Here is a 72,089-nt window from a genome sequence, read left to right as displayed (position 1 = left end):
GAGTATAGGAAATAAAAATGCCCAACTTCTTTTCTACTCATAACATTCTATCTCTCATTCTATAATTGATGTCCAGAGAGTCTCTCCCCTTTATGCTGAAAGGTAGTAGTGAGAAATTTATCACACACTGGTTACCACACCATCTTACTATTGCCAAATGCCTCTAATTTCACAAGCATTCCTGCTTCATGACTTCAGGGTACATGGCCTTTGGTGCATAAGTCCAAAAGATGTTTCTTTAAAAGTTTCCACTGCTAGGCCTATACCAAAAAGAAATCAAAGAAAGAACAAAATGTCATTTATATATAAAAAAATTATAGCAGCTCTTTTTTGTGATGACAATTCCAAATGAAGAGGTTTTTCAACAATTGAAAAATGGCTGAACAAGTTAGGGTTCATGGGTACGATGGAGTCCTACTGTGTTGTAAGAAATGAGGAAGGAGATCATTTCAAAAACACAGAAAACTGTAAATAAACTGATAAAGAGTGAAATGAACAAAACCAGAAGGACAATAATTTATGCTGTAAGTTTTATAAAAATGAATAATTATAAGGACTTTTATAAACTGATGAAGAATGAAATGAGGAGAAATGGTAGAACAATTAATGCAAAAACAACACTATACAAACAAATGACTTTGAAAGCTGTAAGAACTATGATCAGTGCATTGACCATCCATGAATCCAGGAGACCAATTTATAAAACATGCCTTTCATTATAGAGAAGTGATAGACATAGGGTCAGAATCACGCGCACACACACACACACACACACACACACACACACACACACTCACTCGCTGTATATATGCATATATATAAAACAAATATATAACATATATACATAATAAATATATAACAAATTTCCCCAATGACTGTTTAAAAACACATACGTATATACATATACATGTACATGCACATGTACATACATATACATATACATACTCATATATACATACACACATTCTCTCTCCATTTATATGTATTTATGCCTCCTTATACCATATATATACATACACACTCTCTCTATATACATATGTGTATGTATTTATGTGTGTAGATACGTAGAGTGTGTATGTATATATACATTATATATAGAGTGTGTATATGTATGTATGTATATATGTATTTTTTATACAGTCATTGAGGAAATTTGTTTTCCATGACTATACATATTTGTCATAAGAAATTTGATTGTTTTTTCTTCCCTCCCTTCAGGGGGGGGGTGGAAGGGAGAGAAAATGAATTTCTATTAATTGTTTTTAAAAAGAAGTATGTTGCATATGTATAGGGTGATGGGGTGGTACTATAGATCCAAACTATAGCCTGCACTTTCAGATGAGGTCACTGACTGATTATGAGCACAATTTAACAGTTTTACTTTCTTACAAGTAACTTCTCATGAGATGGAAATAATTGGTAAATATAAATAAAACACATCAATAAAGCTAACAAAAAATAAAAACAAATAAAGAAAAAGAAAGTTTTCTAGTAGTATACCTACTTTCTCCAGGGTATTAATACTTCAGTTGACTGGCCCAGATAAAACTCAGCTGATTCTTCCCTAGGAGCATATGGATCCATCCCAATGGAGGTTCTGAGCTTAGGTGGGTAGAGAAAATCTATAACCATTGCCACCCATGGATACCATAGCTTATCTAAGCAAACATTTTCCTTTAATCAATTATTTTGGTCTATGCACTGATGCCTTTTATGCTCAGTAAGACTTCAAATCATCTAAGCAAATCTCTGGGTTGAAAGGGAGAGTTAGTATTAAGCCCCTAAACACACTCTTTTTAACCTCATCATAGATTTTTAGAATAATCTACTTGTTCTGGGGTAGGCCTGATTCAGGCTAATTTGGATAGGCTCAGGATTAGAATTAAAAAGATATATTTACAGGCCATATAATATCTAGCAAAAGAAGTATAACAGTAGCATGGGCATATTAATAGTAAGTTGCATTTACATATACTTATAAGTTGGCAAAGCACTTTATAAATATTCTTTTATTTTATCCTCACAATAAACCTGGAAGACAAGTGCTATTGATATCACCATTTTTCAGATGAGGAAACTGAGGAAGACTGAGGTTAAGTGATTGTCCCAGAGCCACACAGCTAGTAAATGTCTAAGGCCAGATTTAAATACCTGAGTCTTCCTGATTTCAGGTCCAGAGCTCTATCTGCTGCATAATCTGAAATGATATACAACAAGGAGACAGAATTTATTAATTGCTACAATTCCCATTGCCTTCCCATTTGTAATGGGGATGTGTCAGATCAGTAGGACTCATCAAGCCTATGAAATATCCTTGTGTGTTTGCCTTGTACTCAATTAAGTGACTACAAAATAGTTTGAACCACATTCACCCTGAACAAATTAAGTTTTGAGGATGTTTTGTATTTTAGGGAAAATCTAGCTTAGTTAAAATTTCTTACCTCCAGGCACCAAATTTCAGGGATGTTTTTCTCACATGAAAAAGAAGAAACATGTACATCTGGAGGAGTGTAGAAGTCTTCTGGACTTGTAGAGAGGTAAGAAAACTGGGGAACAGGCTAAGGGAGGGACTGTTAGAAAGGTGTGTAGATTCAGATTTTGGAGGTTGAGGGGAGAGGATAATGGAGGGACTCTTGGGGAGTTGCATAGAATAAGGAATAGGAAGGCAAGGGAAGAAAATAAGGTAACAGGGAAAGGGTAAAAAGAAAGGCTGAAAAGGACAATAGTGAGTAAAAATAAGATGGAGGAAAATTCACAAATAAACATCATAACTTTGTGAATGGGATGAACTCACCCATAAAAGGGAAGTGAATTGCTGAATGGATTAAAAATAAGAATCTAACAATATAGTATTAACAAGAAACATTTAAGAATGAGAGATACGCATAGAGCTAAAATAGAGGGTTGGAGTAGTATTTACTATGCTTCATCTGGTTCAAGAAAGGCAGTGGTAGCAATTATGATCTCAGACAAAGTTAAATCTAAAATAGATTTGATGAAAAGAGATAAACAAGGTAACTATGGTTTGATAAAAGTTACCATTGACAATGAAGCAATATTGATACTAAACCTGTATGCACCAAATACTATAGTATTTAAATCTTAAAAAGAAAACTGAAATGAATTGTAAGTGGAGATAGAGAGAAGTATTATAATAGTGGGGGCTTTAATCTTCCTCACTCAGAACTAGATAAATCTAACCAAAAAATAAATAAGAAAGAAGTTAAGAAAGTTAATGGAATTTTAGATAAGCTAGATATGATAGATATCTGGAGAAACTGAATGGAAATAGAAAGGAATACACATTTTTCTCAGCAGTTTATGGCACCTTTAGAAAGATTGATTATATATTAGGACACAAAAATTTTAGAGTTAAGAGCAGAAAAACAGAAATATTAAAAATATCCTTTTCACATCACCATGCAATAAAATTACATTTAATAAGGAACCACAGAAAAATATATGAAAAACTAAATGGAGGTTAAACAACCTAATCTTAAAGAAGGGGTGGATTGATGAACAAATCATAGAAATAATCAATAATTTCATTAAAGAGAATCACAACAGTAAGACAATATATCAAAACCTATGGATACAGCAAAGGCAGTGATCAGAAAAGAATTTATATCTGTAAATGCATACATCAAGAGAGAAAGAAGAGATCAATGAATTGGGTATACAATTTTTAAAAATTAGAAAAAGAACAAAATAAAAATCCCCAATTAAACACTTAATTGGAAATCCTGAAAAAGCTAAAGATGAGCTTAATAAAATTGGGTGTAAAAAATTGACTAATTTTGTTTAAAAAAGATAGAGAAGAAAACGAAGTCACCAGTATTAAAAATGAAAAGGGTGAAAATACCGCTAATGAAGATGAAATTAAAGGAATTACAAGGAGTAATTTTGCCCAGTTATATGCCAATATATTTAAAAATTGAAGTAAAATTGAAGAATATTTACAAAAATATAAATTGCCTAGATTATCAGATGAAGAAATAGAATATCTAAATAGACTTATTTTAGAAAAAAGAAATCAAACAGGCCATAAATGAATTTCCTAAGAAAAAAGGACCAGAATTTGATGGATTCACAAGTAAATTTTATCAAACATTTAAAGATTCCAATATTCAATAAATTATTTAGAATAATAGGTAAAGAAGGGCTCCTACAAAACTCCTTATATGAAACAAATATGATACTGATACCCAAACCAGGGAGAGTAAAAATGGAGAAAGAAAATTATAAACCAGTTTCATTAATAAATATGAATATAAAAATCCTAAATAAAATAATAGCTAAAAGATTATGCCAATATATTACAAAAAATGAGACATTATGACCAAGTGGGATTTATACTAGGATTGTATAGATGATTTAACATAAATAAAAGTATTAACATAATTTATTATATCAATATTAAAAGGTTTAAAATCATGATTATATCAATAGAAGGAGAAAAAACTTTTGATAAAGTACAACACTCATTTCTATTAAAAATATTTGAAATATTGGCATAAATGGATTTTTCCTTATATTGATAAAAAATTTTATCTAAAACCATTAGCAAGCATTATTTGTAATGGGGATAAGCTAGAAGCCTCGCTATTAAGATTAGGTATAAAACAAGGATGCCCACTGTCACCAATATCATTTAATATAATATTGGAAATCCTAGCAATAAAAATAAGAGAAGAACAAAAATAGAAGAAATCAGAATAGGGAATGAGGTGATAAAAGTATTTCATTTTGCAGATGACTTGATGATATACTTGGAAAATCTTGAAGACTCAACTAAAAGTTGAGACAATTAAAAATTTTATCAAAGTAGCAGGATACAAAGTAAAGCCACATGAATCATCAGTATTCTATGTATCACAAACAAACCCTTCAAGAAGAAATAGTAAGTGATACCCCATTTAAAATAACTCTAGACAATATAAAATACCTAGGAGTACACCTGCAAAAACAAACCCAGAAGCTAGGTAAGCAAAATTCTAAAAAAAACAACTTTTTGTTTTGTTTTGTTTTGGCAGGGCAATTGGGGTTAAGTGACTTGCCCAAGGTCACACAGCTAGTAAGTATGTCAAGTGTCTGAGGCAGATTTGAACTCAGGTCCTCCTGACTCCAGGACCAGTGCTCTACTCACTGTGCCACCTAGCTGCCCCAAAATAATTTTTATACAAATAAGATTTAAATAATTGGAGAAATATGAATTGTTCATGGGCAGGCAGGGCCAGCATAATGAAAATGACAATTTTACCTAAACTAAGCTATTTATTTAATGCCGTCCCAATTGAATTACCACTTTTTTTTTTTTGCTGCATTAGAAAAAATAATCACATAATACATTTGGAAGAACAAAAAGTCAAAAATATCAGAGGAACTAATGAAAAAAATGTAAAGGAAGCAGATTTAGCAGAACTAGATTTTAAAGTATATTATAAGGCAGTAATTATCAAAACTTTCTGGTACTGGCTAAGAAATAGAAAAATAGATCAATGGAACACAATAGACATACAATTTACAGCAACACAAAATATAGTAACCTTGTATTTGACAAGTGTAAAGACTTGAAATTTTGGGATAAGAAATCATTATTGGTAAAAATTGTTTGGAAAACTGAAAAGCAATATGGCAGAAATTATGTATAGACAAATATGTTACACTAGGGGTAGGGAACCTGTGACTTCAAGGATACATGTGGCCCTCTAGATCCTCAAATGTGACCTCTTGACCGAATCAAAACTTCACAGAACAAGTCTTCTTAATAAAAGGATTTGTTCTGTAAAATTTGGACTCAATCAAAAGGCCACACCCAAGGACCTAGAAGGCCACAGGTTCCCCACCCCTGTGTCATATCATTTACCAAGATAAGGTCAAAATGGTATATGATCCAGATATAAAGAGAAATATTACAAGATAATTTGAAGAACATGGAACATATTACTTATCAGACTTATGTATAGGTGAATAATTTATGAATAAACAAGAAATAAAGCAAAAATTTAAGTGTAAAGTTGATGATCTTGATTACATTAAAATAAAAAAGTTTTGTACAAACAAAAGTAGTCAAAACCAGAAGAAAAATAGAAAATAGAGAAACATTTTATAGACAGTTTTTCAGATAAAGGTCTCATATGTGAAATATATAAAGAACTTTGTCAAATCTATAACAATATGACCCATTCCCCAATTGATAAATGGTCCATAGATATGGGCAGGTAGTTTTTCAATGAAGAAATCAAAACAATTTATAGTCATGAAAAATGTTCTAAATCATCACTGATTAGAGAAATGCAAATTAAAATAATTTTGAGATAAAATTTTACACCTATCAGATTGCCTAAAATGATTGAAGAGGAAAGTGACAAATGTTGGAAAGGATGTGGAAAAATTGGGACCCTAATTCACAGTTGTTGGAACAGTATACTGATTGGACCATTTTGGAGAACAATCCGGAATTATGCCCAAAGAGTTATTAAACTGCTTGTATCCTTTGATCCAACAATACCACTACTAAGTCTATCCCCAAATATAATTAGGGAAAAAAGGAAAAAAGATCTATATGTTTTAAAATGTTTATATAAATTCACTTTGTGGTGGCGAAGAATGGGAAACTGTGGGGATACCCATCAATTGTGGAATGGTTAAACAAGTTGTGGTATATGATTGTGATGGAATAGTAATGTGCTCTAAGAAATAATGAGCCCAAACATCTTAGAAAAACATGGAAAGATTTCCGTAAAATAATGAAAAGACTCATGATCTTATGACCCCACTGGAAGGGGAGTCATCCCAAGGGTGGGTGGCAATCAACTCTGGTTAATCATTAATGACAGAATGAATATTACCATGAGATGCTGATCCTATTCAAGTGAACTTTGATTATTTCATTTACTTACCCCAGCCCTGGGCAATCTATTCAAAGAATTTTTCCCCACCCAAACCTGAGTAGAGCCCAATGGCTTCCCAGCTTGGGTGGGGTCTGAACAGTACTGTTAAGAAACTTAGTTCAATCTCTTTATCAATAATGTCCTTCAAGAGACTGAACTTTTTAAATAGGACTTTAGAAAAAGGGAGGACCTCTGCATCTCCCCAAATCATTGGTTATTAATAAGCATTTCTCTCAATTCCAACATCAAATATAAAACCCTTTGTATGGCATTCAAAGTCTCCCACAACCTAGTGCTCTCCTGCTTTCAGGTCTTCTTACACCTTAGAGTATCTCCTCCACACACTTCACAAACTAGTGACAGTGTCCTCCTTCCTGTTTTATGAACACGTTTTATATTACACTCGTTTGATTTGTCATAAAAATTAGCCACGTAGGCAAGATGGTAAGGATGCTTCTCTACTCCCCAAATTATCCTAGATGCCTATGACATTACAAAAGGACATAAAAATTGTCCCCTTTTTGTGACTGCCTTCTTCAGTTTGTCGCTTGCTCTTACTGATACTATCTAATTGCCATGGTAGGCTTGAAGTTGTTTTCTAGTGTCCACTGATGGAAGCAACTCTTACTCTTCTGCACTGGGTGAGAAGGGAAAGAAACAGGAAGCAATTTCAACACTCCATCACAGCTTTGTTTATTTTTCATTTTCCTCTCTCACTTTTTCCACCCCTCCAAGATATGAGAGACATACCTCTAGCCATCCTCTAACCCAGGTGAGAGTTTTTCAAATTGGGTATACATTAGCTTGGTGATAACATAGTTAAATAGAATGGGAGTCACTAAAATAAGTATAAGGATCTCTGTGGAAGGGAGCATACTGACTTAGAAAAAACACATTAACATTATGTATATTTTATCATATTTTTATTTATTTTAAAAATATTTCCAATTACATTTTAATCTGGTTCAGGCCATACTTGGAGTGTGGCTGCATATGCTGCTTCCAGGCCACATGTTTGACACCTATGCACTAAATGATACAAAAAAACCAAAGAGAAAACAAAAGAATAGTTATACTTGATGGAGGTTTTAAGTTTGCGCTAAGACCATGGCATTTTGTGAACAAATAATTAAAAATAACTTTCTAGCATCAGAGAGTGGTTAGATTGCTTAATGTATGTAAAAGATATAAGGAATAATCAAACTATCATTTTAATTTTATTTTTTTTAATATTTGACAAGATGTTTAACTCTTCTACCCTGCAAGGACTTATCTTCTAAGGCATTCAATGTTCAAATATCGCATAAATTATTTTGTTTGATTTTCAAATGCAATCTCTTTACCATTTCAGGGAATGTCCCCTTACATTGCATCTGGAACTCTCTCTATTGGTTGGCTGCCTTGCTTCCATCAGGAAAGCTTTTTCACTCTGAATTTGTCCAATATATATCCTCCTATGTATATCTTCTCTGGTTGCTATTTGGCTATGATTTGCACAAATGGGTCTCATTGCTTAAAAGATTAATAATGTAGCAACTCTCTTATTGATTTATTGTCTCACCATAGGGATTCTACTCCATCAGTCAAATGTTAGGCATTTTCATCAGCTGATACCATAGCTTTTATTGATACTTCTAATTGGCATGCTTGGGCACAGTGGTGTTATCCAGTTTCCACTGGAAGACCCAATTCTCCTTTTTCATGGACTGAGAAGAGAGGAAAGAAACAGAAAGCAATTTCAGTACTCCATCAAAGCTCTGGCCTTTTACATTTTCTTCTTACCTTTTTTTTTCTTGTCCTTATAAAATAGAAAAGACACACCTCTGACTGAAGGACTAGGGGTAGGTGAGTGGGTCTGTCTACTTTTTACATGTTCTCTGACAGGATAAAAGAACTAAGAAGCAGTTTGTTTATAAAGCAAAATCAACCAACCAGTACATTTGTTGCGTAACAATTACAGATGCAGAGTGAAATAAGACAGGAAAACAGTTTACACAATCATCACAATAATGTAAAGGAAACTATATTAAAAGATTTCAGAATTCTGATCAATGCAATTGCCAATCAGGAATTCAAAAGACTGAAGATGAAATGTGTTTCCCACCTCTTTGTAGAGAAGATTTAGACCAGAAGTACAGAATGAGAGACATAATTTCAGACATAGCCAATTTATTGATTTCTTGGCTTGACTATACCTACTTGAAAGTAGAGTTTCTTTTTGGGAGCAGGTGGAGATGGTGGGAAGTGATAGAGATTTAAAAAAAAACAAAAGAAAGAAAAATATGCATCAATGGATCATTTACAAATATACCAAAGAGAGCAAAAGGAATTTCAGAGGGATTCAGACATGGATGTAAGTGTGGCAGTTTTGTTACTAGAGTATGAGACTGATAAGTTTTGAAGATGTGTACACGATGTAAGTTTGTAGTTCCATATGCATTTTTCTTTTTTGTATTTATATGTTGAAATGTTAGTGCTTGCTGATGTTTATTAAGTTTATAATAAAAAGAAAATTCTCATTATTAAAAATATGTAATTATGTGGACAATTTCATTATAAAACATGGGGAAATGCATGCACACATAAACATATTTGGTAAGAATCAGCTAGCTCAAAAGATAAAATAATTTACATTGGTTTGTACTTTCTTAAAAAAGTTTAAAAGATGTTCTTAAGAATTAGGATCACAAAGGAGGAATCAAGCTTTGGCCATCAATACTCAGAGGCTTATTCATGCTCAATAATGAGCCCCTTTTTATATAACACTTTGTTGAGGGCAAATTTCACATCCTTATTCCTTAAACTATAGATCAAGGGGTTCAACATGGGGGTCACAAGATTATTTAATATCTGAACCGCTGAACCAAGCAAGGGACTGGGAGTAGGTTGTAGATAGATGATGATGATGGGCCCATAGGCACAAAGGATTGCTGTGAGGTGTGCACTGCAGGTGGAAAAGGCTCTCCGTCTACCTTCAGTGGAGCGTATTCTGGATATGGAGATGCCAATGCGAGTATAGGAAATGAGGATGAGGAAGAAACATATGAGAGACAAAAGACCAACATTAGTGAAACTAACCCTCTGGGCTAAAGATGTGTCTGCACAGGCCAGAGGTAAAACAGCAGGAATGTCACAGAAATAGTAGCCTACTTGGTTGGGTTCACAATAAGGTAACTGGAAAGTAAGGGAGGTCAGGATAGTGGCATGAACACAACCACCCATCCAGGTGCTTGTTGCTAGGATAGAGCATGCCCTATGATTCATGATAACTGTGTAACGTAGAGGGTGACAGATTGCAACAAAACGATCATATGCCATTACGGTGTATAGGAAACACTCAGTGGAGCCCAGGAAATGATAGAAGAACAATTGGGCTGCACATCCCTGGAAAGAGATGGCGGATGTCTGTCCAGAGAGATAGAACAACATTTTTGGCGAGGTAACTGAGGAGTAACAAATGTCAAATACAGATAGGTTTCCCAGGAAGAAATACATAGGGGTATGAAGACGAGAGGAAGAGACAATGGCCATGAGGATGAGCACATTCCCTGACAGTGTGCATAGGTACAAAGACAAGAAAAGAACAAAGAGCACTGTCTCCAGCCCCACTGTCTCAGGGATTCCCAGCAGGATGAACTCAGTCACAACTGTGTAGTTCTTCATTTCCATGGAAAAGTCAGCTTTTAGCTATCTGTGAAAGGAAATGTATAATTTAATTTAATATTTTCTTTTAAAAATACACTGTTTTTGAAGCCAAGAGAAAGAAATCCTTCAAATTGCCCCAGAAGTTACAAATAGCTGCTGTTAGGGTCCCACAATTTCTGAGTGTTAAGTGCAAAGGATCCAAGATTTCTCTGCCATAAATATACATAGTGAATGAGACAGAATGAAGGTAGGTGAGAGGAGGTGTGAAAGAGAAGAGGTATTAGATTGACTACCAAACTGAAGGTCTACAGAGCCTTTGTGCTGACCTCATTGTTGTACACCTGTGAAGCCTAGACAGTATATCAGCACCAGTATTCCAGGAAACTGAATCGCTTACATTTCAATTGTCTTAGGAAGATTCTGAAGATTACCTGGTAGAATAAGGCACCAGACACAGAGGTCCTTTCTTGAACTAAGCTGCCAACTATTAAAAATCTATGCAGAGAGCACAACTCCAATGAGCTGGCCATGTTGTTCAATGTTCAATGTTCAAGGCCAAATGTATGTTTACCTAAAAGAATATTTTATAGAGACCTCACACAAGGCAAGTACTCACATGGTAGTCAGAAGAAGTGACTCGAAGGCCTTCTAAAGGTCTCTCTAAAAATTTTGGAATGATTGCATGATATGAGAGACACTGGCATGGGACTACCCACCACAGTGTGCCTACATCAAATACAATGCTGTGTTCTATGAGCAAAGCCAAATTGAAGTAGCTCAAAAGAAATGAGATGCACAAATTTAAAGAATCCACCCCAAATGTACAAGTACACTATTTGTGCCTGACATGAGGTAGAGCATTCCAGGCTCATATTGGTCTGATCAACCACAGTCAGACACACAGTAACTTGATGTTAACATAGTGATGTCATTTTGGTCCTCTTTGAAAACAAAGGACAATAACCACCACCACCACTAGGTTGGAACCAGACAGTGGGAGACTTCAGATACCAGGGCAAGGCAGCTTCATTTTACCCTAGAGTCCATTAAGAGCCACTGGAATTACTTTTATCTCAAAAGAAACATGGTAGCCTTCAAAGGACTTTTTTGGCATCTGTGTGGTGGATGGGTTAGAGAATATAAAGACAGGCAGCAGGGAAACCAACCTAGAAGCTATTGACAATCCAAGTTAGAGGGAATGTGGCTCAAAACTACAGTAGCACTAGTGTGGGTGGAAAGAAGGAAGTATATGTGAGAGATATTGTGGAAGTGGAAGTGTCAAGATTTGACAGCTTCCATATAACCAAACCAACAGCGTTATTCCAAAATCTTCCTCACTAAAACAAAGTGGGAAAACAATGATTCAGTGACCAACAAACTAAGAAAGGATCTAGCCTTGGTTTTAGTTCTTGCTCATTCAAGTTGGTTACCCAGGGGTTCTAGCCTCTTCTAAGAACCAGAGGGTTCATGGAAACATTTGAATTCAATGGGTTCACTTTTCAATTATTCCCACCTTACTATCATCACTTAACTCCAATCTAAGCTTTTGAAGTTCTGCAATTTTCCTGACACCTGAATCTATTTATTACTTTTATTGAGAGGTCTGTTATAATCAATCCCTAATTACTTTCCCCTCCTTCTCCTTCTTTGACCATAACTTTTCACTCAAAGTTGATATCTTCTCCCTCTTTCCATTTTACTCCTTGTCTATGTACATAAAAACCCACAACAATGAATTTCTACCATTTATTTACAAGAGATATATAAATTCAGAGTAAGGTAATTGAAAGTGATAATAAAAGAAAACTATCCAGTCCTAAGTACTTGACACTTAATTCACATGCTATTCTATCTAGCTACAATTTCCTGGGCCTAGCTTGGTCCATCACAATTTCATTTTGCCTTAGTACTTCAAATTCCTTAAAGGCACCAGAAAACAATATCTCTCGAACACCCTTCACAGAACTAACATCTTAGCTGATCTGTCCATTCTAAAATGCCAAAGTCTCTCTTAACTCATAAAGTCTCCTGAATGAGTGCTGGATTGTGAGTTCTCTATTTACCTTCCTAGGTAATCATTGAGATGACTAATTTTCTTTTGCTCTCCTTTGTTTTTCTCTTGTTCTTTTCCCTCTTTTCCCATACCTTCCTCTCCTCTCATCTTCCCCAACCAAGAAGAAATACAAACAAGGAATGCTGAAATTTGAAATATTAGAATAATTCAATTTAAGTCAGATAAACCAAGGTCCAGAAAGAGTACCCCCATTCCTTGTATTGTACTAGTTAGGGTCTCATGCCAGCATCATTATTAGATCTCATATTTTTTTTAATTGTCATACTCCTCATCTAATGTGAAAAGTACCATTCTTATAAAGAAGAGACACAGATTCCTCTCTACTTCATGCTCTCTCCTCTTACAAGAAAAAATCAAATATAGGAACCTGAAAAATAGCAAATGCGTACTTGCTACACAACCAAAGTTTTGTCAGATTGCCATAGAGAAAAGTAAATTAAACATATTTTGGCAAAAAATTACACACCCACCCTTTAAAATGAGTCTCTTTGTCTTTGTAAACTGGTTCAAGCTGTTCAATGCCCAACTTTTGGGGACAATTATTGTCTTTCCTACGGTAGTTTTTGGCAGTCAGCTAATCTTGTTATCTATCTTTTGCAGTTTAAGATTTTGCAACAATGAAAATGAGGCCTCTGAACACTAGCAGTCTCACTTCCCAAGGTCCAAACTTCTTCAAGTGAATGTGAAAAATCTGGAAAAGGAGAGAAAAGAAGAATGGAGTGTTGAAGGAGGAGAGGGGCAGGGAGGAGGATAAAAAGAGGGAAAATTTTTTTGCACTCACATTACTAGTAGCCTTAGGCATGACTGACTGAGGCTGAGAGGTAATAGTTTTGTTTTTCCAAGATTTCCCCTTCCAGGCATCAAAGAAGGGAAAACTTTAGATTTTTTTTTAAAACTCAACCCTCCAGTCAGAGACAAAAATATTCTCTTTTTCAGCCAATCACTCAGGAAGAGGATAGTGCAGATCTGACAGTATCCTTGCTTCTTTCACATTGAGCACCTCTCAGATTCCAGGAATTGAAACATTTCCCACATACATTTGAACTTAAATTTACTTGTCATCCCTTTGAGGCCCTAATGTTGACACTCAGCAAGCCTAGAGCAGAGGGATCAATTAATACCTGGGTATTCTGGGACCTTAGAAGACAGAGAACACTGGCATAGGCAGCATCTGGTGGCATCTACCTGCAAGGCAGGATTTGGTAGGACAATATAACCCTTTTGTTTGGATCACCTACCGACAAATGTTCTGACATATTTTTAGCTATCTTTTTGCATTTATATGTACTTTTTATTTCTCCAAATAGCACATAATTATAGGAACTATGACTTTTACTTCATATTATTTCTGTAGTACCTAGCACAGTACTTTATAAATAGTTGGTTATTTGTCAATTAAAGGGTAGACATATATTGATCAAATTGGTATAGTCATCTTTTTTCTCCTTAGCCATGATACATGTAACATAAATAGATGCTGATGATTGACATTGTTATCTCAAATGACTGTTCAGTTTGTTTACATAATATACAGTTTGTATCTAAATATATAAAATATGTAGCTGCTTTTGTAAAACAGTTAATTCAGAGAATAGAGTAGTATACATGAGCTACTGTCTGTATCAGTGTGACCTTGGACAAGCTAGGATATTGGTAGCACTTCCTTTCCAAGATTGTTAGAAGAATAAAATAAGATAATCCTTGCAAAGCCTTTTGAAAACCTCAAAGGGCTATACAACTACTACTGATGATGGGGGGTGTTGTAGTGGTCCATATAAATAAGAGAAACATTCTCAAGAGAAGTGTAAGAGGGGGCAGAGCCAAGATGGTGGCTGGAAAGCAGGGACTAGCATGAGCTTCCCCCTGAGTCCCTCCAAAAACCTATAAAAATGGCTCTGAACCAATTCTAGAACTGCAGAACCCACAAAATAGCAGAGGGAAGCAGGGATCTAGTCCAGGACAGCCTGGATGGTCTCTGGTTGGGGTCTATCCCACACAGAGCTGGGAACAGAGCAGAAAAGAGCAGAGCCCAGCATGGGAGGTGTGGACCAACCAGACCAGGAGCCAGGCAGAACGTGCCCTAGCTCCCTGAATCAGTGAGCTGCAGCAGATACCAGACTTCTCAACCCACAAACACCAAAGACAACAGAAAAGGCTAGTGGGAAAAGCTGCTGGGGACAGAGTGAAAAAAGGAGTTCGTGGTTTGGCTACTGCCCCCAGGGCAGCGGAGGTGGGGCACCTACTGAACTACAGCTGCAGTTGCTTCCAGCCCCAGGCCCACCTGGTGGGAAGAATTAAGTGGCAGATCAGAGCAGGAGTGCACAGCCTGCTGAAGATCTAAGTCCAGTCTGGGTTGGGGGTTCTTGGGGAAGGAGGAGTGCTGGTGTGGTAGAGCTGGCGCATCCCCCCAAGCTTAGAACATAGAACTCTTTACTCTACAAGCAGTCATACTCCACTGAAAAACACAAGGGTCAAGTTAGTTGGTTGGGAATATGGCCAGGCAGCGAAAACACACCCAGATTCAGTCTCAGACTTTGGATTCTTTCTTTGGAGACAAAGAAGACCAAAACATACAGACAGAAGAAGTTAACAAAGTCAACGAGCCTACAAAAGAAGCCTCAAAGAAAAACATGAACTGGTCCCAGGCCATGGAAGAACTCAAAAAGGATTTGGAAAAGCAAGTTAGAGAAGTAGAGGAAAAATTGGGAAGAGAAATGAGAAGGATGTGAGAAAACCATGAAAAACAAGTCAATGACTTGCTAAAGGAGACCCAAGAAAACACTGAAAAATACACTGAAGAAAACAACACCTTAAAAAATAGACTAACTCAAATGGCAAAAGAGCTCCAAAAAGCCAATGAGGAGAAGAATGCCTTGAAAGGCAGAATTAGCCAAATGGAAAAGGAGGTCCAAAAGACCACTGAAGAAAATACTACCTTAAAAATTAGATTGGAGCAAGTGGAAGCTAGTGACTTTATGAGAAATCAAGATATTATAAAACAGAACCAAAGGAATGAAAAAATGGAAGACAAACTGACCTGGAAAATAGCTCCAGGAGAGATAATTTAAAAATTATTGGACTAATTGAAAGCCATGATCAAAAAAAGAGCCTAGATATCATCTTTCAAGAAATTATCAAGGAGAACTGCCCTGATATTCTAGAGCCACAGGGCAAAATAGAAATCGAAAGAATCCACAGATCACCTCCTCAAATAGATCCCAAAAAGAAATGTCCTAGGAATATTGTTGCCAAATTCCAGAGTTCCCAGATCGAGGAGAAAATACTGCAAGCAGCCAGAAAGAAACAATTTGAGTATTGTGGAAACGCAATCAGAATAATCCAAGATCTAGCAGCTTCTACATTAAGAAATCAAAGTGCTTGGAATATAATATTCTGGAGGTCAATGGAACTAGGATTAAAACCAAGAATTACCCACCCCGCAAAACTGAGTATTATGTTCCAAGGCAAAATAGGGATTTTCAATAAAATAGAGGACTTTCAAGCTTTCTCAGTGAAAATACCAGAGCTGAATAGCAAATTTGACTTTCCAACACAAGAATCAAGAGAAGCATGAAAAGGTAATCAAGAAAAAGAACAAGAAAAAGAAATTGCAAGGGACTTACTAAAGTTGAACTGTTTTGTTTACATTCCTACATGGAAAGATGATGTGTATGATTCATGAGACTGCGGTATTAGGGTAGCTGAAGGGAATATGCATATATATATATATGTGTGTGTGTGTGTGTATATGTTTATGTATATGTATGTATATGTGAGTGTGTGTATGTATATGTGAGTGTGTGTATGTATGTATTTGTGTATATATATATATATATATATATATATATATATATATATATATGGGGAGAGAGAGAGAGAGAGAGAGAGAGAGAGAGAGAACAGGCACAGGGTGAGTTGAAGTGGAAGGGAAGATATCTAAAAGAAATAAAATCAAATTAAGGGATGAGAGAGGAATATATTGAGAGAGGGAGATAGGGAGAGATAGAATGGGATAAATAATCTCGAATAAAAGTGGCAAGAAAAAGCAGTTCTGTAGGAAGAGAAGAGAAGGCAGAGGAGGGGGAATGAGTGAATCTTGCTCTCATCAGATTTGACCTGAGGAGGAAATACCATACATACTCAATTGCGTATCTTACCCCACAGGAAAAAAGGACGAAGAAGATAAAAAAAGGGGGGATGATAGAAGGGAGGGCAGATGGGGGTGGAGGTAATCAAAAACAAACACTTTGGAAAGGGGACAGGGTCAAGGGAGAAAATTCAATAAAAGGGGATGGGTTGGGAAGGAGCAAAATATAGTTAGTCTTTCACAACATGAGTATTGTGGAAGGGTTATACATAATGATACGCATGTGGCCTATGTTGAATTGCTTGACTTCTTAGGGAGGGTGGGTGGGAAGGGAAGAGGGGAGAGAATTTGGAACTCAAAGATTTAAAAATAGATGTTCTAAAACAACAAAAAAAAGTTTTTGCATGCAACTAGGAAATAAAATACACAGGCAATGGGGCATAGAAATTTATCTTGCCTTACAAGAAAGGAAGGGAAAAGGGGATGGGAGGGGAGTGGGGTGACAGAAGGGAGGGCTGACTGGGGAACAAGGCAACCAGAATATATGCTGTCTTGGAGTGGGGGGAGAGGGTAGAAATGGGGAGAAAATTTGTAATTCAAACTCTTGCGAAAATCAATGCTTAAAACTAAATATATTAAATAAAAAAAGAGAAAAAACAAGAGAAGTGTAAGAAGTGCTCATGAAGCTTACACACCTGGGACTTTCCAGTTACAATAGTAGAACACTAATTTTGAAGAGAATCAGGCTCATTTCATATCTCTCAAAAAGCAACAAAAGGAACATGAAGGAGAAAGGAAAATGGTTAAAAGCCACATAGAAAGATATAAATCAAGCAAAATCAAATGTAAAGAATATGTTCCAACACAAAAAAAACATGCCAGGGTGTAGCCAAAAAAGGGTAAAATGCAAGAAGCAAATGTTAGATGGAAAAACAAAATACAGCAACATAAGATGTATTAAGAAACAGCTTCACATGGATTAATGATGTACATAATATCATTAGGCAAGAAAAAATCATTCGTATGAATATCTCAAAAGCAAAGGAGTTTATAGAATTTTATTCAACCAGAAGAACCAAAGTCAGCATGAAGGTTACTAATATCTGTCAAAGGAAATAATGAGGGAAAAGTAACATTAAAATGATAATAGAAAGCCTAAATAGTAATCTACAGAAGCAAGTGAGCTATGACAATGGAAAATATAACTGTCTATAGTAATACCCAAATGGCAGAACATGCTGAGAAAATGAGTCAATCCTTGAGAAACACTGAAAAATCTACAATGCCAAGTGACAGGCTCACAGGATAGGTGATAATGGAGCAGACTTGAGATTAGAGTCAACCAAGAAAATATAGGAAGACAAAAAAAAAATCTGAACACTGTCACCCAGAAGATCATTCAAGAATATTTTTAAGAAGAATTTTCAGAGAGACATGTGTCCTTCAGGAAGTCTTTGAAGTACAACCATGCCTCCACTCCAAAAGGGAGTTATTTGAGATGATGCACCTTTCTCAATTCAAAACAAATTAGTTTACAGCTAGCTGACATCCTATAGCCTGAATAGCTAAACGTTTCTGATAGATCAATAAAAAGAAAACTAAAAATGAATAAGAGACACGGGTAAGATAATGTTAATATGCTTTTATTTGCTAAGAGCTCAGAGTTATTTTTGGTGTTTTTAAATCTACAGTTAGTCATGTAATGAAGAAGACTTTTGAGAGTTTTGTTAAGCTCATGTTAATCATAGTAAATGATGAGATTTTAATTTTTCATAAACAAAAATTGCAAAGAATCACATAAGAACAGCAATACAAAGGATGTCATCAGAGAAATGTATGGCTATGAACAAACAAACACATGAAAAGTTCAACTAATGTGAATTGTTTTAAGCATGCTGAGAAATAATTTGGAACCATGTGAGAATAATAATTAAACTGTTCACACCTTTTAAGCGAGAGACCCCACTACTGGTCGTCTACACTTAGGTTGTTAAAGACAAGCCTCATATGTACAAGAAAAAATTCATAGTGACATTTTACTTTGTGGGAATCAAGAATTCAAAACAAAGTTTGGGAATGGCTGGACAAACTGTGGTAAATGAATTGATATAATGTTATTGAATAGAAAATGATGAATATGAGAAAGTGAAAGAAAGATGGGAAAGAAACATGGGAAGACTTGTATGAAGTGATAGAGTGAAGTAAGTGGAACCAAAAGATGAAAGTAAAAAGATACACATGATTAAGATTATTATTAAGATTATACACATGATTAAGATAGTATACATGAAAATAACACTAAAAGGAACCAAAACACTAAACAATCAGAGTAACCAGTCATAGTCCCAAACAATAGGTAATAAAACTCTATTTGCCTCCTCTTAGCATAGAGGGCAGAATGTTTCATCCTTGGCAATACACTGCCACTGTATTGGTTTTGCTTGTTACAAGAGAGGGTTCAAATCTGAAGTGTTCAAAGGGGCTATAACCAGAAAGGACTACGTAACTGATGGCCGGACTGTACAACTCATTGGTATCCCATCAATGTCAAGAGATTTCAAAACACGTTCCTACCCTGGCAGCTGGGAACCCTTTAAAAGACTGACAAGAAGGACATGGCCAAGAGACATGCAGAATAGGCAGTCATGGATGACTGGCCTACATTATCAGAAGGAGTATCCACACTGATGACTTCACAGGTCCAAGAAAAGATCTATGAAAATTTTTATTCCCTTATGATAAATTAAATAAGAATTTAAAGAAGAACAAATGTGACAAAACATCTGATATTAGTAAAGCTAAGTTGACTAGACTTTTCAATAGGAAGAAAATAAGTTAATGAATAAATTAAAGTCAAGAATCCAGCTGTTTTCAGGAAACACATTGTCAGGATCCCCATACCAAGACCACTCCTCTCTTTTCATTATTAGAAGACACCCTGTTTTCTAGAGAGCTAAGTCCCAGAAAACAAGCTGTGCCCCGAGCTTGGCATAATAACAATCCTTTGCACTCTGGATGAACTGACTTGCTGCAAAATCTCAGAATATTTTTTTTTCACACCAGCCCTAGATGGTCTTTGAGCTTGGTCAAGAACCTACAGGACCCATGTTCCAGGCATGAAACCCTGTCATGAATCAAACTTATTTCATTGTTGCTGTTACCCCTCATTGTCAAGGCTACACCTCACTGTGTATCCCATTGCTATGTGTATTAAGATTTACCCATACTAAAGTGGATCTCCTACTAAAGTAGGCCCTAGAACATATGTCTAGTTTCCCTCCTCCAACAGGATAAAGAAAGATTTTTGCTTATAACTGCTGTTGGCCCCAAGAGTTTATTTTTATTTTTATTTTATTTTGTTTCTTAGAGTTAACTGTGTTTTTGTGATGACCTGTGTGAGCTCTTTGGTATTTTTAGAATTATAATTTTTGTGACTTTTTGGTCATTTGTTTTCAGACTTGACAACATTCCATCTATAAATATTCAATAGATTTGTCTGAAAGGGTGATATAAAATTAACCATATTATCATACTAAATCATGAAAAGTAAGAGTGACATAGATAAAAATCAAGCAAAGTGGAATTCAAACCATGAAACAGAAGAGGTAAACAAGGACATTTTATCATGCTAAAAGATTCTATTCAGAATGAGAGCACACAAATTTTAAATATGTGTGTACCTAATAACCATAAAGTAAAATTTATAAAAAAGAAGTTCATAGTCTTACCAAAGAAGAAATAACTTTAAAAGAGCAATAATAGTAGGTTTTGACACCTTGTTTCAGAATATGAGGAACTGAATAAAAAAGATAAAAAGGAAACATTATGAAACTGTCAAATATTGGTCAAACTAGTCAAAATAGCTGTGATTTGAACACAAAGGTTGGACTAGGTGACATTGACAAAAAAAAATGTTGGAAAATAAGACCCAGGAGTAAGGCATCAGAAGGGTAAAGATATGTAGATTGTACAGAAAGTTCTTACCTAGACAACCTAGCCCAGCACGGGAGAATGAATAGGTGATTGTGGAAAAGGTACACTGTGATACTTTCTGTTCTTTTGCACAATTTACCTTGTATGACATTGTATCCTCTACCTCTTCTCATTTCTGTTACTTTATTTGGTGCTCTTCAGAGATTTTTCTGCCAATTTCCCAGAAGACTCCATATCATTCTTGTTTAAACAACTCTACTTTCCCCACTCCTTGAAATTATTTTTTCATTGGATTTACAGAATTCCATTAATGAGAACTACCATCTCTTTTTGATTGAGTTCCCTTGTAGATTTTTAGGCCCTGTAAGTTTCTTATGTTAGTTCGTTCACTATTTTTTTCTTTTAAATTAATTTGTTTATTTTTAGTTTACAACATTCAGTTCCACAAGCTTTTGAGTTCCAAATTTTCTCCCCCTCACTCTCCTCCCCATTTCCCCCACCCAAGATGGCATGCAATCTGATATAGGCTCTACATACACATTCACATTAAACATATTTTCATATTAGACATATGACAAAGAAGAATTATAACCAATGGAATGAACCACAGGAAAGAAGAGACAAAAAAAAAAGCAAATAGTTTGCTTCAATCTGCATTCAGACTCCATAATTGTTTCTTTTGAAGTGGTCTTAAAATCTTCCATTGTGAAGAAAAGCCAAGTCTATCAAAGTTAGTCCTTACAGATATCATGTGTCTGTAATCGTGTGTAATGTTCTCCTGGTTCTGCTCCCCTCACTCAGCATCAGTTCATATAAGTGTTTCCAGGTTTTTCTGAAGTCCGTCTGCTTATCATTTCTTATTGTGCAATAGTATTCCATTACATTCATACATCACAACTTGTTCAGCCATTCCCCAAGGTTCATCCACCTTTTGACGGATGAAATCATCATTAAGCAAGTCACGAAATTATCAGAGGCACTCTTTGGAGGGAGAGAGAAGGAAGAAGGGAGAGAGAGAGAGAGAAGGTGTTAGTAAAAAAAAAATAAAGACCTTGTTTTCAGTTAGATTGGATTTCCTCCCATGAGTGCATATTTTTAGAATATAGTTCAATTCCACTGTCCTTTTACCCAAGCTGTTTCTTTTTCACCCTGCCAGAATCACTTTTCAATCAGTAGTCTGATTCCTTCGAATTTCAGGGATACTATGGGTCACGTTTGCCTTCCTATATTAAGATTATGAATTCACCTTGCCTGTTATCCATGGTTTACAATATATGTAGAGAAAACTGTAGCCATGCATTTTTGCTGCATAGTAGGTGCTATGTAAATTGTAGCTACTGTTATCATCATTATTAATATGTATATATGTGTACCTAGTGTATATATGTATAATGTATATGCATTTTTCCTTATTTCCTTTGCTTAGATTTTTAAGACTCAAGGAAAATACATTATTCAAAAAACTGACAAGGTTTTACTGATGTTTTGTTTTTATGCTACAATTTTTATCCAAGCATGCCTGCATCATGGGAAGTCTCTTGTAAAAAGGTGAAACAGTTATATAAATTAATAATATAGTGACCTTATCTGAAAGTGCGTAAATTTCAAATCTGTGGCTATCAAATTACAGAAGCTATTTTATCCAAATCCTTCATCTTATTGGGAAAAAGAAAGAAAAATAAATTTATTACATGAAATATGCATGGCAAAAAATTCCTTCAATGGCTATATATACACACAAATGTGTACACATGTATGTGTTTCGTTGAGCACCCTACATGCATCACCCCTCTGTAATGGATAGTATATTTCATCATTGGTCTCCTGGAATCATGAATGATCATTGTATTGATCATAATAGTTCTTAAAGTTTTCAGGGCTTTTTTTTTTGTTTTGGTTTGTTTTGACAATGGTGTTTGTTAATGTATAAATTGTTCTCTTATTCTCATTTCATTCTTCATCAGTCTATATAAAAGTCTTTCACAATTCTTCATTTTTACAATATTGATATTAAATGTAAATTCTTCTTCTGTTCCTGCTCTCTTCACTCTGCACCAATTCATATAAGTATTTTAATTTCTTTTTGAAATAATTTTTTTCTTTTCTTTCTTATAGCACACTAGTCTTCCATCACATTATATACCATGACCTATTCAGCCATTCCTCAACTGATGGGCATCGCCTTCATTTATAATTTTTTGCTCCCACAAAAAGAGAGTTATATGTGTATGTGTGTGTGTGTGTGTGTTTTTCAGCCTGGTCATAGTATCATTCAGTCAAAAGGCATTAACTACTTAGTAATTTTTTGCGCATAATTTCAAATTACTTTCCAGAATGATTACAGAATAGAATTGAATGAAAAAAACATTTATTAAGTATGTGCCAGATTCTGTTAAATGCTTTTACAAATATCTCATTTTCTTCTCAAAGTAATTATGTGAGATACATGCTATTATTATTCCCATTGTACAATTGAGGAAATTGAGGCAGATAAACCTCTTTGTTTTTCCCTTTGAAATATTTCTTCTACTTTCTGTAGTAATATTTCATTTATAATGACATAATAAAGAGAAAATTTGTACTTTTTCAGCTTTTTCATTTTTTCCCTTAATAGGGAGATGAAACTACATTTTGTGTATAGGTAGTTGTTAATTGACTGGAAAAGATATAAACACAGAAGGCTCTTCAAGTTACTATAAGAATCCCAAGTCCTCCATACTAACTGATAAAAAAGGTCCTTACTTTTTTTTTACTAACACCTTCTAACTCACATGAATACCACAGACCCAGTCGGTATTCTGGGCATTTTTATTATCTGAATTTTCTCAATTATCTGGTACAGTTTGCCTAGGTAATTGTATATGCAAATAAGGGATTGCTGTCTATATCCTAATTAAAAAAAAAAATACCATACGGAGCTATCTATTATCTGCAGAAAGGCCTTCTGAAGAAATTCATTTTCTAGCCATTTTTTTTTGTATTTTGTTTCTTCTTTTTTTTTCTTTGGATGGGGGAAGGCAGAGCATTTGGGGTTAAGTGACTTGCGCAAAGTCACACAGCTAATACATTTCTGAGTCTGAATTTAAACTCAGTTCATCCTGATTCTAGGCCCAGGGCATCTATTCACTATGTCACTTAGTTACTTCAAGATTCTTTGAATCTTCACTCAAGGTCCCACTTTTCTGATTCATAACTCCTCCAATACAACTAGTATTTCAGAGCCCACCCACACTTTATCTTACTTTCCCAGATCCTCTTCTTCATTAACCATAGCATTTCATCCACGCACTTTTCTGGGCTCCCTTTGTGTATTTTATTTACTCATTATGAAAGATCTTTGAGGGTAGGGACCATCTTATTTTATTATATTTGTATTACTAGCATTTAACATAGTGCCTGGCATATAGTAAGGATTTAATAAATGCTCTCTCTCTCTCTCTCTCCCTTTCTCTCTCTCTCTCTCTCTCTCTTTCTTTTTTCTTCCTATCTATCTAGTAAAAAGGTAGCATAGGGTTATAAAATTTTTAACACATTAAAACCTCATCATCTGCCCACTACTTTTTTGGTTTAATTATTTCTTATTCAATTATCAAGCATTTATTTTTTCCCTCCTTCACATCCTCCTCACTGGAAAAATATACAACCTTTGTAACAAATATAGAGTCAAGGAAAAGAAATTCCCATGCTGCTCATGCCAAAAAATGTTATGTTTTGCATATTAGTCCTTTCCATTACATTTTTTTGTGATTACACATATTTCCATTTATTTTAACACCTCATTATCTGTCATTATTTTCTTTGATTTTATCCTAGATTTTGGGAGATCTTTGTTTAGGGACCAGCTAACTTGAAACTTTGTTTCTGAAAAGTCACATACAGAGGTAACCCCATTTTGTTTAGTTCATGGCTCCGAATAGAGCCACTGGGACCGATGCAGATAGAAGACACTTCAAAAAGGGCAAAGTTTGAAACAGATGTGAATAGTAAGCCCATCCTGCCTGAGGTTTTCTCTCCTAAAGCAGGAGACTCTGAATCATGGGGAGAGATTCTGTGTCTAGGGATGATTGTTTAGTTATTGAGAGATTGGCCCTCCATGTCCTGGCTTATTATAGATATTTGCCTCCCTTGGGATCATGGACCCTAGGGTTTCTTAGTACTTGATTCAAGAGCAGAAGGTATGAAGTGCCCAAGAGAAACATTAACTCTCAGGTCTCAGAAACTGCTGAAAATACCTTGGCTTTTGCCCTATGAGCAGGACAGCAGGCTAGAATACAAGGGCTAAGTTAGGAAAAGGAATGCAAACATTTTGGAAGCTTCTACTGAACAGATTGAGTTTGTCACCTGAGGAGCTGGAATGACTGCTATGGCAAAGTTCAGCTGAAATTATTGCATGGGTTCTTCTTGAAAAGGCAGGGGAACTGGAACAAGCTACAGAAAAGAGAAGCTCCATGCCTCAGGTCATTCTTCCCACTAGATCAGCCAGAGGGTCTGAAGCCTAATAGAGTTGCTGATGGGATCCTTGATAATTCAGAAGGTAAGTCTCCTGCTTGAGTATTTTTTCCTACTATGTTTCTCCATAGTCCAGAAACTAAATTTTTTCCCACTAAATGAAAAGGGAAGCTCCTCTGGACTAGTAGATGACTTTAAGAAGAATGAAATAGATGGCTATTACAGAGGAGAGACCTTAAACCTAACTAACCTTTAAAAATAAAATTTTAATCCATTTTAATTACAAATTAATTCATTTTTACAATTATAGATAATGCATTCTTATAAGATTGCATACTTTTAAAAATAACATAGCATAGAATAATAGTTAAAACTAATATGATAAGATTGTAATTAAAACCTAGTTGACTCTTAAGCTGACTTTTTTTATAGTTTTCTTTGGCCTTTCTCCTGGAGAAATTTTAAGTGTATATTAACTGAAGGAATGGGATTTTTCTTCCCCCTTTGCAATTAAAGAAGTGCATAAGAAAAAGATGAACAGAAGAGAAAAATTTTAAAAGATAGAAAAAAGGAAAGAGAAAATAATGAAAAAGAAGGAAACGAATAGAAGATAAGTATAGTAGAGGTCGGGGTATGAGTTAGGTGTTCTCAATTGACAGGTTACCTCAAAGGTAAGTAAAAACTTATGGATATCATGGCATCATAGAATTTAGATATTTAGAAGAACTTATGGTTTATTCAATCCCATCATTTTATAGATGAAGAATCTGAGTCCTAGAGAGTTTAAATTGTCTGATAGAGTTTACTCACCTAGTGAGCATCAAGGCCAATACTTGAAATCCACATTCTTCAACTCCAAATTCAGGGTAATTTCCACTAGTTCTTACTCTCATCGGATCCAACTTGAGGAGGGAAGAACATACACACTCAATTGGGTATCTTACTCCACAGGAAAGTAAGGGGAAGGGGATAAAAAAGCGGGCATGATAGAATTGTGGACAGATAGGTGGAGGAGGTAATCAAAAGCAAACACCTTTGAAAAGGGACAGGGTCAAGGGAGAAAATTGAATAAAGGGGGACAGGATAGGATGGAAGGAAATGTAGTTAGCCTTTCACAACATGAGCATTGTGGAAGTGTTTTACATAATGATACCTGTGTGATCTATGTTGAATTGCTTGCCTTCCTGGGGAGGGTTGGTGGAAAGGGAGAAGGGGAGAGAATTTGGAACTCAAAGTTTTAAAAGCAGATGCTCAAAAAAGTTGTTTTTTGCATGCAGCAGGGAAACAAGATATATAGGGAATGGGGCATAGAAATATATCCTGCCCTACAAGAGAGTAAGGGGAAAGGGAATGGGGGGAGTATGGTGAAAGAGGAGAGGGTTGATTGGGGAACGAGGCAATCAGAATATATGCCATCTTGGAATGGGGAGGAGGGTAGAAATGGGGAGAAAATTTGTAACTCAAAGTCTTGTGGAAATCAATGTTGAAAACTAAAATATTAAATTAAAAATTACTATTATTAATCCTTGAAGAAATACATATTAACAAGTAGTAGAAGGATGCAAAAGTTATTCCAGGTTTCAAAAGGAGAAAAGAGTTGTATTCAATAATCTTTAGCCTAATGAATTTGACTCGGTCCTAAGTAAACACCTAGAATGGCCGTTTTAAAAGAGTGTGTGAACATTTGTAAAAGGGAATAGTGATCATTGGTTCATCAAGAAAGAAAATGTGAGACCAACCTCATACACTTTTTTGTTTTGGCAAATAAGGGAAATGTTCAAACTAAGTTTCTAGAGTTCTGAAAGCATTTAACAAAGTTCTTTCATTTTGTATGATAGATGGTACACTTAGATGGGTGAGGGGCTCGTTGATTGACTAGAGCTTGCAAATATTGATGCTTAATTTATCAGAGTAATTGTGAAAGAAGGTCTCTTGCAGTGTGCTCTATCTTTGGTCCTATTCTGTTCTATGCATATATCAAAATATTTGATGAACCTGTAGGTGGTCATTTTCTTTTTTTGCTTTTTTTTTTTTTTTTTTTGCTTTTTGGCAGGGCAATTGGGGGTTAAGTGACTTGCCCAAGGTCACACAGCTAGTACATGTGTCAAGTGTCTGAGGCCGGATTTGAACTCAGGTCCTCCTGACTCCAGGGCTGGTGCTCTACTCACTGCGCCACCTAGCTGCCCCCATAGATGGTCATTTTCAAATGACGTGAAGATCGCAGGGATGATCAAAATATTGAATGACAAAAGCAAAATTCAAAAAAGCTCCTGATAGCCTGGAACAGTTATCTAAAACTAATAAGATGAAGTAATGAGAGTACACTTTCAAAAGGAATCGAAAATCAGTTGTATAAGTGAGGAAAGATGTCACTAAAAAGAAATTTAGGTGAAAAATCCCTAGTTAGGGTTTTCAGTGGACTATAAGTTTGATTTCAATCAACAGTATGAAGTACCATCCAAAACTAAACCAAAAAAATCAACCTAATGCAATCATAGCCTTTGTTAATAGAAATACAATATCCAGATGATTCCCAACTGTACTGTGTTCTGGTCAGACCGCATCAGGAATATTGTATCCCATTTTGCTTGCCACATATTAAAGAGGAAACCACAAGTTGAAGTATATCTGTAGAAGGATGACCATAGTGGTGGATGGATTCATACCCACTCCATATGATAATTGATTAAAGGAACCATGAACGTTTAACTAAAAGGAGAGGAGATGTTGTGGGGTGGAGCAGCATTAGAGAAGAACATCATCTTCAAAATTCTTGAAGGATTTTCTTGTGAAACAGAATAAAGCTAGTAATAGGAAGAAAACCTAATCTGAGCTGTCTGAATGTGTCTGCCTTTGGGAGGAATAACATAACAGTGATAATTATACTATCTCACATCTGATATGGAATTACAGGTTAAAAATCACTTTCCTCCCTCCAACTACTTGAAGTACATTACATAAGTATAATTACCCTAATTTTACAGATGAGAGAAGAGACATGGAGAGGTCAGTCAGTCAACTAGCATTTATTAAAAACCTACTATGTACCAGGTGCTGTGCTAAGCACTAGGGATAAGAAAAAGGCAAAAGACAATCACTACTTTGAATGAATCCACAGTCTAATGAGGGAGACCACATGCAAACAACTATGTTCAAACAAAACTTATATGTTGTGGTAGATAATTAATAATAACTGAGCAAACAATCTGAGCTATATGATTTATTAGGAAACCAGGCATAACAAAAGGGTCAATGGACTCCCCAGTCAGTCCAAAGACCCTGAATACAGAGTAAGATAGATTTTATGTATTAAAAACAATCAAATAAGACCAATTAGTTAAAAGAAAATAATTAACCAGCATATTAAATTAGGTAATTTGATTTCTAATTGGAGGAAAGATTAGGGACTCTCCAAGTTGGGAGAGGAAGAGCATACAGGTACAATTCCCTGAAATCAGAAAAAGAGATGTCCCACTCCCCCCAAGTGTCTGTATGCAATCAAAGGAGCATGGAAACTATAACTGACTGACCAGTGCAGGGCCAGTTTTCAGAAAAGACATATGGGTTGCTTGAGATTTATTATTGTGAGAAAACTCTTTACATGAATCTCCAGATCTGATTGCGTTTCTGGTCAACATAACCCAGGTCCTTAGCTAAAGGTCTCTAAGCAACAGAATGAGGTGGTTCAACTTCCCACCCATGAAGGGCTAGGTTCAAGCAATGCAACAAAATCCTCTCACAATTCCCACAACTGAATAAAGTTTTCGCACAAGACAAAAATTGGATAGACCCATGCAAGGAAGAGGAAGGCGGTCAGTGTTCCTGGATTGCAGAGTAGGTGGAGAGAAATAAGATATAAGAAGATTGGAACTCTTGAAAAGGAATATTTTTTAAAGAGCTTCAAAAGCCAAGTCAAAGATTTTATATTTAATCCTGGAGGTTTTAGGGAACCATGTGAGTTTATTTAGTAGGGGGAGATGATATGGCGAGATCTGTATTCTAGGAATATCAGTTTGACAGGTGAGTGGAAGATGGATTGGAATGGGAAAAGACTTGAAGTAGTAAGACCAACCAATGATCTTGTCCAATGCAACATAAGTAATACATGATTATTTGTGATGGCTGGCTCTGTTCTGTTTCTTTCTTATCATCATATGTTTCCAACAATAGGGGTCTTTCGGAAGAGACTGGATGGCCTCTTACTGGGTATGGTATAGTGTGGATTCTTATTTGGTTGGAAAGTGTAAAATGAGACAATGTATGATGTCCCTTCCAAAAATGCAATTCTGATTCTATGATTCTAGGCTCAGGTAATAGATGTGGTTGAGGTGCCCTTAGGGCATCCATCTGACTTTAAGATTCTGTTCTTCAGTGGATAAATTAATAGATACTGCAATGCATGGTTCTGAGTACAAGAGACAGAATTTGGAAATAGGTGGGCACATCTTTATGAGGTAGAATAGTAAAGGAAGGCTTCATTGGAAAGGTAGGATAGAAGTTAGTCTTTGAAGGGTGGAAAGACTTTAAATAAATTGAAATGTGAAGAAAATGATTTTCAGGTTTAGAAAGAGGCACAGATAGAGGTGCAGAAGCATGGTAGTTAGGTGGTGCAGTGGATAGAATGTTGGACTTGGAGTAAACCTGGAGTTGGGCCTGTGTTTAACTCCTGCCTCAGACATTTACTAATTGTATGACCCTGAACAAGTCATTTAAGTTCAGACTGCCTCAGTTTCCTTATCTGTAAAATGGAGAGAGCAATAGCACCTAGTTCCTAGTTTTATTGTGAAAATACAGTGAGATAATATATGTAAGGTGCTTTGCAAACCTTAAAGTGCTAGATAAGTGCAGGCTATCATTATATGTTTGAAAGAATTAGACCCTACAGGTAAAGAGATAGATTTGAGATGGATTGTGGAGGGTATGGAATGAATGAGAATTTAAACTTTATCCTTAAGCACATGGTAAATCGCCTAGTCTTAGTGATGTTGGGGAGGAGAAGTGACTTTCGGAGAATATTAGTCTGGCTATGAGATACAAGGTGAATTGGAGGCAGGAGAAAATGGAGCCAGAGAAAACAATGAAGAGGCTATCACAATAATCCAAGGGGACTGGAAGGATAATGGCATTCTTAATGGCAAAGAAATGTCTAGGAAGATAAGCCAATTTTGGTAGGAAGGTAATGTGTTTTGGATGTGATGAAACTGTATTCATTTCTGGGGGAGGTAACACTGATAATAAGTGATGTCTTTAAAACATGTCTATAACATGTTACATTGTTTCACTTGACTCTCACAACAGCTATATGAGGGTGCTATGATTGAAGGTAAGGTAAACTGAGGCACAAAGTTCTGAGCATCTTCAGTTAACTGGTAAGGCCAGCAATTACCAATAAAATGGGTCTCTCAGCTCCTCAGTCAGCCAAAAGACCATGAAGTAGGGCTTATTGTGCTTTATATGGTCTTGGGAAGTACAAGATTAACAAAGAACAGGAAGCATCACAGGTGGAAAACAACATGATTAGATGGAATGCAGGAATGAAGGGCTAGCACCAACCCCTCCTTTGATCTTGTTGCTCATTGCTGGTATTCCTTTGCATGGCTACTTAGTATCACAGCAATGATAGACCAGACTTTCTTGAAAGACAGCCAACATTGCAGAGAGAATGGACCAGACTCCCTGCCACCCACCTGCATCTGTAAAGGATAATAGATTTCTTTCAATTGTTCAAGGGCAATTAGTGCTACAGACATAACAGTTTTCTTTCAATTAAAGTGATTTGTAGGGAAATAACTTTTAAACTTAATTGAGAGAGGAAAGCTGAACTTCTGGACTCATGAACTTCTGAACTTAACTCAGAGACAAAGAAACATGGTTCAGTCAGCCACAGAATAGAATCAATTGAATGGAATCAAATATAAAATATGAAATCATTTTAAAAAAATTTTCTCAACGGCAACTATTGTTATCCTCATTGTATACATAGGATCATAGATTTAGATCTGGAAAGAATCTTAGAAATACTTTGGCCCAAACCTCTCATTTTCAGATTAAGAAAAGGAGGCCCCCAAAAGATTAAGTGATTTACCAATGGTGATATACATACATATATACATACACACAAACACACACACATATCAAGAGAGACAAAGACATACACATACAGAAGGAGAAAGAGAGAGACAGAGGTGGGCGGGAGGGAGAGAGAGAGAGAGAGATAGTAGCAGAGCTAAAATTCAAACCCTAGTCTTGTGACTTTCTTTTCATCATATCAAACTGTCACTAATAAAGTATTTGCATGATTCCCATGTGTCTAACATTAAGCTATGAAATTACAAAAAATAAAATAATCTTAATGAGCCAAAATTTTTTAACAAATCGAAAAGCCAATATTCTCAAATCATGTATTCACACAGTCTCTACCCTAATAATCTTTTTTTCTGGACTATTGCTTAATGATTTATCTGTTTCCAGCCTTTTTCATGTCCTTCCTCCACATAGGTGCCAAAATGTTATCCCTAAGATATAGACTTCAGTGTGTAACAGCTACAATCTTCAACTCACAGGACACACACACACACACACACACACACACACACACGTTCCTCACACTCAAAAAGTTTGTTATACTCCTTCCTATATTCACTGTTTAGTCAAGCTGTTCTTCATACACAGCATTCCATGCCTGCTTCTGTTCCTTTGCACAATTTGCCCCCCAATCTACCCCTGCCCCTGGAATACAATCCTTCTGCCTCATAGAATACTTAAATTGATTCAATGCACAACTCAGATTCTACACCCTGAAAACTTTAACAAATTATCTCACCAGTTAGTGACCTTTCTCTCTAACTCTCACTCTTTCCTTCCCTCTCTTTACATATACACATATGCATTTATATGAAATTTTTTTTGTGTTTTCTTACCTGTTTATATCCCTCTAATAGTATGTAAACTCCTTATAGGTAAGTACAGTTTCATTGTTGTCTTTATATCCCTAATGTCTCTAGCACAATATCTTTCATAAATGTTGAATTAATTACAATATATACATTTATTCTCTGTGACTTCATAAAGCAAACTCCTGTACAGGGTTCCCCTCAGAACTGAATGACTAGATTTTTAAAATAATGTAGTTTATTAGTAGCACCATAATTAAATTTACTTCAAATGTCTGTGATTCTCCATATGGGCATAATGCCTACTGGAATTCAAGTTCTTCAGGCCTTGGCTGACTTTCAGAAATTTCTGTGGCTGAATAATTGGAAATTTCCCTTGTGTCTCTGCAGTCTTAGCTAAGCTGGTCCTTAAGGGACAGAGTCCATTACTGGAACCGTACTCGAAACCTTTTAGGCTTGATGGTACCTACCAATGCTTCTGATTTGCTAATATAAACCCTCAATAAACTAGTGTCACCCTCACTACATCTCTTCTATTTCCATCCTATTCACCCCAAACCAATCTTTCCCGTAATATTTAACTCTAAGCTACCCTCCCCTTTCATTGCATTCCCTGAAATGCCTGTTACACAGATATCAAACTTACTTTCATCTTGAATGGTCCCCACCTCCACTCCTTCCATTTTCTGGCTCTGATAACTGACTCCTTCTTGATGGTGTATCCTTGTTGGCCATGCGTTCCAGCCCTAGTTATACTTTCACTCATTCCCCCAACTCACTGGTAGAAATGGGATATTTGTAATGCTCTCTGCTACCCATTGCCTCTTCCAAGCTTTCCCTCTATCACTATAATTCAGTAACTTCTCCTTTGAGATTCACTCGATCCATAGCTACTGCACAATCAAAGTAGATTGTTGTCTAACATCCTCTCTTCTGTTCCTCAAAAGAAGACACTTTCCTCAGTGCTTTGTCCAGAGTATTTATTTTCTTCCCAATTACTGCCCTTACACTAGAAGACTTCAATATACATAATCCCTCAAACACTTTAACCTCTTAGTTCCTCAATTTAGCCCTTTCACATAGCCTACTCCTCCACCATTTCTCTATTAATGAACTCTGAAATTCCCCTATGTGATTATAGTTTGCCATCATTCCTGTTCTCCTGATGCCTTGCAATCCCAAACTCTATTCTTCTTCCTCACTTTGATCTCCAATCCTATGACTTCAACTTTTCTCTAAGTCATCAGCCTTATACTGACTACACTCTTCTCCCTTCACCATTTAAACCACTTGGGGAATCAGTTCAACTCTAAACTGTCCTCTTCCCTTAATTTCCTTGCCCCTTTATTCTATCAAAGATATTGTCCCTCCAGGCCTTACCACTGGATTTCTCCCACCAACCATTGCTTTTCCTCTGACTCATATGTTGCTGAACAAAGCTGGTGAAAAATCATGAAACCATTCTGACTGGCTCCATTACATATTTATATGCCATAATCTCAACTGGGACTTCACTGGGGCAAAGAAATTCTTCTATGCATCCCTAATTGTCTCATTATTCCACCCACCACACTGGAGTTTCTAAACTTTTTCATCCTTCCTCAAACTGACCATGGTCTCACCTCCCTACCCCTTCAGCTGGGATGGAGGGAAATACAATTAGCAATTTCCTGTCCTTCCTCCACATAGCTGCCAAAATGTTATTCCTAAGATGAAAAAAAAATGAAGCAAGTTTCTCTGATAAAGTTCTCATTTCTCAAACATATAGAGAACTGAGTTGAATTTATAAAAAAGAGCCATTTCCCAATTGATAAATGATTAAAATATATGAACATTTTTAAGATGAGGTAATTAAAGCTATCTATGGCCATACTAAAAATGCTCTAACTCACTATTGATTGGAGAAATGCAAATTAAAACAATTTTGAAGTACTACTCCATACCTATTAGATTGGCTAATAGGCCAGAAAAGGAAAATGATAAATGTTGGAAGGCATGTGGGAAAAATGAGATATTAATACACTGTTAGTGCAGTGGTGAACTGATTCAACAATTCTATAGAGCAATTTGGAGCTATGCCCAAAGTGTTATAAAATCACTCATACCCTTTGAGCTAGAAATACCACTACTAGGACTGTATCCCAAAAGAGATTTAAAAAAAGGAAAAGAACCTATATGCAAATCTTCTCTGGTGGCAAAGAATTGGAAATTGAAGGGATGGCCATCAATTGAGGAATGACTGAACAAACTGTGGTATGTGATTATGATGAAATACCAATGTTCTAGAAGAAGTGATGAGTGGGATGCTCTCAGGAAAAGCTGGAGAGCTGATGCAAAGTGAAGTGTACTGTGTACAAAATAACAACAATGTTGTAAGATGATCAGTTGTGAATGACCTACTATTCTCAGCAACATAATGATCCAAGATGACTTTTAAGGACTTATGATGAAAGATTCTTTCCAAAGAGTTGATGGTGTCTGAATGCAGATTGAAACATACTTTTTTACTTTCTTTATTTTTCTTGAGATTTTTTTTTCTCTTTCCTTTCACAAAATGAGTAATATGGAAATATTTTGCATTTATACTCACATATATCCTATATTGAGTTGCTTGCCTTCTCACTGGAGGAAGAAGGGGAATTCTGAACTCAATATTTTAAAAATGAATGTTAAAAATTGTTTTTACGTGTAACTGGGGAAAAATAAACTACTAAATAAAGAAAAAAGAAGTTGTCTGCTGTATATGTAATGCTTTCAGATGTCAGTTCTGATGTCCACTCAGCATTCTATTTCTTTGTGACTTAAAATGGTATCAAAATACCTTAATTATTCATTTACTCAATAGCAAAAGACTTTTGCCCTAGATTTTACCCTAGAAGCTAGTCCTAGGAAATCAAAAATCTCTCCAAGCATCCAAAATCCCGAATTTTTTAAAAAAAATAGTCAGTTATCTCTATTATTTGTTTTTTCAATGCTCTTTAAGACTTCTTGATTGCCCTCTTCTTGATAAATTAGAAATAGGAGAAAAAGCAGATATGTAAAAAGCATTACTCCTGAGATTTCTAAAATTCAATGCAATTTAATAACATTTATTAAGCACTTCCTTTCTGAAAGGCACCACATTAAAAATTGATGATAAAAAATAGTCTCTGCCATCAAGGTACTTCCATTCTCCATCGCTTTTCCTGAGATTTCAACCTTATGATGATGAATAGGTTTCCCTGGTAAACACACTTCTAACACGTTCTACTACCTCCTCTGTATAACTAAAGGATATTAGCATAAAATAAAAAAAGATTAGTTTCAACAAGCTAATCTTGACCTCATTAGCTACAAAGTGACGATACCCTTGTCTTTTCCTCTAAGCTTTAAAAGTACATCTATACAGAAGAAAACTATTTAAAATAGAATATTTAAGGAGTAATTTCTTTGTATCTTACTCAGAACTTCAGAATTCTTGATAGATAGAAGGCATCTATTGGTTGGAAGTTTCAATCTGAGATTTCTCTTCCCTGTTTCTTTTGGGGACATGGAGGCAAGAGAGGAAATCACAATATTGATAAATCTTTTTTTTCTTTTTCTTCAGCTTTTTAGTGAGGTTTCTAAGGGCCATGGAAATAGCAGCACCATAGTGACTGGATTTATCTTCCGGGGACTAGTGCAGTCTCTGGAATTGCGGGCCCTACTGTTTGCTGCTTTCTTTGTTGTATACATCACTGCCATTTTGGGAAACCTGCTTGTAGTTCTGACTATTTGGATTAGCCCTCGTCTCCACACACCCATGTACTCCCTCCTGGGTCACTTGTCTTTTGTTGACATTTGCTACTCCCTAATAGCCACTCCAAGGATGCTGAGGGACCTGCTGGCACAGAGTAAGCAAATCTCCTTTTCAGGTTGCTTTACCCAGCTCTTCTTCATCCATTTTCTGGGTGGCACTGAGATTCTTCATCTGGTAGTCATGGCATTTGACCGCTATGTTGCTATCTGCAGACCATTGCATTATGCTGCCCTCATGAATCCAGCTACCAGAAACCATTTCTTATTGGCGTCATGGCTAGGGGGATTGGTGCATTCATCCCTCCAACTTGCCCTTTTGCTTCCACTTCCCTTCTGTGGTCCCAACCAATTGGACAATTTCTACTGTGACATCATGCAGGTTCTGGAGCTGGCCTGCACAGACACATATGCTGTGGAACTCCTGCTGGTTGGCAACAGTGGGCTTGTCACCTTGATAGTCTTTCTGGCCTTGCTCACCTCCTACTCTGTTATCCTTGTTACACTACGGGCCCATTCAGCTCATGCCCGGGCTAAAGCATTATCTACTTGTGGTGCCCACATAACAGTAGTGGTAATGGCCTTCATTCCTGCACTCTGTGTCTATGCTTGGCCTTTTCGAGATCAATCCCAAGACAAGGCTATCTCAGTGCTACATATTGTGCTATTGCCTATGCTCAACCCCTTAGTCTATACTCTGAGCAACAAGGAGATGCATGAGGCCATGAAGGGTGGTTGTGTGAGGGCTGTCCTCTGGTTGAGAAAGTGATAGAGCTGAATGAAGTCAGCAAAAGTATCCAGGTTAGACATGCTAGGTTTTCCTTGGATCTTTACTTCTTCTTTTGGCTAGAACCCCAAATGGATTTTTCCCTCTCTCCATTACCCATCACTATATTCTAACTTATAGTAATAGAACTGAAAAGAAATTGGGCATAGTGGAAATATCTTCTTGCTTTAATAATGGGACAGATGGGAAGGTGAAGCTATAAAATAACGTCATATGAGATCTCAAACTGCATTATAAAGTGGTAATCATCAAAACAACCTGGTACTGGCTAGGAAATAGAGTGGTGGATTAGTGGAATAGATTAGGAACACAATACATAGTAGTAAATGACCGTAGTAATCTAGTGTTTGATAAACCCAAAGACCCAAGCTTTCGGGACAAGACCTCACTATATGCTGGGAAAACTGGAAAACAGTATGGCAGAAACAAGATATAGACCAACATCTTATACTGTGTACCAAGATAAAGTCAAAACGGATACGTAATTTATTCAAGGAATATGATACCATGAAAAATTAGGAGAACAAGGAATAGTTTACTAGTAAGATCTATGGATAAGGGAAGAATTTATAACCCAGCAAGATATAGATAATATTACAAGATATAAAATGGTTAATTTTAATTGTATTAAATTTAAAAATTTTTTGCACAAACAAAACCAATGCAACCAAGATTAGAAGGAAATCAGAAAGCTGGGGAAATTTTTTAGAGCAAGTGTCTAATAAGGATTGTATTTCTCCAAAATATAAAAAAGAGTCAAAATTATAAGAATATTATTCATTTTTCCAATTGACAAATGGTCAAAGGGTATGAAAAGTCAGTTTTCAGAAGAACAAATCAAAGCAATCCATATAAAGAAATGCTCTAAATTACTATTAGAGAAATCCAAATTAAAACAACTCTGTGGTAACACCTCAGATTGACTAATATGACAGAAAAGGAAAATGATAAATGTTGGAAGGGACATGGGAAAGTTGTACACTAAGGCACTAATCTACCAATTCTGGAGAACAATTTGGAACTATGCCCAAAGGGCTAAAATCTCTGTATATCCTTTGATCCAGCAATACCAGTGCTAAAAGGGACAGGACCTCTTTGTACAAAAATATCTATAGGAGTTCTTTTTGTGGTGGCTAACAACTGGAATTCAACATCAACTGAAGAAAGACTGAACAGGTGGTGGTGGTATATAATTGTAATGGAATACTATTGTACATGAGCAGAAGGATTTCAGAAAAACTTGGAAAGATGTAATAATTGATGCAAAGTGAAGTGAGCTGAACCAGGAAAACATTATATGCAGTAACAGCAATAACAGTGCATGACTGAGCTACCCTCAGTAATACAATGATCCAAGATAATTCCAAAGTAATCATGATGAAAAATTCTATCCACTTCCAAAGAAAGAATTTATGGAGTGTGAGTGCAGACCAAAGCATACTATTTTTTTCACTTTCTTTTTTTCTCATTTTTTGTCTGTCTTTTCTTTCACAACATGACTAATATGGAAATGTTTTGCATGATTGCACCTGTTTAACCTATATCAAATTTCTTGTCATCTCAGAGACGGAAGAATAGAGGGAGGGAAGGAGAGAATTTGGAGCTCACTCTTTTTTTAAAAAATGAATTACAAAAATTGTTTCTACATATAATTTGGAAAAAATAAAATATTATGTAATTACAAAAAAAACTAATTGGATGAGTCTCTCTTCACTGATATAGTCTAGATATATATTAAGCACTTCTGAAAGTCCCCCCAACAAGAATGAGCCTATTGGATGCAAAGGCTGATGGGCAATCTTCTCTCAATTTGGATGTTTTCCTCAACAGGAGACCTCTCAGCTGTTATAAGAAAAGAGCTTTGAAAAGAAAACATTCATTGAGATAGTCAGCCATAATTTCTTTGTTAGGAGTATGTAGAAATCAAGATATTTATTGAGTGGAAGATGTAGAAGAGGAGGGAAAAATTGGGCAAAACTTGGAGGATCAAAAATAGCTGAAGGAATGACTAATGAGGCAGCTGGGAAGCCAACACAACTTTTGAGATTTGGTCAGGGGTTGACCTGAGCTCAGGATATCTTAGCAGTTCATGTGAAGTGGATGGGCCACCTCCACACTTCTCTTTATAGTGTTGAACCCTTGGTTGATTTTGAACTAAAATCTCTCAGTGCAAGAAGGCAATTTGCTGAAAAAATTTCTTTTTTCTACCCTTCAATCTGCATAAAATTGCAGTTGCCTTTTGTATCTACCTTTGTCTTCTTCTGTTGCTTCATCTACGTTCCTCCACCAAATTCTTACTGCACTATAGGACTAAGAAATTGATATGAGAAAAAAACACAATCCCATCGTTGCCACCAAGTCCAGAATTTTTCCGCTGGAAAACATGGGCAAGACAACTAGGAGGAAGCTATTTAATTTTGTTTAAATAATCCAATGTGATGACCACCTCCCCCCATATCATGATTTATTTTAATTGTGCCACCATGCTCTCAGCCACTTTCAAACCTTCAATTTTCTTTGCTTCTTCCCTTTCCCTTACTTCTCACAACATCTAATCATCAAATTCCCCCTCAGTGATGACTTTTTCATCTCTTACTAAGATCACAGATTAAGAACTGAAGTAGACATTATGCTTCATGTTATTTAAACCCATGATTTGATAATGAGGAAATTGAGCATAAGACACTTGTTCAAGGTCACACTGGTAGAAGAGCTGGTATTTGAATTTGGGTCCTTTGACTCCCAATCTAGTCCTTGCTCTCCTCCACCTTGCTGCTTTCTCAAAGTGTAAAGAAGCACAGAAACTTGAGCTATTATCATCACTATCATAATAGATCCACAGAACATGATATCTGGAAGGTATCTTATCAGCCATATAGTTGAAGCCATAAACCAAAAGAATTCCTGCCATTACATACTCAAAAAATTGCTATCCTGTCTCTTTTTGAAGACCTTTTAGGAGGCTGCAGGGAGGATTGACCATCTGTCAGGGCATCATGCTACATTTTTGACAGCTCTAATTTTTAGGAAAAAGTTCCTAATATCAAGTCTAAAGTTTGCTTCTTTGTAACCAGTTCTCTGATTCTGTGAATTCCCTACTCAAAATCTTTAGTGGTTCACCTAACAACTTAGAATAGTACTAAAGATTCTCCATGATCTGACCCTATAATACATAGTACAGGAAGGTAACTGAAAGGGATGCAAAGTAGATGTAATGACTCCTCTTCTTTTAGATAAACAAAACAGATTATTGTTGAAAGGGACAGAAAAAAAGACCTTTTAAATGTAAAAAGGAAAAACTACATCAACCGTTAAAGGACATAATATATTGTCATGTAAAACTGAAAATTTTCACACTTAAAAATGAGGAAATAACTGTATTTCAATTGTTAAAAATTGTTAATACATTGCATTATGTGTATATGCATATATTAAAAGTTTTCAGATAGATTTTGAGTGATTTGGGATGTCTAATGAACTGTGACATGAATATAATAACAAATCATCTTGTGGATGATGTAGAATGATTCCTTGTGTGCAAATAATTTCCACGTTTAAAGAGGCAGATAAAGAACTTTTATGTACTGAAAACTGATGAATTATTACTGTAAAAATGTGACTTGAACAATACTAAAGGACGTGTTGGACTTCGTTAGAAATTTAAGAGCTGCATAAGATTACAGTGTCTCAGCTCATTTGTATATAAAGTGTTATGTGACCAAAAAGTGTAAAAAAGACACAGTCAGTGATATTAAACTCTGTAGTCCACATTTGTGAGTTATGCTATGCACATGGGCTCTCCTTCCTCCTCCTATTCCTACCAAATTTATGTATCCATTTGACCACTCTTCAACTCAAATATTGAGTATGTTGGCAGACAATTGTGACTAAGGTTAATATGTGCATTGTAATTTATTTTATTATTACACAGTTGCTTAATTTTTAGTGTCTATGATGTTATTATTATTTCTTTTGCCTTATTGTTAAGTTAATGGTATGATAAAGATGTAACCGTGTCATTACTTTGAAGGGTGAGTTGTGAAAATATTGCATGACTTCTGGATATATTATGTCGTAAATGGCAGGTTGCATGAATGGGACGTACATCAACAGGGCCTCAAGAACTAGAGCAGTAAGAAGAAAGGGGTGTTGGGGGGAGTTACAAGCCATCCCTAGGGCTCTGAAGAGAGTTTTAGTATAAATCATGTAGTGCTGGTTTATCTCTGAGAATCTATACCAACAGAGTGAGGGCAGGTTGGAGAGAATAAGTCAACCCAGAGAATATTAAGTATCGACACATCCTGTGGAGGGGTGATATTTTATATTATATTGCACCAGATCACTTTCATAAAGTTGTGGGGATGGTAAACACCATAATATGACTGTTTATTACATAGGTAACAGCATTTTTGGTTGACTTCTTGACTACTTTTTCTATGTTTTTTCTCCCACTCTTCTCCACTAGGCTCCAGATGCCAGATCTGCTTGCATGGAGCTATCCTAGACACACTATCAATTCTCCACCCATTTCATTTAAAGTCCCTACCTATCTTCTGTAATTATATTGATTCCCAGTTTTCTGTCTTGAGTAAGCTACGAACTTATTTCCTTTCTTCAACCAAGAAAAAAAGATCTATGTTTAAGGGGAAAGTACAATAAAATTCAAAGCCCATAAATGGTTAATTAATAAAAGTTAAAGATTATATACCAATTTAGCTTGAAAATACACTATGGCCATAGATTGACTTGGTTAGTTCACAATGGAGGGGCCACATGCCTCCCTTTCAATTTCTTATCTAAATCCTGTCTGGAGAAGGCTAGGTGAGGAAAGTGCTTCTTTATCAGGAGTCTCAATTAAAGTCAACAAGGCTTTATTAATTACTTAATGTGCCTAAGGTCCTATGTTAAGCCTTGAGGATATAAATACAAACAAAAAGGAAGACAGTCTCCACCTTTAAGAATCTCTTATTTTAATGGAGGAATACAACACATAAAAATGAGATGAAAAATAGGGAAGAAGGTGAGGTGGAGGGGAAGAGGAATGAAAGATGACTAACCTGTTCCCATCCTAACAATAGAGGTTCTCACAGGAACCCATCAATGAAAGAAGGGGATCACAAGGGTGGAAGATGTTCTAGGATGAGAAGGCCATTTATTTCTGATAAGTTGCACTAAACTTCTTCAACATTTCTTTTTCTAGAGGTCTCTGCCATCATTGCTTAAGGAAGTTCTGCTGTTGCCCTGTACCCATTTCTATGTTCATGTCAAGAATATTCATGTCAAAGAATATTCACTAGCCTGTTGTTTAGACTAATTTGTATTAATATAGTCCTTGATACGATTATCTTGCTTCTTGTCTAGGTCTGATTTCAGCATACGACTTACTATGACATGTATCCTTGATCAAATCTGGGAAAATTTCAGAATATAGTTTAAATAGGTCACAACCTATTGACAAAGAAGATCTGCCAAAATTTCATTAATGAAATACTGGAATCTTGTGAATGCATTAAGTAAACTGAAGGGAATAAATAAGTACTTACAATGCCTAAACAGTGCCTCAAGAACTATCTTTACAAAAAATCATGGGGTCGTAGATTTAAAATTGGAAGAAACATTAGAGACCATCTTATCCAACCCCCTCATTTTACTAATGAGAAAATTGAGGTGGGGCACATAAACTGAGGTCCAGTGGCCCAAGAACACATATGTAATAAGTAGGTAAAACATTACAGGTACAGGTTTTGAACCCAGATCTTCTACCTTCATTTACATCATTCTCTGCCATGATTCCTAACCTAAAATTGAAGGAGGTTAAAAGTATTCTAAAATTAAATAGTTTGGTACATATTCACATATCATGAACATCAGGCAAAATAAACAAAATCATCAGTAATGGTTCTGGATGGTGAGTCCACTCAAGTCAGAAGATTATAGGATCACAGAATTAGAGGCCAAAGGAACCTTAGTGGCCATTGAGGCCAAATCCTTCATTTTACATTTGAAGAAATCGAGGCTCAGAGAGGTTAAATGACTTGCACAGGCCATGAAACTAAAAAGTGTTCAAGGCAGGATCTGAACACTGATCTTTCTGACTCAAAGTTCAGTGCCCTATCAACTATGTTATGCTTCTTTTGTTGGTATCTGACCTAAAGGTCTTGATAGTTGACTCAGAAGTTCAACTCCTTTCAGATTTAAAGAAAAAGAAAATGTCGTGGTGGAAACTTGGAAGGTGCAAATAGGCACATAAGGTCTATTTCTCTTGTTAATTTAATGAATGAATCCATCTATTCAGAAAGGAGGATTAAGTAGGAGTTAATGGTGTGCTGATAAATGATTAACAATCAGTTGTCTGGAAAAATATACATGACATACTTTAAAATGGTATATCTCTAGTTTGCCAATTTCCAAGGTATAAAGGCTTGCACCAAAAATTTTGTAATTAGCTCTCACAGGCTGGTTCTAGCTGGCTCCATCACATCTGTAATAGGGGGCATGACTCTCTGTGCCCAAGTTTTCTTATCTTCAAGAGAAGGACAAAGGTTAGATTACCTTCCATATCTAAAACTATGATTCTTTGATCTATTTCCTAGACTTAATCTCACGTCTCTATGCATTTCTACAAACTTTTTTCCTTGCCAGGACTATACTTTCTAGTCATCTTGACCCCTCCAAAATCCTTTCTTCCTTCAAGGGTCAGCTTACATACTATCATTCCAGGAAGCCTTAGTCAACTCTTCCCAGGAATAATCCCTCTTCATTTTCCCCTTGTATTATATTTATATATGTTTCTGAAAATTCTAATGGACCAAACATAATTTAATGACTCCATGAGACAAGAAATGTGTAAAAGATCATAAGACTGAAAAAATACAAGAAAATGTAAGGTATCACATGAAAAAACTAACCTGTAAAAGAGGTTGGGGGAATATAAGAATATCTGGACAAATACTGCTCTTCTCCCTCCCTTCTTTCCCTCTACCAAAATGTGTTTTTGTACCTCTTCATTTGGTGTAATTTATCCTTTTCTACTACCTCCTTAACTCTTCTCTCATAGCCCTCCCTTTACATCTCTTAATTATGTTTTTTATCCTTATATCAGTTATTTTACACAGAAATTCACAATCTATGTGTATCCCTTTCAGTTGTCATAATAGCTGTACTATTATCTAGATTGACATATATGTATATATATAAAGCATACATAAGATGATATAATCCTATATAAAGATGCAAATAATTTGCTCTCATTGATTAGTAAGGTTTGTCGGGGTTTTCCCCCTGTTTACCTTTTTATGTCTCTCTTGAGTTTTGTATTTGGAGATCAAACTTTCCATTGAGTTCTGGCCTTTTTGTCAGGAAAGTCTGGAATTCCTTTATTTCGTTGAATGTCCATCTCCTTGCATGAAATTGAAATGTTTTTGTACAAAAAAACCCAATGCAACAAAAATTAGGAGGGAAGCAGAAAATTGGGAGAAAATCTTTACAACTAATGTCACTGGTAAAGGCCTCATTTCTAAAATATACAGGGAACTGAGCCAAATATATAGGAATACAAGTCATTTCCCAATTGAGAAATGGTCGAAGGATATGAACAGGCAGTTTTCAGAGGAAGAAATTAAAGATATCTATAGGCATATGAAAAAATGCTCAAAATCACTACTGATTAGAGAAATGCAAATCAAAACAACTCTTAGATACCACATCTCTCCTGTCAGATTGGCTAAAATAACAAAACAGGAAAATGATAAATGCTGGAGAGGATGTGGAAAAATTGGAACATTGTTACATTGCTGGTGGAGTTGTGAACTGATCCAGCCATTTTGGAGAGCAATTTGGAACTATGCCCAAAGGGCTATAAAAATGTTCATACCCTTTGACACAGCCGTATCACTTCTAGGGCTATATCCCAAAGAGATCATACAAGGAGGGAAAGGATCCATATGTACAAAAATATTTATAGCAGCTTTTTTGTGATGGCAAAAAATTAGAAATCAAGGGGATGCCCATCAATTGGGGAATAGCTAAACAAATTGTGGTATATGAATGAAATGGAATACTATTGTGCTATAAGAAATGAGGAGCAGATGGACTTCATAAGAACCTGGAGAGTCTTACATGATCTGATGCTGAGTGAGGGGAGAAGAACCAGGAGAACACTGGACACAACCACAGAGACATTGCTTCTGTGAAGACTAACTGATAGACTTGGCTCTTCTCAACAATCAAGGTTCTAAGACAGCCCCAAAAGACTCATGATGGAAGAGGGTATCCACATCCAGAGAAAGAATTACAGAATCTGAATGCAGATTGAAGCAAACTATTTGCTCTCTCTCTTTATTTTGTTTTATTTTTGGTTTTATTACATCTTTCTCATGGTTCATTTCATTGGTTATAATTCTTCTTTACAACTTGACTATTGAGAAAATAGGTTTAATGTGAAAGTATATGTAGAACCTATATCAGATTACATGTCATCTTGGGGGACAGGGGGAGGAGAGAGAGGGGGAGAAAATGTGAAACTCAATAACTTGTGGAACTGAGTATCATAAACTAAAAATATCAGGAAAAAAGAAAATAAAAAAATTAAAGATCAACTAATTACAATATTAAATAAACTATTTGGAATAATAGGCAAAGAAGGGATCCTACTAGACTCCTTTTATGAAACAAATATCATATTGATACTTAAACCAGGAAGAGTAAAACAGAGAAAGAAAATTATAGACCAATAAATATGGATGCGAATATTCTAAATAAAATACTAGCTACAAGATTACAATAATATATTTTAAAGATTCTACATTATGATCAAGTGGGATTTATGCCAGGAATACAGGAAGAGATTAACATAAGGAAGAGTATTAACATAATTCATTATATTAATAATAAAAATTTTAAAAATGGAGAAAGATTCTACCTGCATCCAGAGAAAGAACTGAAATATAGAAGTGTATATAGAATAAGTATATATATATATATATATATATATATATATATATATATATATATATATATATATATATATATTTTTTTTTTTATCTAATGTTGGCCATCTGTAGGTGGGGGGAAGGAAGAAATAAAAAGGAAAAAAAAGAAACTTACATGATAATTTTGTTGTATACTTAAAAAGAATAGCAAATGGCACATAATAGATTTGCAGTAATCTTTTTTATTATACTGTGTTATGGAAATGCTGGTTTTATTCCATAAATAAAAAATAGATTTAAAAAAAGAGGTGGTAGCTGAGTAGAGACTTGAAGGAAGGTCAAGATTTTAAGAGACACAGGAAAGAAGAGAACATACTCCAAGTATGTGGGACAAAGGTCAAGGGATATATATATATATATGTATGTATGTGTGTATGTGTGTATGTGTGAATGTATGTATGTATGTATGTATGTATGTGTGTATCTATCTATCTATCTATCTATCTATCTATCTATCTATCTATCTATCCCCAGTACTTTGTACACAATAAAAGATTAATGTTTGCTAACTTGAATTGAATTGCACCCCAAGATAGATGAGAAGACTGTGTGTGAAACCTAGGCCTCTACAGGATCAAATGGAAAGGTCTGGAGCATGATGCTACCATGCTATAGGAGTAACTCAAAAATACGGTCAAGGCTGTTGCAGATTTGCTACTGTGGAATTAGTCAGAAGGGCAGAGGAAGGTTCAGGGGCCATGAGCAGCTACATGGTGCAAAAGATAGAGTGTTGGCTCTGAAATCATGAAGACCTGAATTCATATCTAGTCTCAAACATTAACTAGCTGTGTGACAACAGAGTCACAAGCTGTCACAAACTCTGTCAGCCTTCCTGTCCTCATTCGTAAAATGGGGAAAGTAATAGCACACGTATCTCACAGGGTTGTTATAATGATTGAACAAGATAATATTTATAAAGTATTTTGCAAGCCTGGAATTTCTCTATAAATGCTACCTATGATGATATGACTGAAAGAAGATTCGATTCAATTCAACAAGTATTCGTTAAGCAATTATTATGACCAAAATACATTATTAGACACTGAAAGATACAAAGCCAAACAAAACATTCTTATCCTTAATGGGCTTACATTCTACTGAAGGATAAATAATATGTGCTAATAAATAGAGTATATACCAAATAAATACAATTTTATTTCAGGAGGGAAAGATCTAGGGGTTTGGTCATAAATGTTTATCAACCACCTTTTAAATTTTATATATATATGCATACACATACATTCACATACATATTACATATATTCACATACACATGTATACACACATTATATATATATAATATATACTCATTTATACATATATACATGATGCTTTAGTTTAATGAGGATTATTAAATTTTATTTATCATTACTTTCTTAAGTCTAGACAATCAACAAAACAATAAATCAAGCTGTTTTGTATCATTTGATAATTTCCAAGATGTAAGTTCTCACAAGAAAATTTAGCAATCAGTTCTCATTAGCCAGTACAAGCTGATTATAGCACATCTCTGGTAGATATGGAGGAATGGCATTATGTAATAGGCAGACCTTATGTAAGAGGTAGTACCTAAGCTGAATGTTAAAGGAAGTTAGGAATACTAATACATTATGGAAAGGGAGTACAATCCAGCAATGGAGAACTAATTTTGTTCTAGATGACCATAGAAGGAAGAACTAGGAAGGTGTGATAGAAATTTCAGAGAGGCAGATAATAGTTTGGTATAAATTAAAACTTCATAACAATCAAAGCTATAAAAAAGCAATCAGATATCTTGGAAAATAGGTTTTTTTCCATTAGAATTTTTCAAGCAAAGGCTTCATGTCAGAAATGTGATAGAGGGGATTCTTATTCAGGTTCATGTTAAAAAAGATACCCTCTGACCTTGGAAATTGACAGATGCCATAAATCAGGGCTTGGTTTATTGTTTTGTTGATTGTCTAGACTTATGAAAGTGATAGAGAAAATATGTGTGTGTTGAGTACATTTTTCCCCATAGAGTCAGTTGTTAAATATCTACCAGCACACCCCCAGATCAGGACATATACAGCTAATACGTTTCTTGGCAGTATTAACTTGAGCACTTTGCTTTTTAATACTCACTTCCTAAAAGTGAACCCATACAGGAGACTGCTAAAGGTGTGGAAAAAGAAAAGATTAAAGATATAGGCTAAGACACAGAACATATCTAAGAATGATTGCATGGATATTCTCCAAGAGAATAAACCCAGAACTGAAAAAAATAGAAATTTGAAAATTAAGATAGGATGCCAACTAAACACATAATAGAAAGACTGTCAACTAAACATGCAATGCAATCAAATTCCAGATGCCAGTACTTTTAGAATGCTCATTGTAAAAAGATGAAAATGTGTTGATAATTTTTTTCATTTTTGATTTCCTTTTATTCAGTTCTGTTATTCCATTCCTCTTCCCAATGTTTGGTTAACTAAAGCCTGTCTTCTATTAATATTAACCTCACCTGGCCAAAACCTGACTTATGTAATAATAGTAGTAAGAAAAGACTTTTTGATATTCCCCAGATAAGAAGGCAAAGAGGAATGTGAACTTTCCAAAGTGATTTAGGTATTTGTGGAAGGATTCTCCAGATAACTATTTGTGGAAGGATTTCCCTGTTCCAAAGCTTTTTGGTTATCTTCATGACATACATATTCTCTCCTTTTAATTAATTAATCCACTGTGACTTCTTTAAAATGTAGCCTTGTAGTTCTGTTAATGTAGGATTTTGTAAACTCGGTATTTAAATCTGTATCTTAATCTGTTTACTAATTTGTTCAATGTTAATGACATTGAAAGAAGCATAGAATTATTCATCTGTATTTCTAACTTTTATGGGCTATGAGGAAGTACTAGATTGTTGTACATACAAAATTATTTCTCTGTCTCTCTGACATAATTTTATGTATAAAAAGCCTCATTAGAATCCTAATCTTCATCCAATGTTATTTTTCTACCTCCTGAACCTGTACTTAAACATATTAAGACCCAGGTTTTACCTCTATGATTTCTGCATTGTAGTAGATTTATTTGGCAACAGTGACACATACCACACAAACTAAACAGAAGTCATTTCTCCCACAACAGAAGTTGGAAGGTTATCATCCCACTATGATCATCTTCACCTCATGAGAAAAGAATTGTGTGAAGAATCAAGAAATACCTTTTATGGAGCATCCACATGAACCAGAAGTCTACTACTCATCTCCTCAGAAAAGAATGTTATATACTGTTGCTTTACCCTGATCAATAAGGAAATGAATCAGGTCCTTCACCCGGATTCTTGTCTCCCATTCCTGGCTATAGGCAAGTCAAAAGGAAATTGGCAATGCTTTCTTTCATACATCTCCCCAAATCATCAACTGTCCCGCTTCTGGATAGGAAGAGTCAGGAAGACCTGTGATAAAGTCACATCTTTGACCCACACTGGCTCTGTTTTGGGGGGTAAGTCATTTATCCTTTCAGTGCTGCAGGCAGCTTGCTAAGGCAGAAAAATTACAGATAGATTGGAGATCTGCATTGGTGGAGGGAGTCTCCAGTAAATCACCTAGTAAATCAATCAACAAGCATTGAATGCTAGAGATATAAAGACAAAAATGAAACAATCTCTGCCTGCACAGAGCTTGCATTCAACAGAGGAAACAACATGCACAATGACAAGTATATCCAGAACACACATAGAGGAAAGACAAGATAATTCCAAGGGCGAGAGAGATGCACTAAGACCTGGAGGTGGGGAGGATCAGGAAAAGATTGAACTAGGAAATGTCTCTTGAACGGATGGTTGAAAGAAGCTAGCAGTTCTAAGAGATGGAAGTGAGGCACGAGTGTATTCCAGGAATAGGGGATATGGTGTGACTCCAATGCTGGAGTTCAGGAAAGAGGTTACAGTTGGACATTTACATTTAGGAACATGTGTAGAGATTATAATTTAACCCAGAAGATCAGATGAAGTTACAGGAGGAAGCTACAGGAGAAAGAGAGGAAAGAAAGTGAGGAGATCCCAAGATACAGACTTGAGGTATATCCATAGTTAGTAGGTAAGGTAGAAATGATGGACCAGAAAAGGGGTGGGGTGGAGGAGGGACAGATAGGAAAAGAATCAGAAGAGAAAAATGTCATGAAAACAAATGAGGAGAAAATATCTAGGGAGAAAGGGTCTTCAACAGTGTTGGACGATGCAGAATTTAAGAATGAGGACTGAGAAAAGACCATTGGACTGGGCAATTAACAAATAGACCACTTCTAACTTTAGAGAGAGACTGCAGTTGAATAATGAGGTTAGAAGATAGTTTGCAAGGGTCTGAGAAGTGAGTGAGAGAGAAAATATAGACATCTTTTTATAGGAATTTAGCTGTCAAGAGAGGAGAGTCAAGCATAAATCTTGAAGGCACAGGTAGATCAAATAAACTTTTTATGATTGGAAGAAAAGGGCATGTTTTTTTTGGGGGGGGGCATCAGGGATTGTGCCAGCAGATAAAGACTGATGATTAGCAAGAAGGGATAATCTTGCCAGAAGAAATAAGAGAGGACTGGATGAGATCAAGGGTACATGTAAAAAGCCTTGGCAAGGAGAAGGGCCACCTTTTCATCAGAGACTAGAATAAAGTAGGAATTAATGGGAGATGCTGTCAAGGGGTTTGGTGACTTAAAACAGTGGGATAAGTAACTTAGTAACTCTCTGCACCAATGAAATAATATATCTAAACCAGGTGTGGGGAGCCTGTGGCCTCAAGGCCACATGTGCCCACTCTAGGTCTTCAAGTGTGGCCCTTTGACTGAATGCAAACTTCATAGAACAAATCTCCTTAATAAAAAGATTTGTTCTGTGAGTTTGGATTCAGTCAAAGGGCTGCATTTGAGGACCTAGAGGGCCACATGTGGCCTCAAGGTTGCAGGTCACCCCGCCTCCCTGCCCCCCAGTCTAAACTGTCCCTTACTTCCCCCAAAACTACTTCCATGAAAAAGGCAAGTACATTCAAAGATGAGTTTCTCTTAAGATAATTATTTCAAATGAAGTAATAGGCGCTGCCTTCCTAGTCATAAACACTTCATGAACTCTAAAATGAAAGTGAATTCAACAGAAAATCCCTTTAAGAGAAAAAAGAACTCAGCTAACTACTTTTTTTCTCATATTGGTCTAACATCTGGTCACATACACTGTACGGAAAAGATGGAATGATGACACAGAGAGAGGGCAAAGACATGGCTGCCATTAAATGAATGAAAGGGATGTGATTAACACTTTCCACAGAAAGGTGGAAACAGAGACTGACCAAGGAGACTGAGGCCTCCTGATTTAGGCCTCTGCAGTTATTCCTGACCTGCATAAAATTCTTTTCAAGGCTCTTTTTACTTCCTTGTTTCTCAGAGAATAGATTAAGGAGTTCAGCATAGGTGAGACGATATTATTTAAAATTTGAACCACAGCACCAAGCAAAGGGTTGGGTGTAGACTGAAAATAGATGATGATAATTGGTCCATAGGCACACATGATGGCAGTGAGATGGGCACTGCAGGTAGAAAAAGCTTTGCTTCTGCCTTCAGCCGAACGAATTCTGAAAATGGCTATTCCAATGCGGGTATAGGAGACAATGATAGTGAAAAATAATGTTAAAGCCAAAAGGCCAACGTTGGTGAAACCCACCCTCTGCGCCAGTGAGCTGTCGGCACAGGCCAAAGGTAGGACGACAGGAATGTCGCATAAATAATAGTCTACTTCATTGGGGCCACAGTAAGGCAACTGGAAGGTGAGTGATGTCAGTATAGTGGCATGGATACAACCTATCAATGAGGTACATGTGGCTAGAACCACACAAAGTCTGGGGCTCATAATGACTGTGTAGCGCAGTGGATGACAGATGGCAACAAAACGGTCATAGGACATCACAGAGTATAGAATGCCCTCAGTGCACCCCAAAAAATGATGGAAGAAGAGCTGAGAGGCACATCCCCTATATGAGATGACTCGGGTATTTCCAGAGAGAAAGACCAGCATTTTAGGAGAACTCACTGAAGGAAAAAATATGTCGAAAGTAGATAAAAGTCCCAAGAAGAAATACATGGGTGTGTGAAGGTGAGAGGAAGAGATGATGGCCAAGAGGATGAGGAAGTTCCCCAGCAGGGTGAAGATGTAGATGAATAAGAAGATGACAAAGAGCATAGTCTCCAGTCCTTCTGTATGAGGGATTCCCAGGAGGATAAACTCAGTTACCTCTGTGTAGTTCTTTATGTTCATAGGAGAGTCAGCCCTGGGGAAAGACAGAATAAAACAGATGCTAAGTACAGATATCAAACACAAAGGGTGAGTTGATATAAATTCATGTTTGATCACTAATTTATGTTTTTTATTGAAAACTTTTCAGTACAACTGGGAATATTATCACACACACACTGGATTGCAAGTAAAATAGAACTCTGAGATGTATAAAATTATGGCATCTCAGAGAAATGAATGGAATGGAATGACTGCTATTAACCAAAGGAACACTATTCAGTAGACACCTGAAACTGGCAAAGAAAAGAATGTTCATCATAAAAAATGAAAAAAGCCAAAAAGAAACATCACAATGAACCCACTTGGGGCCTTGCTCTTATTTTATGCTGGTTTTCTTTACCATCCCTATGAATGAGAAGGTCATCAATCCTGGCCACCTGCTTAGAAATTAAAAGGTCACAGGTATTAGAGCAACTTTGACAGTGACTATGTGAACAACACAGCCAAGGCATAGGACAAGGTGGGGACCTCAGTTGTTGAGAATATGCTGCCGCTAAGTGGAAAATCACTTCCAAATCTTGACATAAAAGTAATCCTCACAGGGGTATGAAAATGCTCCTCCTTCATCAAGTAGTAATTCTGGAAATTTAAGTCCAAACATGTAGTTGGAAGATTAATCCTGGAAATCAAATTTTCAAAAATTCCCAGTAAACTCTGCTTCAAGTATTGACTCCTCTGTCATAATATTGTGAATAATGGTCATGACAATTGACTTATATGGGATTTAAAAGTTTGTAAAACACTTTCTGTGCATTATCTCATTGGGCCTCTCAACGACACTATTAGGTAGGTACCATAGGTATTATTATGCCTATTTACAGTTATTATGCCTCGTGTAGAAATTATGCCTATTGACAGATAAGAAAACATAGTCTCAAAGAGGATAAATGATTTGCTGATAGTTGCAGAGATTGTGTATCAGAGACAAGATTTGGATCCAGGGCATCATAACCATAAGACAAGGAGTCTACCCGGTCTGTCACTGGCTTTTCCAAGATCAACAAAGATTTTCTCATAGACGTTCAGGTGATTCCTTAACAAGGTACAGTAAGAGTTTTTGAGTCTCCACATTTTGTGTCTGTATAGCTAGGTAAAAACTGTTGAATTCTCCAGGCTCAAGGAGCACAGCCAATCATCCCCAGGGCCTGATAGTCCAGTATACTTTTTTTCCTTGTATTTCCTGTTCTGGAGATTTTTATCCTAGTCTTGGGAGTCATTTAACAGCCCCACTCAACCTATGGCACCCCATTCTGTTTCCTCCATGAAAAGCAGTGATAGATCAAAATTGGATGAACTTACATGTCCAAGAATGAACACGGTTGACTGGGAATGAGAAATATTTCTTCCTTTTGTCAAGTCTCTCATGAAGGGAAGATGGGAATTTTTCCATCCATGCCTTCTATTTTAGGTGCCATGAGGTAGGTACAGTGTATGTAGCTGGCAACCCTGGATGCTTTTTGTTATTAAACCAAATTACCCAAATTAGACAGCACAGAACTGACTTTTCCTATCCACTGCAGTGATTCTTTCCCAGACTTCAGTAGCACCAAGACTTGGGGTGGAGGGTGGAAGAGGTCTTTGTAATTGGCCTTGGTTTCCCCTTGGGATCTCATCTCTAGATACACCACAAACTCAATAAATCTCTTGAGCTGAGGGGAATAATTAGATCTTGGATGTTTTGAGACTTCAGAAAAGGGACAACACTTTGGTGGAGTAGAATCTCATGATATTTTTCCAGAGTGTCACTGGCTCACAAATGCTTCTCTAAGTATGTTGCTTTCCCTACCCCACCCCCAAATTGTTACCAATCATAGATACAATGTAAAAAATTCAAAGGGCTCTGATATGTCCAAGTTAGAACAGGAGTGAGCCTTAGAAAGGAGTGACCTCATACTCAATTTGGAAATTCCAGATCTGTGCTATGATTGTAAGCCATGGTACCTTCTCACTTAATGAATATTCACTTTGTTAATAATACCTTCCTCTCAATAACATTGTAGATCCATAGTGCAATTATTTGAGTAATGCCAAAGGTAGGAATGAAATTATATTTCTTCTGGTTAGGCAAAGTCTTTATGTCAGAACTCACAAATCCAAACATAAAGAATGCATTATTATACTTTCAATAAGCAGAATAATACTTCTGAACTGTCATAATTTGTGGCCTCCATAATGCCTCTTTAGCTTTCTGGATGCTGAGCTCTGATTCCCCTCCCCCAAAGGAATCTATGAAGGCCAGAGCGCCTATTCCTCTTCAATCCTTAGTTCCATTCTTCCTTCCCAAAAGTTATGAGGCCTTGGACCCCCCTACCCCCCTGCTCCCCTCCCTGACTGATTCCACCAAATGGTTCTTCATACTACTTCATTGAAGAAGGAGTCACCAGTTAATATACTTTTGGTAATGTGGAGAAAGATCAGCCCTTGCCATTAGTATTGGTAATCCCTTTCATCCACTCTTTCTGATCTCCCTATAGTAGCACCACATGTCTTTAACATTCAAGATTTATAAAGCTTCAATAACAGATGCTGGTAGGTTCTAAGGGAGGAATTGGGAAGAGCCTTATTCCACCCAGATGCTACCAAGATCTCTTCCCCCCAACCTCCCTGTCAATGTTTCCTTCTATTTCTCTACCTCCCCATTGATCTTCAAACCTTCATTATTCCTATTATTCCATTATTCCCTGTGGATGGGAATTTGGAACGCACATTCCTCTCTAACTTTTAGGCACATTTCCCCCTTCCCAAAGGTTGTGGGATCTTGGAGTCCTCTAGCTTTCTGTTACCCCCAAATTACTCTATAGCTTTGATGAGTTGCCACCAACAATGTTTCTGGTAATGTGGAGGACCACTGGACCTTGGCATCTGCACTGATGATATACTCTTAAAACTACTAGATATTTCAAACTGCCTTGCTGATATACCTTTAGGACCCATGATATGATCTATAGCTTACCCCTACTATATGGGTTTTCTTCTCCAAATAGAATGAGAACTACTTGGGCAGAAAGAAAATCTCTGTTTTTAATTTCTTTTTTTAAAAAAGTGTTTCTTTGCTGGACCTGGGTCAAATTATATGCACATCCAACTTTAATGTACATTGTTGAATTTGATTTTGAAGTGTTTTTACACACAATAAAATTGGCATTCAACAGTTACACTAAGGTGAAAAAACTCTTAGTTTATTAATAAACTGCTGCTGTATTTTGTCCTATGTAAAAAAATAACAAACTTTTTACTCTAAACATGAGAACCTGAAACAAATTTTAAATTAATGGTATAAAACTTGTTACTTGTAGTTTTCCCTCTTCCAAAGAGGAAAAAGTACCAGTAACTAATATACATTAATCACAACACAATCCTTGATCAGTCCATCATTATAAACAGATGCTTCAATTTTCAACCCATCATCAGAGACCCAGAAAAAGTCACTTTTCATACAAAACAAAATTCACATATACCAAAATGAAAGACAAGGAGAGAAAAATAAAAAGAATCCTAATAATTGAGAATTATGCTCAGTCCTCTTTAGCTAGACAGTGGTCCAAAATTCCATTGTTTCTGATCAATTAAATGGTGGCTGTATAACAATACAATAACATCCAAGAGTGAACTTTAACCCTTTGGCATCAGGAATCCAGATTTTTCCCAACTTAGATTAACATACACATTTTAAGTGCCAGCACAGGGGTGAGGGAGAGAGCTAGACATGCCAGCTAAAAATGACTAATTAAATACCATTTGCTGAAAACAGCCTCCAGCCTTGGCTTGACACATCAGAAGTGTCAGGCAGAAACCAAAACAGATTGGTTAGCCCCTTGTTCTTTACTCTAACACAGATGACTGAGTCCTGGGGTCTAACCTAAAGAACATCTCCATTTTCTTTAGGGGACAATATAGTTTGCGGGCTTCTCAAATAAAAACTAGACTAAATGAAATACAAGTAACCAGTTATAATAGAGTGTGTCACAAGATCAAATGGTTTAATTTATCACTAGTGAAACAGATTTTAATGATTTAATCTGTTGTACCTTAGAACTTCACAGAACTGATTTTTTTTTACTGCAGGTTTAGAGATCCAAAGACATGGACAATCATTTTTAGTAAAAGACTATATTTGCCTCAGCACTGTGTTATGAAGAAACTGTATTTCATTATGAAAACCAAATTAAAACAGGACAAACAAATGTGATTAGATCACACATATAGTGTTGGAGCTCTGGAATGCCCTGTATCTTGGAGGCAGATTTCAAATAAGTTATGCCAATTAAGTGTCAAAGCTGTCAGGACAGCCAGGTGTGTTTTCAAAACCTATTTGTGAGGAAGAAAGAGCAGGAATGAGAGCATAGTTCAGAAAACAAAAAAAAGGTTAAAAAATACATGATATCATTGTGACCTAGATGTTTGATAAACATTGAACTGGGAGTTCAGGACCATCAGGAAAAAGCCTTCTCAGACAACCCTCTGGACTTCAAAAAATCTCTTCAGGTAGTAGATCTGTCCCAATGCCACAGCAACTAATATGAGAGCTTCAAAAAGGACCAGAGGAACACTCTGCTATTAATGTTGTCGTTAATTGCTCTGCGTATTCTCTCCTGGACTTCCATGTATTCCTGTTCATGCTTTACAGCAATCATCACCATGGAGAGCTCATTAATCATCTTTTCCAGCTTATTCTATTGAGTGTCTGTTTCTATGTCTTGGCTCTTTGGAGCTTCTCTAGTGTTAATAGTGAACATCACTATCTTGGAAGTCGTGGTGGACATTCTGTTGCTAAAATAAAACTTGTAAGTTCCATCCATGTCTGCTGCAAAATTATTTTTCCCTCTGGACTCTGTCTCCTTTAAAAATTTCTTTATTATCAAGTCCTGTAATCTCCACATCAATGTCCAGGAAGCCACCCTTTGGTATGTGGTATAGAAGGGAGTATAGGCAATGGGTTATAAAACTCTATCTTGCCCTACAGGAAAATATAAAGGAAGAGGATAAGAGAAGGGGGAGTGATAGAAGGGAGGACAGATTGGGGGAAGGGGTAATCAGGATGCATGCTGTCTTGGGTTGGGAAAAGGGGAGAGATGGAGAGAAAATTTGGAACTCAAAATCTTGTAAAAGTGAATGTTGAAAAAGGAAAATAAAATTAATTTTTTAAAAAAGTCAGACATGACAACAACAACAACAACAACAAATAAAAGACCATGGAGAAATAGACTAAAAGAGCTAAATAATTTGAAAAATATTAGTTGCTCATGGGTAGGCTAAGTTAACATAATAAAAATGATAATTCTACCTATATTAATTTACTTATTCAGTGTCATACTAATCAAACTACCAAAAATTATTTTATAGAGCTAGCAAAATAATAAAATTCATGTGGAAGAACAAAAGGTCAAGAATATCAATGAATTAATGGAAAAAGATGCAAAGGAAGGTGGTCTAGTCATACCAGATGTACAATTATATTATAAATCAATGATCATCAAAACCATTTGGTACTGGCCAAGAAATAGAGTGGCAGATCAGTGGAATAGGTTAGAGACACAAGACATAGTAGTTAATGACTACATGAACCTATTGTTTGAAAAATCCAAAGACTCTAGCTTATGGGATAAGAACTCCTTATTTAACAAAAACTCCTGGGAAAACTGCAAAATGGTATGACAGAAACTAGGCATAGACCAACATCTTACACCATATACTGTGTGAAAGGAGCCCAATGGCATTAACAACCTCTTCTTCAATTGGAGCTTCAGCTAGGGAGGGATTGACTTCACTTTGAGGTGAATGGTCAATGGCCTCAGCATTGATTGATGATAGTCTGTTACAAAGACTATGGAAGTGTTCAGCCTATCTCTCTAGATCATATTCTTATCATTAATCAATGTGGCTCTATCAGTGCTGACTAGTTAAGATATACCACAGGTCTTTGGTCCATAAATAGCCCTCAGGGCATCATAAAAGTGTTTTGGATTATTACTATCAGCATAAAACTGAATTTCATCTACCTTCTTACTGAGCCAAGAATCCTGCATCTCTCTAAGCTTTGCTTATACTTTACTTTTGATTGAATTACGTTCTGCCTTCTTAGAGATGGATGAACTATCCTGCTGGTAAACCCTATGGAGTTCTCATTTTTCATTTAGCAGCTTCTGAATTTCCCCATCATCTTCATCAAAGCAACCTTGGTGTTTGTGAGTGTTCTGACCCAGATGAGCAAATGCAGTGCTATATACCAAATCTCTGAAAGTTGTCCACTCCTTTTCTGCTCTAATGTTGCCGACTGTGTGTTTGCTCAACTTTCCCTTTGAGTAAGTAACAAACTGTTCCCACTCAAAGAAGAGTTCTAATTTGTTGACCTTAATTCTTCTGGTAGTCATTTTGCCTTGGGGGCACCACTTTTGTTGAGTGGGACTATGTAGCTTAGAAAAGATAAGTCTATGATCAGTCCAGCACTGTGGACTTTCAATAAGGATAAACACAGCATCAAGGTCAGCTACCACACTGATGGTAAATTCTTCAACTTGAAAAGGCTACGAGCCAAGACCAAAGTGGAGGGAGTGTTGGTGCATGATTTTCTGTTTACAGCTGATTATGCACTCAATGCAGCCTCTGAAGCTGAGACGTAACAAAGTATGGATCAATTCTCTGCTGTTTTTCCTAATTTTGGCCTAACAATTAACACCAAGAAAACACAGGTGCTCCATCAACCACCACCACACCATCCATACATAGAACCATCAGTTACAGCAAATGGAAAAGCTGTAGTGGGTAGTGCACTTTCCAGGGATATACACAGTGAAACCAGCACCACGCCAGGAAACTGAATTACTTCTATTTGAATTGTCTTAGGAAGATTCTGAAGATCACCTAGCAGGACAAGGTACTAGACACTGAGGTCCTTTCTTGAACTAAACTGCCAAGCATTCAAACTCTGCTTCAGGGAGCACAAGTTTGATGGGCTGGCCACATTGTTCGAATGCAAAACATATACTTGCCCAAAGACTGTTTTATGGAGATCCCACACAGGGCAAGCCTTCACATGGTGGTCAGAAGAAGTGATACAAGGACACTCTCAAGGTCTCTCTCAAGAACTTTGGAATTGATTGTGTGACATAGGAGACACCAACACAGGACTGCTTAGTGTGTAGTGCCCTCGTCAGAGAAGGTGCTGTGCTCTATGAGCAAAGCAGAATTGAAAGAGCTCAAAGGAAATGCAGAATGCACAAATTTAGAGCATCCACCCCAAATATTCATGTGGATTATTTGTGCCCAGCCTGTGGTAGAGCATTCTGAACTGATATTGGTCTGATCAGCCACAGTCGGACACATTGAAACTTGACTCTAGCATAGTGATGTCATTTTGGTCCTCTTTGAGAATGAAGGACAACAACCAACAAATACCATATACCAAGATAAGATCAACGTGGGTACATGATTTAGACAAAAAGGGGGATACTATAAGCAAATTAGAAGAGCAAGGAATAATTTACCTGTCAGATCTATTGAGAAAGGAAGAATTTGTGACCAAACAAGAGATAGAGAACATTATGAATTACAAAATGGGTATTTTTATTACATTAAATTAAAGTTTTTTTTTCACAAAACCAATGTAACCAAGATTAGAAGGAAAGCAGAAAGTTAGGAAACAATTTTTACTGCCCTAAAATAAATAGGGAACTGAGTCAAATTTATAAGAATATAAGTCACTCCCCAATTGATAAATGGTCAAAAGATTTGAACAAGGCAATTTTAGATGAAGAAATTAAGGCTCTCTATAGTCATACGGAAAATGCTCCAAATAACTATTAATTCAACTTAAAACAACTCTGAGGTACCACCTCACACCTATCATATTGACTAATATAACAAAAAAAGAAAATGATAAGTGTTGGAGGTGTGTGAAAATTGGGATACTAGTGCATTGTTGGTGGAATAGTGAACTGATTCAACCATTCTGGAAAGCAATCTGGAAATATGCTCAAAAGACTATAAAACTGTGTAGCCTTTTGATCCAGTAATACCACTACTAACCTTGTATCCCAAACAGATGATAAAAAATGAAAATGAATACACATATACAAAAATATTTATAGCAGCTCTTTTTTGTGGTGGCCAAGAATTGGAAATTGAGGGGATTCCCATCAATTGGGGAATGTCTGAACAAGCTGTGGTGTATGAATGTAATGGAACAAATACAATTGTGCTTTAAGAAATGATGAACAGTTGAATTTCAGGAAAAATCTGGACTTACTTGAACGGATGCTGAGTGAAACAAGTGGAACCAAGAGAACATTGTACACAGTAACAACAACATTGTGCAATGATCAACTTATATAGACTTAGCTCTTCTCAGAAAACAATGAAAGATTCCAAAAGATTCATGATGGAAAATGCTATCCAAATCTAGAGAAAGAACTATGGAGTCTGAATGCAGATCGAACACACTATTTTTTCTCTTTTTTGTAATTGTTATATTCATATGGTTTTCCCTTTTGTTGTGATTCTTCTTTCACAACATGACTAATCTAAAAATATGCTCACAATGATTGTACATGTATAAACTATATGAGATTGCTTGCAGTCTTGGGCAAGGGGAAGGGGAAGGAGGAAGGGAGAAAAAACTTTGGAACTCAAAATCTTATAAAAATGAGTGTTGAAAACAATCTTTACATGTGATTGGGAAAAAAAATAAAATGCTATTAAGTGAGGAAAACAAATTTAGCTAAAACCTATTAGATGCTACTTCTGCCTTTTATTTTATCTCTGTATCTTTCTGTTCCAAGTATGTTTCTTATAAATACTGTATAATTTTATTATGGTTTTAAATTCATTCTGCTGTCCTCTTCCATTTTATGGGTGAGTTTATACCATTGACTTTTTTGTGATTGTTATTTTTGTCTTTCCTCTCATTCTCTTCCATTATCTTCTGCTTTTCCCTATAACTTTTTTCTATCTCCTCTTTATGTTATTGTTTTATTTCTGACTAATTCCTCCCTTAATCTCCCATTTCTTTATTCTACCCTCCTTTCCCTCTTGTTTCACTCTTAGGTGAAACTTTACCCAACTGTTTGGGTGGGTGTATTTTTCCCTCCTTTATCCTGTTTGGAGGAGACTAAGGTTCAAGCGTCTTCTCCTTGTATACTCCATTTATGTAAGATGATTTTCCCCATTCTTCTTTTCCCTTTCACCCTCCCAGTGTGTTCTTCCCTTCTATTTTCATTTTTTCTTTTAAAATCATAAAAAAGCAGAATTACTCCCAGTCTCTCTTTTAGATTCTCTCTTGACAGATATTAGACATTTCTTGATGATGATGGAGTACTGTAGGAATACATGTATCTTCTCCCCATATAAGAATGTAAACAGTTTAAACATTTTTAGTCACTTATGACTGCATATTTGTGTTTACTTTTTTTTGCTTCTCTTGATGCATGTGTTTCTATGTCAACACTTCTAAACAATTCTTGTCTCTTCATCAGAAAACATTAGAAATCCTCATTTAATTAAAGGCCTATTTTTTCCCTATAACTCATGACTATTATTTTATTTCTCAAATCCAAAATATCAAGATTTTGCATCCTACTTACAATCTCTTTTTACCACCTTTCCTACTATCTCACTTATCCTACACCTGCTCTTTGCTCTTCCTATGACCTTCAGTATGTCAATTCATTTAGGTCATTTTCAATCATCCCTGTTCTAGCTTCAGTTTTTTCCCTTCACAATTATTGTGTACCAGTTGATCAGTTGAACAATGTACTAGTTTCTCTTCAATCCTTTACCCACTTGTCCTTCTGCTTCTCCTACCCACCTAATCCTTAACCCCAAATCACTTTCGTGATCTACCTTCTCTTCATAAGTACTGCAAAGCAAGATGACAAAGTATCCCTTGAAATGGTCACAAAATATTAGAATTAGAAGTTTTAATCCATATTATAATTGAACAAATCCTCTCCATATTCAACATGTTAAGTGGTTTCTTATTGAGTATGCATGTATCACAAAATCAATTGTTTACCTTTTTATTTGTCTCTTCCAGTATGTGAGGGCTTTTATCTATTTAACTTTCATTTATTGGATGAATATCAATCACCATGTAGGTATCATTTCTCCAGACATTGGATAAGGATCTCATGGTTAGACTGTCATCATTTAAAGTAATGTTTATAGAATGAATACTTGCCTCCTGTGTTTCTTTTTTCTGTCTCCATCACTGTAGGAACACAGAACTAAGGGCCACCTTAAATGAAAACCCATGGGACAAATATATAGAATCGATAATTTGAAATGACACTCAAAATAATGAAATTCAATATTTATACAATGTGAACATCACAGACTTGGTCAAAGATCAACTGTTCTAAAGGGTCAGTGAGAAGGAGATGCTCATGTGGTTTAATGTTTAGATTGGTTAGGTTCAAAGGCTTTATCAACTCTCTTCTGCTTAGCCTAGGAAAATCTCATGAAGGAGGTGAGATTTGAAAAATCTATTGTTAAAGGGAGGAAAATACAGAAAGACAAATGAAATAGAGAATGAATCCTACAAGACTGGCATTTAGCAGATGACATGCAAATGCTCTAAAGTGGAAGCAGTGCTAGATTTGGAGTCAGAAGTCCAGAGTTCAGTTCCAGGGTCTTTACTACTTGTTTGGCTTTGGGTCACTTAGCCTTTCTGGACCTCAGTTTCCCCATCTGTGGAATAAGGGTTGAATTGAATTGGATGATCTATAACATTTCTTCTACTTCCAAGTTTATGATCACATGTTTCTATGAAGCACAGTATGAATATTCAGATATACTCTTCTCTCTCTCTCTCTCTCTCTCTCTCTCTCTCTCTCTCCATATATATATATATATATATATATATATATATATATATATATACACATATATAATCCATATCTATATCTATGACACGGTAGATATTAATACAACTACAAGCATTGCTATTATTATAATAGTGGTGGTATTGTCACTCTATCTATAAAAAAGGATGAGGATAAGATGGGACCAAACCTGTGATAAAATTGGTAGAGGATACTCACAATGAGGAAATTCCCACTAACAATTCAAGTTGAAAACTTCTCTCCAATTCTGTATTAGAGAATTATCTATCTTAAAGAACTTTCTTTTGGTAGAGATTGAGTGACTTGCTAAGGCTCACACTTCAAGTATACTCTAGTCGCAAATTTTGAACACTGATTTTTTTCCTGACTCTGAGACTGGTTCTCTAATCAGTATGCTATGCTGCCTAAAAAGAATAAGGAATAAAAAATGATTAAGGTAACATCGACAAACTTGATTTGAGAAGAGCACAGAACAAATGATTTTTGCCTGATCCCCATTCCCTCCCCAAGCCAAAGCCAAATGTGACATCTGCTGCTGAAAGCATGAAAACCCCCACACCTTTTTTTTACCTAATTAAAAGGAGATATTTTTCCATTTTAGTGGTCAAAAAATCTATTTCCCCTTCACCATAAAATAACTCTTCTTTTACAGATTTGAATATATTCACAGTACTTCTCAACATTTACCTTTTCATACTCCCCCCTCAAACTTTCATTCTACATCACAAGTTGAAAACCTTAATTTATTTTTGTTTTCATCTTTCTCCACAGTAGACCATATCTTAACAGTCATACAATGAATAGAAAGATGCAGAAACTATGAGCTGCTGCTTGGTTAGTTTCTCATTTATTACAAATAGACTCAGTGGAGCAGGAATTCTTAAGCATTTTTGTGTGTCATGGGCCACTCCTGCAAATTGGAGCAGCCTGAGTACCCGATCTCAGAATATTATTTTTGAAAAGTTAAAATAAGTGCTAAATTTCCATTAGAATTTAGTTTAAAAAAATTTCCAGTCATGTACACATAAATCTTGAACTGTACCCATAGATTAAGAAGTAAAGGAAACATATGCTTAATGACAAGATGTCTCTCATGCACCTATAAAGATCAAAAAGTTCCTTTCATATTTTTCATAATGAAGATAACTTTATTCATAGGTACTCCAATTATCAATATCAAGAGAGCCAAAAACCAGGAAGGTTTATGTTTGGAGAAAGTCGCTGCTAGCATCATGGAGTATGTCCTCTGCAAATAGGTAATGCAAGAGAAATTCCCTATAACTGATGAAATTCTCCAGAAGCAACTATTTAGAGATGTGCTGATGTGTCAATGTATGGAACACTCTAGAACCTTTGCAATGAAACCCACTGCTACTCAAAAGAGATCATGCTAGAAATATGTACAGGAAATATCAGGTAGATAAAATTAATACTGTTCAGATCACAGTGTATGGTTGGATGGGCAGTTCATTAAGAAAGGTGATCTCTCTCTCTCTCTCTTTCTCTCTCTCTCTCTCTCTCTCTCTCTTTCTCTCTCTCTCTCTTTCTCCCTCCCTACCTACTTACCTATCTATCTAAATCTCCTAGAAATACACACAGGAAATGTTGAGAGACTAAAAATTAATGCTGTTCAGATCATAGTGTGTGGAAATGGGCAGTTCATTAAGTAAGGTGATCTAGCTATACCTATGTCCATCTTCTTACAGATGGATAGATATAGATATGTATCTTTTACATGCACTACATCTCAGTGATGAGCTAGGCCTAGAATTCAATATAAAGAAATTGGATTGGATTACTTTGGGGAAACTTCATAGTATTTTTAATAATACCAAGTATTATAGGCCATTCCCCTCTCCTTTCTTCCTCTCTCCCCCCAAACACATACATACTCACTAATTCTGGGTCCACTGGTTTTTCTTCACATGATCTCTTTTTTAGGTTGCTCATAACATTCTGATTCAAATAACTGATTCAACTCCAAATCTAGTCATTAGGATAGGATAGAAAGTGAACTAGTGATTTCATTGGTGTGGATAGTTCCTGGATTCTATTTCTGCTAATGCAGATTGAGATCTCCAAAATTTATAGTCACCTAAAGCACTGAGAAGCTAAGGAATTTACCCAGGATAATATAGTTAGCATATGTCAGATACGGGACCTAATTCAAGTCTTCCTGTCTCTCAGACCAACTCTCTTTTCACTACACCATGCTGCTGATAATGGCAGTGATCATTCATCAATATTACCCAAATGGAACCACTTCATGGAAGGTACTAGGATCAGAGCCTATGTCATATCTCTCCAACAGCTGCATAGACACGTCCTTTCAGGGTCTTCCCTGACCCTCATGCGTATATGCAGCTATTTTCATCATAGGGGATCATTGCCTACTTGGATGTTTAAATTATTCTAGTGAACTTCCAGGAAGAGACATATAATCAAATGAAATACCAACAGGAAGTGGTTGCTCAGCAGGATCTTACTGCAGTAACTCCATATGTGCTCCCTCCATATGCACATTCCTTCAGCTTTCTTAATCTCTCCATTCTATACATTTTCTATAACACACTCATGAGTAAGATTTTGCTCTCATGTTAAGTAACAATGCCAAGCTAAGGCAAAAAAGAAATACTTTCCATATTGATACCCTTAAATAGGGCCAGGAATCTGCAGGAATAACCGATAGTTGCAAGAAGTTGCATGTTTGGTTCATCTTCCTTGACCGTTCTATGCTTTTTAATTCAAACATGACCAGGGTCTTTACCCATGTTGCTGCCATTAACAAGATCTATCTTATTAGGTTTACATTATTATCCTACCAGTTTTTCTGTATTACTACAAAGCTCAAAACCCTGTGATTTTTGATGAAATGAAATTGCAGATAGATGACTGAAAAGAAAAAAAAGATTCATGAGTGTAAGTAGGCTTTAGCATGTTACCAATAATGTCATGAGTGTGAAAAATGAAGAAAAATAAATCCTCGGGCACATGAACAATTGGAAACATAGGTGGAATGGTCATATAGTTGAAGCAGAAGATAATAGAGCATAAAAAGATCTTAGATTTAGAATCAGAAATAGCCTGTCAGGCCATCAAGTCCAACTCCCCCCCCCCCATCTTATAGATAAGGAAATTGAGGCTGAGAGAGGTTAAATGACTTATTCAGAGTCACACAGGTTGTAAGTGTCTTGAGACAGCTAGGTGAGGGATAGAACATTGGATTCAGGAAGACCTGAGTTCAAATCTAGCCTCAGATACTTACTAGCTATGTGATATTTGCATGTCACTTAACCTTTGTTTGCTTCAATTTTCTCAACTTTGAAATTGGGATAATAATCATACCTAACTCCCAGGGTTGTTTTAAGGATCAAATGAGATGATGTTTGTAAAATGCTTAGCACAGGACTTGGCACATAGTAGGTGCTACATAAATGCTTGTTGTTAGGCAGGATAAGAACTCAGGATGTGACTGCAGGCTCTCAGCACAGTGTTTGATCCACTATGCCATCTAGCCAGACCAAATGTTATACTGGCATGCACAAAGTATTAAAACCCACAGATTAGGCTACTGGGTAAATACTTTAAGGAAGATTTTTGGAAGGATACAGATAAGAAATCATAGAAGATATTAAATTATGGGAGTAAAGTGTTCTATTCTGATTGGGGAAGTACCTGTACCAGTGTGATCATGAATTCATTAGAGTGAAAGTCCTCTGGATTCTTGCATAACATGTCCGTTTACCTTTACATCACTTTCATATAATGATGACTGTTAATGGAAGAACAAGCTGGCTGATGCTGTAGCCATAATTCCAATTTTAGCCACACCACAAAAATTTGTAGTCACCTAAAGCACTGTGAAGCTAAGGAATTTACCAGGATAATATAGTTAGCATATGTCAGATACAGGACCTAATTCAAGTCTTCCTGGCTCTCAGACCAACTCTCTTTCCACTACACCATGCTATACCTTAGTTAGATCTGTTGACAAAACGTTAATAAGAATGGGGTACTAGAAAGGGTGATAAATTAGGAGTCAGAGGACCTGGGTTCAATTCTCCTACTTAATTCATGTGTGATCTTGGGGAATTTGTGTCACTTTTCTTGGCTTACCTTTCTGATCTGTAAAATGAAAAGCCTTGGAATAAATGGCCTCTAAGGTCTCTTCTCTATCTAAACCTATGATCTTACAATTGTGACATCACGATAAAAAAGGATGGATGATGAATGAGATCTGGTTCTCAAGTTGACATAATTAAATTGAACAACATACATGAGACTGTACAAAGTATTAATGATTAAAGTAGTTTTAATTATTAAGGAAGTTGATTTATTTGGGTCAACACACTAAGATACAAAATAGAATTAAATTTTAGTTAGATTAAGCAGGAATAGAGAAGATGTAGTAAAGATGTGGGACCTGCTTCAATAGCAGGTATCATTATAAAATAAGACAATCAAAGGAAACATTAAGCATGTTGAATGATTAATGATGATTTTGCTTTTTCTTTGATGAGAATATATCTTCAAAACATCAGTTTCAGGAACCAAATGAGAAGTAGTCAAAGGGTTATTTAATATGGTTTAAATGAAATATATTTTTAAAATTACCACGTGGACTTTACATGAGGTAACAAAAATGAAATTCAGTCAGGAAAAACTTTTCTTCACTCTTACGTCATCTTGGTAAATGCTCTCTAAGGTACTCATTGAAAACGCAACTTTTTACTTAATGAATCTCTAAGGTCCTTGTTCATCAGTACATGACTTCTGAGACTCATTACAACTTCTCTTCTTAAATCTTCATTCCGTGTCTTTAATTGTGAGCGGTGGGCCAAGAGACTTGTTCAACAAGGGAATTGTATTAGACATTGCACTGGGCCTTGTTAAAAATGCTTGCAGTGGGTTATTGTTCATGTAGTCTTGTTCCCTGTCATTGCTAAGTACTGAATAGGCAGGACACATCCGCCTGCACCATTAACACTGAGTTCACATTGATTTCTCTAGTGACTCTAAGACCTAGCTGATTACCCTCAATGTACTTCTATCTCTAAAAAGGAAACATTTAATAGGTCCTGTTCACTAAAGGCAAAGTGGCATATATAGTCTGGGAATTGCCTAGTTTTGCTGTTGCCATTGGGAATCAATAGTAAAAATGCATTTCATTCACTTCAACATGGTTTGAAGAGTTTACTATGAAGTAGGCAATAACCAAGATGGAATGTACAAATCACGGATTCCAGATAGAGAGTGCTAATGGATCTCTGTACTCCAGGGTTAGAATGCTTGACATCCCAAAAGTCATCAATGAATTTGTCCTTTGGTGACTATATCCTTAGTGTCAAGAGCTGCTGGATTTACCCACCCAGAGGGAAGGGAAAAACTGGCAATCCTCTGGTTATTTTGAGCAATACAGCTATTTTCAGAAGTTCAAAGGTGATTTTGGGTGTGAGGAGTGGGGTTTGGATTATTTGGTCTAACAATTCACCTAACTAAATTAACCAGATTAGTGCCTAGTCTCACTTTACTGTATGTTGGGAAGACACAAGTTCCACATTCCCATTTTTACCATTGTGTGACACATGGCAAAGCACAGGCTCTTATGGTTTGTTTTCTTATCTTTAAAAACAGGGGACTAATAATGCCAAGTACCCTTTCCACATCTAAATCTAATGAGGCTATGGTATTAGATTTTAAAATTGGATAGCTTCATTGAGATGAGATATTAGTGGTAATATCAAATTTTATTGAATATTATTAGTCATCCAGATCAGAAACAAAAATGAAGTTATTCCATAATATAAATCTGGATTCTACTAGAGATTATCCCATGAACTACCTAGAGTATACTTGTGATCCACACTTTATGAACCACTGTTTTCAGCCCCAGGGGCAGCTGGTATGTGGAGATATTGCGTGGTCTCCCTAGTATCTAGAGAATTGGCATTATATCTCCCTAAGCATCTAATCTCTCATTGTAACTGATTGGTCAATTGGCTTGTCCAATGATTCTCAACAATGTTTAGAGGCTATACTAGAGTAACTCCAAACACATAAAAGGCCTATTCTCAAATTCTTAAGAAGACACTAACATTCATATGTATGTATATATGTCTGCTCTCATTGATGTGCTTCTTCCTGACGTTCCCAAATATTTGGATGCAGATCAAAACCCATCCGTGCCTGCTTAATCTGTGTCATGATATTCACATCCTACTGTAAATTAAGAATAAAGAGCCTGTTAATTGTTTTAGAGGTTTTCCTTGAGTTCCCTGAACTACACAAAATATTTCAGGGGAACACGGTTGCTTTCATTGATTATCCCTTGCTTTCCCCGCATACCAACCCATCTTCTTTTCGAAAGGAGGAAAAACAAATATTTATTAAGCACCTACCAAGTGTAAGGCACTGTGCTAAGCACCTGACAAATATTATTTCATTTGTTTCTCACAACGACCCTCTAAGGTGTTATTATTATTATTATCCCATTTTGCAGTTGAGGAAACTGAGGTAGACAAGGGTAAGTGACTTACTCAGATTCACATAGCTTGTAAGTGTCTGAGACTAGATCTGAACTCAGAGCTTCCTGATTCCAAGCCCAATGCTCTATTTAATGAACCACTTAGCTGATTCATTTTAGATTATACATTTCTTTGATAGTGTCTTATATACAGAATCTCCTGCCTGATTCTTTATCTGTAGTGTGCTGCAGATGGCTTATTCCCATCTTGGTCTTCTCTAGATGGCATCAAAATAAAACCAATTTAAATTCCTTTTCTACTAAAAAAAAGCAACCAGATAATCTTCCAGAATGGAGGAAGTGACAGTGATTAAAGGCTAGCCTTTCTCATGGGCAGAATTGACATCTAACTCTCGGTTATGATTCCAGGAAGGTGCCTTTACCATAAATACCTTCTCCTCTCATTGAGACTTGAAATCCTTTTAATACTGGGGTATATATTTTTTTCATTTCACAATGAGAAAAGAAGCTGACTATTAAAATTCTCCTGGAAAGGGAACACAGTGACTAAAACTCACTCCTGTAACAGTTAGTTGATCCTTTCCCAAGAAAAGAGTTTCATAGCAAGGAGAGAAATAGAGCAATAAAATATGAGACTTTTGGAACCAAGACATGGTAGAGGGACATCTTTTAGAAAGAAAAGATTGTTGAATGGGAAGGTTAGGGGCAATGGTCTACCAAAAAAATTGGATTGCCTCAGTTTCCTCAACTGTAAAATAGGGATATATGTAGCACCTATCTCCCAGAATTGTTGTAAGGATCAAATGAGATAACTGCAAAGCACTTAGCATACTGCTTGGTACACAGTAAGCATTATATGAAATTTTAGCTATTGTTACTATGTATAATTTTTGTTCAGTGTTCAAAGCCCTTTATAACCTGTTATCACCAGCTTTACAATTTTAATACAAACTTACACCCACACTTAGCCCTGCCCCTTCCACCACATATTTTGCAATCCAGTGACACTGGCCCTCCTTGTCTTTTCTCAAACAAGAAACTCCATAACTCAACTTTAGAGATTTTTACTGGCTGTTCTTCATCTCCTCATCTACACACACTGGATTTCCTGGCTTTCTTCAAGTCCCAGCTAAAATCTCACCTTCAGGAAGCTTCTTCTGATATCCCTTAATTGTAGAGCTTTCCTTCTGTTGGCCTGGTATGTTTTGTTTGTACACAATAGTTTGCATGTATGCATGTAAACATGCATCTCCCTCATTGGATTGTCAACTCCTTGAGATTAGACATTGTCTTTTGCCTTTCTTTGTATCCTCAGGGTTTAGCACAGTGCCTGGTAAATTATAGGTGCCTCATAAATGTTTATTGACTGACCAACAGACAGCTTAGGAGATATGTTGACATCTGGGGCTATGGAAACATCACCCATTATACTACTGGATTACTCCTCTAGAATGTCATAACACTTAACAATAGGCTGTCACAACTATGTTGAAAAACAAGGAGCTAGGATCTCTCCTATACATGACAGTACACCTTCTATCTCTGTTTTAGTTTTGTATTCTTGAAATTCAATGACATGAGTGTTTATGTGATTTATTGGAAAGAGCACTAGCTTTGGTGTCAAAAAACATGGTTTTGAATTCTGGCTCCTCATTCTTTATTGTTTAATCCTTTAAGCTCTTCTATTTGGGGCAAGTTCTTTCATTTTCCAGGACTCAGATCACTTTTCTGTAAAACAGGGGCCATGATATATATACTACTTACCTCTTGGTATAGTTGGCAAAATCATATAAAATGATATAACCACAGAGTACTACATAAATGTACACTATTATTACTACCACTGTGGTTTTTATGATATAATAAACTTTGGCCCAAACCTTGCAAGTAAACACTGATTATATGCCTACAACCTAAAAGAAAACAAAATGGGTATTATTAAAAACATTCAGTGGACAGAAGACATATTTTTTAACATTCTTTTCCTCTCCTTTCTAGTTTTTGTGGGTTGAAGTTCCATTTGATTTTGTCTCAGAGACCACTCAGTGTGTTGACTGCGGATTTTGTGATATAAGAGGATCATTGCTTTACTAAATTGCTTATGCTCATGGTTAATATTTATGTATTTCATAAGAAGTATAATAACTAGCATTTATTTTGCATTTCAAAATTTTCCATGTTTTTTTTTGCAACTATTTTATCATTTGAACCCTATAGTAATCCTGTGTGGTAACATCGCAACTACAAGTATGTTTATCTTTATTTTACAGCTGAAAAAACTCAGCCCAAGAGAGGTTAAAGTATTTGATTCACTCATGGGCACAAAAGTAAATAAACATCAGATGATATTCAAATGTAAGTCTTTTGAACTTCATGTTCAGCAATCTACCAGCATTCCATGTTACCCCCTGCATTTGTTCAGATATTCGGAAGAGAGAAAGGTGAAAGAATAATAGATGAAATAGTATGCAATTGAAGCAGGAGTTTGGGGCCTACATGTGTAAGAATTTAGACAGTACCGAGCAACAGTGTGCAGAGGGAGTAACCACATATTAGTCAATGAGATGAAGAAAACAAACAATGCTGATGAAGAATATGAAGATCATACCAGTTCTCCCCAGGAATTGTTGTTGACTAGTATGCTCCAGGTAGATGAAAATTATAGCGTAGTGTTAAATAAGCATAACGGATTTCTTGAGCTCCACTCATAGGGTCACTTGCTTTAATAGCTTCTTGGGATGCAATATCTGCACAAGCCACCAGGTGGCCTGCCAAGCTCGACTTGTTTTAGTTCACTTCCGCTTTGTATAAGTGAGTACTATGCTCTAGTTTTAAGTAATTTTTTCACTATCAGCAAATTCTGAGATATACTCATTCCTTGTTTCAACCCAAGTTTCAGTCTATTATAAGTGAAATTAAAAGTCCCATAAAATTAATCATTCATTTG

At 36.1% G+C, this 72,089-nt stretch overlaps 3 protein-coding genes and 1 pseudogene across 3 annotated transcripts; 1 reads left to right on the top strand and 3 right to left on the bottom strand.

Annotated features, from left to right (window-relative positions):
• Positions 1-9,620: 9,620 nt before the first annotated feature.
• On the bottom strand, positions 9,621-10,562 carry LOC118839663 (putative olfactory receptor 10D4). The gene has a single exon (XM_036747168.1). It carries the CDS (start codon positions 10,560-10,562, stop codon positions 9,621-9,623), a length of 942 nt encoding a protein of 313 aa, XP_036603063.1.
• Positions 10,563-30,394: 19,832 nt separating this feature from the next.
• Positions 30,395-36,517, top strand: LOC118836977 (olfactory receptor 4D1-like). The gene is made up of 2 exons (XM_036744039.1): positions 30,395-30,409; positions 35,561-36,517. Exons 1-2 carry the CDS (start codon positions 30,395-30,397, stop codon positions 36,515-36,517), a joined length of 972 nt encoding a protein of 323 aa, XP_036599934.1.
• A 14,325-nt stretch (positions 36,518-50,842) lies between these two features.
• Positions 50,843-51,781, bottom strand: LOC118839662 (olfactory receptor 148-like). The gene has a single exon (XM_036747167.1). It carries the CDS (start codon positions 51,779-51,781, stop codon positions 50,843-50,845), a length of 939 nt encoding a protein of 312 aa, XP_036603062.1.
• A 4,488-nt stretch (positions 51,782-56,269) lies between these two features.
• On the bottom strand, positions 56,270-66,393 carry LOC118836976 (annotated as a pseudogene).
• Between the last annotated feature and the right edge of the window lie 5,696 nt (positions 66,394-72,089).

This window comes from Trichosurus vulpecula, chromosome 2, assembly GCF_011100635.1.
Source record: "Trichosurus vulpecula isolate mTriVul1 chromosome 2, mTriVul1.pri, whole genome shotgun sequence".
NCBI lineage: Eukaryota > Metazoa > Chordata > Mammalia > Diprotodontia > Phalangeridae > Trichosurus > Trichosurus vulpecula.
This window is presented reverse-complemented; position numbering and strand designations above follow the sequence as displayed.

What these genes read in the sequence shown, in the direction of transcription:
- LOC118839662 (XM_036747167.1), bottom strand. Translation starts at nt 51,781, where the DNA reads ATGAACATAAAGAACTACACAGAGGTAACTGAGTTTATCCTCCTGGGA.
- LOC118839663 (XM_036747168.1), bottom strand. Translation starts at nt 10,562, where the DNA reads ATGGAAATGAAGAACTACACAGTTGTGACTGAGTTCATCCTGCTGGGA.